Source organism: Nicotiana tomentosiformis, chromosome 10 (assembly GCF_000390325.3).
Source record: "Nicotiana tomentosiformis chromosome 10, ASM39032v3, whole genome shotgun sequence".
NCBI classification, from domain to species: domain Eukaryota; kingdom Viridiplantae; phylum Streptophyta; class Magnoliopsida; order Solanales; family Solanaceae; genus Nicotiana; species Nicotiana tomentosiformis.
Genome location: NC_090821.1, coordinates 36,075,431 through 36,147,519, shown reverse-complemented (window position 1 = coordinate 36,147,519; position 72,089 = coordinate 36,075,431). Strand labels below are relative to the sequence as shown.

At 38.1% G+C, this 72,089-nt stretch overlaps 1 protein-coding gene and 1 non-coding gene across 4 annotated transcripts; both read right to left on the bottom strand.

Moving 5' to 3' along the window:
• Positions 1-15,783: 15,783 nt before the first annotated feature.
• Positions 15,784-59,289, bottom strand: LOC104112940 (mRNA export factor GLE1-like). 3 transcript variants are annotated; one of them, XR_011411755.1, is made up of 9 exons: positions 58,706-59,289; positions 58,233-58,400; positions 57,973-58,128; positions 57,459-57,579; positions 57,183-57,331; positions 56,254-56,425; positions 50,140-50,323; positions 16,423-16,545; positions 15,784-16,381 (listed from the first exon to the last, which is right to left on the bottom strand). XR_011411755.1 is itself a non-coding variant. In XM_070187752.1 (8 exons), coding segments are annotated over exons 1-8 (984 nt in total). In that variant the 5' UTR covers positions 58,708-59,289; the 3' UTR covers positions 31,634-31,914. The 3 variants fall into 3 exon arrangements, 2 of the variants coding, with proteins under 2 accessions (XP_070043853.1, XP_070043854.1); XM_070187752.1 differs by lacking the exons at positions 15,784-16,381; positions 16,423-16,545 and adding an exon at positions 31,634-31,946; XM_070187753.1 differs by lacking the exons at positions 15,784-16,381; positions 16,423-16,545 and adding an exon at positions 31,634-31,946 and having other exon boundaries at positions 57,973-58,078; positions 58,706-59,288.
• On the bottom strand, positions 49,901-50,004 carry LOC117280716 (U6 spliceosomal RNA). Its single transcript, XR_004511285.1, has one exon. It is a non-coding gene; the product is annotated as a U6 spliceosomal RNA (small nuclear RNA).
• Positions 59,290-72,089: the final 12,800 nt, after the last annotated feature.

Below are 72,089 nucleotides of genomic sequence, written 5' to 3'. Positions count from 1 at the left end.
AATCTTATCTTTTTGTGTGACGGGTGGGATCCACTACAATTATTTTAGAAGAAAATTTTTTTTGGGGGGGGGGGGGGGGGAGGTCGTCTGGTTCTAATGTGGGGAAGAAGGAGGGGAAGCGTTTATTTATCTATGTATAGCGCGGTATATAACTGCGCTATACATATATAACGCGGTTATATACCGCGCTATGCATAACTGTCTTATCAGTCCTATATAGCGCGGTTTAAAAGAGCGCTATATATATATATATAAAGAGCGCTATACTTTATAGCGCTCTTTTTAAAGAGCGCTATACATTAATGGCTAAAACTCCATTAAATGTAGCGCTCTTTAAAAGAGCGCTATATATAGAAAGGTCACTCTTTTTTTTAAACACACATTTCCGTCACACTTGTCCAAAAAACCACAAATGGGTTCTGGACTCAAAACCAATAGTCAGCGCAAAGAAAAACTACCATGTAGCAAACCGCCGTATAGTTTACAAATATTCCTTGATTTTTATTTAAACCTCACTTCTTTTTTTCTCTTCATCAAGAGCTCCTGTTCTTTTTCGTTTTTTTGCGGGCATGCACTAAATTATATATTAGCACCTCATAAATAAAAAAGTCACTTAATTACATATGATGTGACTTAAGTATTTGAATGTTTATTTTGAAGGTTCAGAAAATTCCCCTTAATTTGAGCTTAAATTATCAAGTCGCTAACCAATGATCATATCTTCATCATTTACGGTTATTCTTCAATATTTATTTTAGTGCATTAAAATATGTTTTAACTAATGATTTTATGTGTTTATTAAAAATTTACTTTTAAATGAATCGAGTTACACCCATTTATTTAAAAGTTAAATTACATATTTACCCTTCTTAATTAAAAACCTAAATACCCTTAAAAGAAATATGCCTAAAAACAGCCTCAACCCAATCGTTTGGTACTCCTCACTAAAAGTCATAACCCTTCATTCAAAACCTTTTTCTTCTCAAGGCCGATTAACATTTTTTATCTATGCTTGGAGTAATGTATTTCAGAATGAGATGAATAAATGAAGAGAGGTTGATAAATAATCATAAATTATTTCTCCTTTCAGTAGAGAAGCCTTTTGAATTAAGAAAATTCAATGGCTTTTGTTGATGCATCGAACTCGAATTCTCTATTGCTTATCGATCGACAAGATCATCATTGCTTCATGGCCAAGGCATGAAGGAAAAACAAGAGACTTTCTATGTGAAAGGGTGCAAAGTGAATAATGAACTGAGCATCTTCGGAAAGTTATAAAGTTTTTTCCTTACAAGATATGATTTTGAATATGGGAATGACAACAACGTCAAAGCAACAAATCAAAATGAAACTGGCAAAAAATTTTGGGTCTTAATTTTTTAAACTCACACCTCTTAAATTTTTAATTTCCTAACTTTGTGTTATTGGAAAAATCAAATAGATATTTGTTGTATTAAGGAAAGGCATATTAGTTAGTGTTATAATTAATTTTGTTTTTCTATTGCTAAGTTGAAATCCATTAATTGACTTATATGGTATATGTATAAGAATTATGTGAAAATTTACGTTTAAGTTGAAGGTTGATATTAAGTGGAGTATCTTATTTGGAGGGATCTTGTCCAAACAATAAAAGTTTTAAGATAGTGAGAATAAATTATATTTGCATTTTAATGCTATAACCTTTTCGGAATACACATGATTCTCGAAAATTACATCAATATTATTTAAACATATTATTCTTTTTGCATAGATTCACACACATATCGATTATTTAAATAAAAAATAAAATGGCATTCATAAATCAATAAATAAAGATAATTTTATAAGAAGATAAAATTGTCATGCTTTTGTGATGTAGTTTGCATGTTAATAATAGTGAAACTACTTATTGGAGGACAGAGCAGGAGAAAAACAAAATAATAATTACAAAAGAAATATAAATGAAAATTACACAAGTTTTTATGATAAAAGTTCATTTGATAAACTATATCGATATAATATATAGATAAATAATGTAATTTTAAATATATATATATATAAGTATGATCATATAACTCTACTAACATTCTTGAAAAATGTAATGACCCAACCGGTCATTTTGACTTTTACAACCTTGTTCCCCTAAATAAAACTCCATGTATGTGCTTTTATTAATTTATGACTTGCGGAGATGGTTGGTTCGAGATTTGGAAGTGTTCGGGTTGAAATCGGAACACCTGGTTCCGTAAGTTGGCCTTAAAATGCTAAGTTTAACTTCGGTCAATATTTTTTTAGAAAAATGACCCCGGAATAAAATTTTGATGATTCCAACAGCTCCGTATGGTGATTTTGGACTTAGGGGCGTGTTCGGAATTTTATTTGGAAGTTTGTAGTTAAATTAGGCTTGAAATGGCTAAAATAGAAATTTAAGTTTGAAAGTTTGACCAGGGACTTGTGATATCGGAGTCGGAACCCAGTTCCAAAAATTTTTATAGCTCTATTATATCATTTATGACTTGTGTGCAAAATTTGAGGTCAATCGGACTTGATTTGATAGGTTTCGGCATCGAATGTAGAAGTTAGAAATTTTAAGTTTCATTAAGCTTGAATTGGAGTATGATTCGTGATTTTAGCGTTATTTGATGTGATTTGAGGTTTCGACTAAGTTCGTATGATGTTTTAGGACTTGTTGGTATTTTTGATTGAGGTCCCGAGGGACTCGGGTGAGTTTCGGACGGCTAACGAATCATTTTTGGACTTTGGGAGATAGCTGATAGTTGCGGGTATTTTTCTTCTGGTTTCCTTAAACGCGATCGCATAGGTTCATCCGCGATCTCGTAAGCTAATTTGGGGCAAAGGCGACTTTATTCTACGTGATCGCGTGAAATGTTTTGCGATCGCTTAGGCTTGTTTGGGGGCAGTGATGATTTTTGTTCTTCGCGATCGCGTGAAGAGGGCCGCGATCGCGTAGCTATGGGAGTTTGTTATTTGCGAACGTGTGAAGAAGGTCGCGTTCGCGTAGAGTAAGTGGAGGTCACGCGTTTGTGCTTCGCGATCGCGTAGGCCTGTAAGTTTGAGCTTCGCGATCGTGTGGACAAGTCCGCGATCGCGTAGGCTTAATTTGGGCAGTGGAAAAATTGTGCTTCGCGATCGTGTAGAGCAAATGACTGGACAGAGAGTTTAAGTCTCATTTTCCATTTTTACCGATTTGGAGCTCGGATTGAGGCGATTTTTGGGAGATTTTGTGATGATCCAAAATGTCATCTTTAAATTTAATAATTAATTTTGTGTTCTAAGACCTCGTAAAATACTATTTATCATTCCTCGATTTGCGTGCGCAGTCCGTAAAATTTTTCGGAAAGTTCTTATGTGAAAAATAGATTAAAAGGTGAATCAGAGCTTTAAAAACTCAACTGAGTTGACTTTGGTCAATATTTTAAGCAAACGGACCCGAATCAGTATTTTGATAGTTTCGGAAGATCTGTATCGTAATTTGGGACTTGGGCGTGTGCCCAGAATCAAATTCTGAGGTCCCTAGCCTGAGATATGGAATTTTGATGAAAAATTAAAAGTTTGAAAGCTTAATGATTTTTAAGAATTTACTGATGTTGGATTTATTGATACCGGGTCAGTATTTTAGTTTCGGATCCCGGTATAGGTCCACTATAATATTTATGACTTGCTTGCCGAATTTGGTGAGAAACGGAGTTGATTTGACGTGATTCGGACGTCCGGTTATAAGTTTTAAAGTTTTCTTTGAAATTTTCTTTGATTTGGGGTCTGATTCGTAGTTTTAGGTGTTATTTGGGCAATTTGAATACGCGACCAAGTTCGTATAATATTTTAGGACATGTTGGTATATTTGGTTAAGGTCCCCGAGGGTCTCGGGTGAGTTTGGGATGGTTAACGGATCAAATTCGGACTTAGAAGAAAAATCTGAAATTTCTGCCTTCTGGAGTAATCGCACCTGCGGAGCTTGGCTTGCAGGTGAGACCACGCAGAAGCGCAATGAACCTCGCAGATGCGCAAGGTTCGCAGAACCGGACAGGAAACTCACACAAGCGAGCTCGCAGGTGCGAGCTGAAATGCGCAGAAGCGGAGGCTGGGCTGGTGACTGTGGAGCGCAGAAGCAAAAATTTCGCAGAAGCGAGGGAAAAATCCGCAAAAGCAGATGCACAGAAGCAGTTCAAATTCCGCCGGTGCGAGACTCCTGGACAGAAGGTTAAAAACAGAGGAGTCCGGGATTTGGTCATTTTTGACATTTCTAAAAGCGGGTGAGGCGATATTTGAGTGAGAAATCACGGGAAATTTTGAGGTAAGTCCCTTGTGAGCCTTTCTACTCCATAATACAGAATTATCATCGAATAATCCGACTAGATTACATGTTTTTGAGGTAAAATTAGAGGATTTGGGCCTAGGGATTTCAAAATGAGAATTTGAGATTTGGAGGTCAAGTTAATGTCGGATTTTAGTAAAAATGGAATGGTTGGACTCGTGGTTGAATGATCGTTCGTATTTCGTAACTTTTGCCGGATTCCGAGACGTGGGCCCCACATGCTATTTTTGAGTTAATTTCGAATTTTATTGAAAAATATAGTACTTTCTTATGGAATTGATTCTATAATTTTTGTTGACTGTATCGAATTAATTATGACTAGATACGAGTCGACCGAAATCGAAAAATCGAGGAAAAGGCGTACTACTTAGTTAAATTGAAGCAAGTAATAAAAGTCAAAAAATAGTCAACTACCATTGGAAGGAATGAACGGAGTCTATCTATTGGATCAACAAGAAGTTTGAAATCTAGCCACGAGCTTTGTCACCTGCACACTCAATGCCTATCACACGATGTGGGAAGCGAAGGGCTAAGTACCTCCAAGGATACCCAATAAGTCTTATTGACAACCCCTAAGGAGTGGACAAGACTGGCATGGGCTATACATAAGTATAATAAAAATGTATTAAGTATAGCAGATAATTCACATAAATACTATTAAATAATATGAAATCTGAAACTGATTCTGAGAACAAAACTTAAAACTGAAAGCGATAATTGAAACTAATTCATGAAATCTGAGGTGTGCATTGAATCTGAATTTAGCTTAATTTAATTATTTTGAAGAACATGTCTGACCAAGAGTTGCACCTTCAAGTGTGATGATGTTGTCACATAACTCAGCACTAGCGATTTTTACACTCGGAGAGGTTGGTCATTTTTTCCAAATAGATAAATCTGAACAATCAATGAAACCTACAAGTGTGAGGATGGATGTCCCATTCCCCAGCACTGGAAGCTTTTAAACTCGAGAATGTTAACCATATTTTTCCTTTCTTAATCTGGATCTAAACGTGGAGCACATGTGAGTGTAGGGTACTTAACCCTGTCAACTACGCAACTCACACCCAAGAAGGTTGGCTACTTCTCACATACAGTATGTGGTCACATTTATCTAAGCTGCAACTAAATGAATACAAGCAATGACATAACAATAATCAAATCATACAAGCGGTTCAATCACTTATGATACTCTGAGCTAGCTAAGTTACCAAGGCAATTCAATTTGTGTAAGATAATCAGTATTATGAACTAGAGATGGATCCATAGTATTTAAGCAATCAAGGGTTTTCAAACAAGCAATCAAAATATTTACACTTAAGAATCAATCAGGTACTTTCTTGTCAAACAGTTTTATTCTTAAGCATTTTCTTATTAAGCTCTTGACTTAGGGAATTATAAACTCACTTACCTTAAAATAACTATCCAACTTTTTTTCTCATCAACCTCGCATAGTTAACTCTTCGGAATCTACGATTTAAGCGGCTAAATATGTTAACCCAAACTATTCATTAATCCAATTCTTTCATCAAAATATCTTTTAGCTATTTAGGGCTTATGGTTGCTTCTACTCATGATGACCATCAATTCGTACATTCTATAGTCATAATATATCGTAAAGATCTAAATTTAATATTAAAAGTAACGAGAATTACCTTTTTGGAAAAATCCTAGTTCTTCACCTCTTGAATTCTTGAAGATAATCTAAGAATTTCAAGATGAAATCTTGTTAAAATTTATGTTGTGGAGCAGTAATCCAACATCAATCATGTTAAAATCTCCCTTTAGGCATTGAAAAATGATCTTGGGTCAATACCTCCCTGAATAGAACAAATCCTAACTACTTGTGGTGTTACGAATGAGAAATAAAACACGTTTTTGGACCTTTTATAGGCCTAGGGTAAGTCGTTGCCACAGTTTGGATCTGTGGCCACCGTTGGCCAAGTCCCTTAGGCCTTCCTTCGAAGCCACAAGCTGAAGTTCGCCACAGTTCAACAATGGCCACAGTCGGCCACCATGGTTTGAACCGTTGGCCACTGTTGGCTCGAGGTTCAAGCTACTACTCTGCTGTCCGTCAGCAAAAAGGCCATAACCTTTTGTAGGAATGTCAGAATGATGAACAATTTGAAGTTTTCAAAACTAGACTCAGAGAGCTTTCATTTGGTATATGGATAACCCACCAATGATAGTCATGAGCCTCTAAGTACTAAAACTATGAATAATCTCTTCGGTGCATCCCCATGGAATGAAATAAATGAAAGTCAAAAAATAGTCAACTACCGCTGGAAGGAATGAACGGAGTCTATCTATTGGATCTACAAGAAGTTTGAAATCTAACCACGAACTTTGACACCTCCACACTAAACGCCTATCACACGATTTGGGAAGCGAAGGTCTAAGTACCTCCAAGGATACCCAATAAGTCTTATTGACAACCCCTAAGGAGTGGACAAGACTGGTATGGGCTATACATAAGTATAATAAAAATATAATAAGTATAGCAGAAAATTCACATAACTACTCTTAAATAATCTAAAATCTGAAACTGATTCTGAGATCTAAACTTAAAACTGAAAGCTATAATTGAAACTAATTCATGAAATCTGAGGTATGCATTAAATCTGAATTTAGCTAAATTTAATTATTTCGAAGATCATGTCTGACCAAGAGTTGCACCTGCAAGTGTGAGGATGTTGTCCCATACCTCAGCACTAGCGACCTTTACACTCGGAGAGGTCGGTCACTTTTTCCAAATAGATAAATCTGAACAATCAATGAAACCTACAAGTGTGAGGATGGATGTCCCATTCCCCGGGCCCTGGAAGCTTTTAAACTCGAGAAGGTTAACTATATTTTTCCTTTCTTAATCTGGATCTAAACGTGGAGCACATGTGAGTGTAGGGTACTTAACCCTGGCAACTATGCAACTCACACCCAAGAAGGTTGGCTACTTCTCACATACATTATGTGATCACATTTATCTAAGTTGCAACTAAATAAATACAAGCAATGACATAACAATAATAAAATCATACAAGTGGTTAAATCACTTATGATACTCTGAGCTAGCTAAGTTACCAAGGCAATTCAATTTGTGTAAGATAATCAGTATTATGAACTAGAGATGGAGTCATAGTCTTTAAGTAATCAAGGGTTTTCAAACAAGCAATCAAAATATTTACACTTAATAATCAAGCAGGTACTTTCTTGTCAAATAATTTTCTTCTTAAGCTTTTTCTTATTAAGCTCTTGACTTATGGAATTATAAACTCAACTTACCTTAAAATAACTATCAAAGTTTTTTCTCAACAACCTCGCATAGTTAACTCTTTGGAATCCACAATTTAAGCGGCTAAACATGTTAACCCAAACGATTCATTAATCCAATTCCTTCATCAAAATCTCTTTTAGCTATTTAGGGCTTATGGTTGCTTCTACCCATGATGTCCATCAATTAGTACATTCTATAGTCATAATATATCATAAAGATCTAATTTTAATATTAAAAGTAACGGGAATTACCTTTTTGGAAAAATCCTAGTTCTTCACCTCTTGAATTCTTGAAGATAATCTAAGAAATTCAAGATGCAATCTTGTTAAAATCTATGTTGTGGAGCACTAATCCAACATCAATAATGTTAAAAGCTCCCTTTAGGCATTGAAAAATGATCTTGAATCAATACCTCCCTGAGTAGAACAAATCCTAACTACTTGTGGTGTTACGAATGAGAAATAAAACACGTTTTTGGACCTTTTATAGGCCTAGGGTAAGTCGTTGCCACAGTTTGGATCTGTGGCCACTGTTGGCCTGGTCCCTTAGGCCTTCCTACGAAGCCACAAGCTGAAGTTCGCCATTGTTCAACAATGGCCACGGTCGGCCACCATGGTTTGAACCGTTGGCCACTGTTGGCTTGAGGTTCAGGTTACTACTCTATTGTCCGTCAGCAAAAAGGCCATAACTTTTTGTAGGAATGTCGGAATGACGAACAATTTGAAGTTTTTAAAACTAGACTCAGAGAGCTTTCATTTGGTATATGGATAACCCACCCGTGATAGTCATGAGCATCTAAGTACTAAAACTAAGAATAATGTCTTCGGTGCATCCCCATGGAATGAAATAAATGAAAGTCAAAATATAGTCAACTATCGCTGGAAGGAATGAACAGAGTCTATCTATTGGATCTACAAGAAGTTTGAAATCTAGCCACGAGCTTTGTTACCTGCACACTCAACGCCTATCATACGATGTGGGAAGTGAAGGGCTAAGTACCTCCAAGGATACCCAATAAGTCTTATTGACAACCCCTAAGCAGAGGACAAGACTGGCATGCGTTATACATAAGTAAAATAAAAATTGCAATAAGTAGAGCAGACAATTCACATAACTACTATTAAATAATCTGAAAGCCGAAACTGATTCTGAGAACTAAACTTAAAACTGAAAGCTACAATTCAAACTAATTCATGAAATCTGAGGTGTGCATTAAATCTGAATTTAGCTGAATTTAATTATTTCGAAGATCAAGTCTGACCAAGAGTTGCACCTGCAAGTGTGAGAATGTTGCCCCATACATCGGCACTGGCGACTTTTACACTCGGAGAGGTTGGTCACTTTTCCCAAATCGATAAATCTAAACAATCAATGAAACCTACAAGTGTGAGGATGGATGTCCCATTCCCCGGCCCTGGAAGCTTTTAAACTCGAGAAGGTTAACTATATTTTTCCTTTCTTAATCTAGATCTAATCGTGGAGCACATGTGAGTGTAGGTTAGTTAACCCTGGCAACTACGCAACTCACACCCAGGAAGATTGCTTACTTCTCACATACAGTATGTGATGACATTTATCTAAGTTGCAACTAAATGAATACAAGCAATAGCATAACAATAATTAAATCAAACAAGAGGTTCAATCACTTATGATACTCTGAGCTAGCTAAGTTACCAAGGCAATTAAATTTGTAAGATAATCAGTATTATGAACTAGAGATGGATTCATAGTATTTAAGCAATCAAGGGTTTTCAAACAAGCAATTTAAACATTTACAGTTATGAATCAATCAAGTACTTTCTTGTCAAACAGTTTCCTTCTTATGCATTTTCTTATTAAGCTCTTGACTTAGGGAATTATAAACTCAACTTACCTTAAAATAACTATCCAAGTTTTTTCTCAACAACCTCGTATAGTTAACTCTTCGAAATCTACAATTTAAGCGGCTAAACATATTAACCCAAACTATTCATTAATCTAATTCCTTCATCAAATTCTCGTTTAGCCATTTAGGGCTTATGGTTACTTCTATCCTAGATGTCCACCAATTCGTACATTCTATAGTCATAATATATCGTAAAGATCTAATTTGAATATTAAAAGTAAATGGAATTACCTTTTTGAAAAAATCTCAGTTCTTCACCTCTTGAGTTCTTGAAGATAATCTAAAAAATTCAAGATAAAATCTTGTTAAAACCTTTGTTGGGGAGCACTAAACCAACTTCAATCGCGTTAAAAACTCACTTTAGGCGTTGAAAAATTATCTTAGGACAATACCTCCTTGAATAGAACAAATTCTAAATACTTGTGGTGTTACAAATGAGAAAAGAAACACGTTTTTGGACCTTTTATAGACCTTGGGTAAACCATTGCCACCGTTTGGATCTGTGGCCAGGGGTGGCCTGGTCCCTTAGGCCTTCCTTCGAAGCCACAAGCTGAAGTTCTCCACGGAACAACCATGGCCACGGTTGGCCGCCATGGTTTGAACCGTTGGCCACTGTTGGCTCGAGGGTCAGGTTACTACTGTGCTGCCCTTTAGCAAAAAGGCCATAACGTTTTGTAGGAATGCCGGAATGACGAACAATTTGAAGTTATCAAAACTAGACTCAGAGAGCTTTCATTTGGTATATGTCTAATCCACCAATGATAGTCATGAGCCTCTAAGTACTAAAACTAAGAATAATATCTTCGGTGCATCCCCATGGAATGAAATAAATGAAAGTCAAAAACTAGTCAACTACCCCTGGAAGGAATGTACAGAATCCATCTATTAGATCTACAAGAAGTTTGAAATCTAGCCACGAGCTTTGTCACCTGCACACTCAACATCTATCACACGATGTGGCAAGCTAAGGGCTATGTACCTCCAAGAATACCCAATAAGTCTTATTGACAACCCCTCAGGAGTGGACAAGTCTGGCATGGGCTTTACATAAGTATAATAAAAATGCAATAAGTATAGCAGACAATTCACATAACTAATATTAAATAATATGAAATCTGAAACTGATTCTGATAACAAAACTTAAAACCGAAAGCTATAATTGAAACTAATTCATGAAATCTGAGGTGTGCATTGAATCTGAATTTAGTTGAATTTAATTATTTTGAAGATCATATCTGACCAAGAATTGCACCTTCAAGTGTGAGGATGTTGTCACATACCTTAGCACTAGCGATTTTTACACTCGGAGAGGTTGGTCACTTTTCCCAAGTAGATAAATCTGAATAATCAATAAAACCTGTAAGTGTGAGGATGGATGTCCCATTCCCCGTCCCTGACAACTTTTAAACTCGAGAAGGTTAACCATATATTTCCTTTCATTATCTGGATCTAAACGTGGAGCACATGGAGTGTAGGGTAGTTAACCTTGGCAACTACGTAACTCACACCCAGGAAGGTTGGCTACTTCTCACATACAGTATGTGATCACATCTATCTAAGCTGCAACTAAACGAATACAAGAAATGGCATAACAATAATCAAATCAAACAAGAGATTCATTCACTTATGATACTCTGAGCTAGCTAAGTTACCAAGGCAATTCAATTTGTGTAAGATAATCAGTATTATGAACTAGAGATGGATTCGTAGTATTTAAGCAATCAAGGGTAACTTCAATCATGTTAAAAGTTCCCTTTAGGCATTGAAAAATGATCTTGGGTCGATACCTCCTTGAATAGAACAAATCCTAACTACTTGTGGTGTTACGAATGAGAAAATAACACGTTTTTGGACCTATAGGCCTAGGGTAAACCATTGCCATAGTTTGGATCCGTGGCCACGGTTGGCCTGGTCCCTTAGGCCTTCCTTCGAAGCCACAACCTAACGTTCGCCACCGTTCAACCATGGCCACATTCGGCTGCCATGGTTTGAACCGTTGGTCACTGTTGGCTCGAGGGTCAGGTTACTACTCTGCTGCCCTTCAGCAAAAAGGCCATAACCTTTTGTAGGAATGTCGGAATGACGAACAATTTAAAATTTTCAAAACTAGACTCAGAGAGCTTTCATTTGGTAAATGGCTAACCCACCAATGATAGTCATGAGCCTCTAAGTACTAAAACTAAGAATAATGTCTTCGGTGCATCCCCATGGAATAAAATAAATGAAAGCCAAAAAATAATCAACTACCGCTGGAAGGAATGAACAGAGTCTATCTATTGGATCTACAAGAAGTTTGAAATCTAGCCACGAGCTTTGTCACTTGCACACTCAACGCCTATCACACGATGTGGGAAGCGAAGGGCTAAGTACCTCCAAGGATACCCAATAAGTCTTATTGGCAACCCCTAAGGAGTGGACAAGACTGGCATGGGCTATACATAAGTATAATAAAAATGCAATATGTATAGCAGATAATTCACATAACTACTATTAAATAATCTAAAATCTGAAACTGATTCTGAGAACTAAACTTAAAACTGAATGTTGCAATTGCAAGTAATTCATGAAATCTGAGGTATGCATTAAATCTGAATTTAGCTAAATTTAATTATTTTGAAGACCATGTCTGACCAAGAGTTGCACCTACAAGTGTGAGGATGTTGTCACATACCTCAGCACTAGCGACTTTTACACTCGGAGAGGTTTGTCACTTTTCCCAAATAGATAAATCTGAACAATCAATGAAACCTACAAGTGTGAGGATGGATATCCCATTCCCCGGCCCTGGAAGCTTTTAAACTCGAGAAGGTTAACAATATTTTTCCTTTATTAATCTGGATCTAAACTTGGAGCACATGTGAGTGTAGAGTACTTAACCCTGGCAACTACGCAACTCACACCCAAGAAGGTTGGCTACTTCTCACATACAGTATGTGATCACATTTATCTAAGCTGCAACTAAATAAATACAAGCAATGACATAACAATAATTAAATCATACAAGAGGCTCAATCACTTATGATACTCTGAGCTAGCTAAGTTACCAAGGCAATTCAATTTGTGTAAGATAATCAGTATTATGAACTAGAGATGGATTCATAGTATTTAAGCAATCAAGGGTTTTCAAACAAGCAATCAAAATATTTACACTTAAGAATCAATGAGGTACTTTCTTGTTAAACAATTTTCTTCTTAAGCATTTTCTTATTAAGCTCTTGACTTAGGGAATTATAAACTCAACTTACCTTAAAATAACTATCCAAGTTTTTTCTCAACAACCTTGCATAGTTAACTCTTCAGAATCTATAATTTAAGTGGCTAAACATGTTAACCCAAACTATTCATTAATCCAATTCCTTCATCAAAATCTCATTTAGCTATTTAGGGCTTATGGTTGCTTTTACCCTTGATGTCCATCAATTCGTACATTCTATAGTCATAATATATCGTAAAGATCTAATTTTAATATTAAAATTAATGTGAATTACCTTTTGGGAAAAATCCTAGTTCTTCACCTCTTGAATTCTTGAAGATAATCTAAGAATTTCAAGATGAAATCTTGTTAAATCTATGTTGTGGAGCATTAATCCAACATCAATCATGTTAAAAGCTCGCTTTAGGCATTAAAAAATGATCTTGGGTCAATACCTTCCTGAATAGAACAAATCCTAACTACTTGTGGTGTTACGAATGAGAAATAAAATACGTTTTTGGATCTTTTATAGGCCTAGGGTAAGTCGTTGCCACAGTTTGGATCTGTGGCCACTGTTGGCCAAGTCCCTTAGGCCTTCCTTCGAAGCCACAAGCTGAAGTTCCCCATAGTTCAACAATGGCTACAGTCGGCCACCATGGTTTGAACCGTTGGCCACTGTTAGCTCGAGGTTCAAGTTACTACTCTACTGTCCGTCAGCAAAAAGGCCATAACCTTTTGTAGGAATGTCAGAATAATGAACAATTTGAAGTTTTCAAAACTAGACTCAGAGAGCTTTCATTTGGTAACCAATGATAGTCATGAGCTTCAATGTTCTAAAACTAAGAATTATGTCTCTGGTGCATCCCCATGGAATGAAATAAATGAAAGTTAAAAAATAGCCAACTACCGCTGGAAGGAATGAACGGAGTCTATCTATTAGATCTACAAGAAGTTTGAAATCTAGCCACGAGCTTTGTCACCTGCACACTCAATGCCTATCACACGATGTGGCAAGCTAAGGGCTAAGTACCTCCAAGGATACCCAATAAGTCTTATTGACAACCTCTAAGCAGAGGACAAGACTGGCATGCGTTATACATAAGTATAATAAAAAATACAATAAGTAAAGCAAACAATTCACATAACTACTATTAAATAATCTGAAAGCCGAAACTGATTCTGAGAACTAAACTTAAAACTGAAAGCTATAATTTAAACTAATTCATGAAATCTGAGGTGTGCATTAAATCTGAATTTAGCTGAATTTAATTATTTCGAAGATCATGTCTAACCAAGAGTTGCACCAGCAAGTGTGAGGATGTTGTCCCATATCTCAATACTGGCGAATTTTACACTCGTAGAGGTTGGTCATTTTTCCCAAATAGATAAATCTGAACAATCAATGAAACCTGCAAGTGTGAGGATGGATGTCCAATTCCCCGACCCTGACAGCTTTTAAACTCGAGAAGGTTAACGATATTTTTTCTTTCTTAATCTGGATCTAAACGTGGAGCACATGTGAGTGTAGGGTAGTTAACCCTGGCAACTATGCAACTCACACCTAGGAAGGTTGCTTACTTCTCACATACAGTATGTGATGACATTTATCTAAGTTGCAACTAAATGAATACAAGCAATGGCATAACAATAATCAAATCAAACAAGAGGTTCAATCACTTATGATATTCTGAGCTAGCTAAGTTACCAAGGCAATTCAGTTTGTAAGATAATCAGTATTATGAACTAGAGATGGATTCATAGTATTTAAGCAATCAAGGGTTTTCAAACAAGCAATTTAAACATTTACAGTTATGAATCAATCAAGTACTTTCTTGTCAAACAGTTTCCTTCTTATGCATTTTCTTATTAAGCTCTTGACTTAGGGAATTATAAACTCAACTTACCTTAAAATAACTATCCAAGTTTTTTCTCAACAACCTTGCATAGTTAACTCTTCGAAATCTACAATTTAAGCGGCTAAACATGTTAACCCAAACTATTCATTAATCTAATTCCTTCATCAAAATCTCATTTAGTCATTTAGGGCTTATGTTTACTTCTACCCTTGATTTCCATCAATTCATACATTCTATAGTCATAATATAGCGTAAAGATCTAATTTTATTATTAAAAGTGATGGGAATTACCTTTTTGAAAAAATTCTAGTTCTTCACCTCTTGAGTTCTTGAAGATAATCTAAGGATTTCAAGATGAAATCTTGTTAAAATCTATGTTTGGGAGCACTAATCCAACTCAATCACGTTAAAAGATCCCTTTAGGCATTGAAAAATGATCTTGGGTCGATACCTCCTTGAATAGAACAAATCCTAACTACTTGTGGTGTTACGAATGAGAAAAAAAACATGTTTTTGGATCTTTTATAGGCCTAGGGTAAACCATTGCCACAGTTGGGATCTGTGGCCACAGTTGGTCTGGTCCCTTAGGCCTTTGAAGCCACAATCTAAAGTTCGCCATGGTTCAACCATGGCCACGGTCGGCCGCCATGGTTTGAACCATTGGCCACTGTTGGCTCGAGGGTCAAGTTACTACTCTGCTGCCCTTCAGCAAAAAAGCCCTAACACTTTGTAGGAATGTCGGAATGATGAACAATTTGAAGTTTCCAAAACTAGACTCATAGAGATTTTATTTGGTATATGGCTCATAGTTCAATTCATTACACATTAGAATATATGATCCTTTAAAGTTGGGACATGTGCGATCATGTTCACTTTCTTCTCTTGAACAAGTTCCAATTTATTTCATGATACCTCTTAGCTCTTCCAAACATTCATACTACCTTCCAAACTTAGATATTATACATCTTAAAAACTTTCTGAATACCCTTGTGTCCAACTTAAAGCCTGAACAAGAACGTAGCTAAAACAATTCTGATTCAAACTAAAAATGCTTTTAACTCAAAGGGGATGAAGTTACCACTCTTACTTCACGTCTTCTTAATCGTTCATCAGGACTAACCAAGTCATTTACTCCATCACATGCAATTTGGATATTATTCAGTATTATCAAGGCCGTCTAAGGTAATACCTTTCAGTATCAAAATGAAAATCTGAATGAAGAAAAATAATTGACTCAAACAAAATATTTAGTCTTTCTATCACCGCAGAAGGAAATGCAAAGAGCTTGATTATTAGTAAAATTTTATATAATAATCTTAAGTTAACTCTTACATCAACCAAGTCATAATTCTATGTTTTCCCTTACAGTGACTTGCCCTTGGCCTAAGGTTCTATGGAGTGAAAAATGGAAGTGTAGAAATAGAGGTACAAAACTTTCTTTTACAATCGTTAACGATATACAAATGATACAGGAGTTACATATTAAAATTATGGGAACCTAGCATCTTAATGATATCATTAGACTTGAAACAAATTTTCAGTAACTGAAGGAAAAGAAGAAGGGACCAAAGTTTTCTACAGTACGAAACTAACAATAGTATCTATTCTGTTGGTAACCATACTGCTGTTGAGGAGCCGACTCTGGAGTGAAATTGTGTGATTCCAAGTTACTCATGAGGCTCCCGCCTTCAGGTTCCTTCAGGAACTGATTTGACTCTATATAGTTCCGGATATTCACAATCACCTTGTTCAACTTTGCATCACCTCGATCTTTCAATGCAGTTAGAAAATCTTTAGCAATGATATCCAACATCTTTCTGAATTGTGTCTTATACCTTTTGTGTAGAGCAAAACCTGCCATCTGGGTAACATAAAAAGAACTGAGAAAGAGCTTCAACTTACTTCAAGAAAATCCTGCAAGGCAGCTGCAGTATATAAATTTGTTGGGAGAACATTTAAGAATCTTGCTATCCATGCACAACCTTCTCTGACGCCATGCAAGTTTTGGAAGCCTTCAACTGCAGTCTGCCACAAAATGCAGTTTACTACTAAATCAGTTACTATACGAATGAAGGAAGGAAAAAAAAACAATTTTGGTCCCTGTATTATTTGGCTGAGCACATCTGACCTCTAATTAAACAAAATGTGCAGTTTTAGTATCACAAAATAAATATAACATGATGGCATAGTCAACTAACAAATATTAGTTTGGAATTCTGTCACTTCTCCATCAAACTCAGGCCAAAGGAGCTCTGCACCAAGAACTCCCTCAACAAAATTCCTATACGTGGAATAACAAATATTAGTTTGGGAAAGCACAAACATATGGCTTTGATAATTTCTGGCAGCTTACTGCTTGGTTCACAACCTGTAGTACTGGTAACTAATATTGCAAAAAGGACATCTTGTCTAGAATGTTTCCAACTCTGCTGATGAAATTGGTTCTGTTTGTGGACAATGATTCAGATACTGAACTGAATGCTAAACCATTTGAAATATTATTTTGTCAAACTAAAGGATTTCGAATAACCTGATGAGATAGTGGCTTTGCTGCTGTAACCTCGGATAAAATTCAGCACTTTCTATCATACAAAGCCCTTTTACTGGGTCGGAGAGCACCATATGTACTTCCCCAACCTAACATGAAGGCCGCTTCTGCACTAAAGGCTCTTGTTTGGATGAAGCACTAAATATTAAAAAGTTATTGTCAAAACTTTTACTACTTTTTATACAGTCAACTGGATGATATCCTTTTATCAAATAGTGTATGATACGCCAACCTCCAAGTGGCAAGATGAAACATTTAGATATTGTTTTTCTTTCTATTTCTAGTGCTTGTAAATATATGCGTAGATTTCAAGTTTGCAATTTTGGATATATCAGAAAATACAATCAGGGCGTCAGAAAATGCTCAAAAGCTGGAGGAGAAAAGATTGATGATTTACAATGAAATAGCTTCACAGAATGAAGCACTAGGATCGGGTTCTAACAAGGTAACCTTGCAAAACAATATTTGAAATTTCATTGCAGATTTATCAGATTATTATGCTTCTTGCTGCATAAAGTTAAGTGTTCTTTGCAGAGGCTCGGGAATGGGGTTTCCTAAACAGTTACTCCCTCTATCCTAATTTATGTGGCATTCTTCCATTTGGATATCCCAAATGTTTGACACCATTTTATTAATATTGCTATTCTATTTGACTTGCACAGTTGCTAGAGTTAAAAGCCATTGAACTATATACATTGATGTGTTTTTGCTATATCAGACTAATTAATTTTTATATTTTTCTTTCACCACTACTAATATATTAAAAAAAGTAAAAATAACATCTTAAACTCCGTGGTCGGTGAATAAAGTAGTCTCACATTTCATGTTACAGAGGAAGTATTGACTTTTAAAAGTTAACTCTTTCCCTACAAACATTATCATTTACCCATCCATTTGTGTTATAGGAGTTGCAATTCCAAGTTACTGAAACTGCTTATATTTAACTGCTATCCTTGCATGTTTGAAAAAGTTAGTGAGACATTTTGATAAGTTCATTCGAGTCTTCTTTTAGCTGAAATAAACAACAAAAACAACTATATCTCAGTCCGAAACAAGTTGAGGTTGGCTATATGAATCCTCCTGACCATGTTTCTCTATTTAATCTCAACTCATGTCATCTTCATACCAAATAAAAATAAAAGTGAAAAATAAGTTAGGTATATATAGATAATAGTAATAATTATATTTTTACTGTTTTTTTTTTCTTGGAAAGATAAGGTAGTGTTGTATATAAACAACCACAAAAGATGTGTTGCAACAGGTGAACAGTATTTACAGAAGCAACAATAGCAAAAGTTTGCCCCTTCTAATCCTTTAGGGCTTCTAAAATTTGTAGGACTGATTCTGCATCATTTACATTCTCCATTCTAAACCATGTGCAAAACAAAATAATACATCTGTATTTTATCCTAATGACAGAATTAGCAAGAGTCTTCAAAGTATCTTCTATTCCTTTCGGTCCAAATAATGTACCAAATACAAGGTATCGTGTTACACCATCTAAGTTTGCCATTACTAAGGCCAATTATGTTCCAGCAGCTAAGCAAATCAGTTGTTGAACTAGGCATTACCCACTGCAGACCAATTATGTTCATAAAAGCTGCCACAGTTGGACAGTAACTTGGCAATGCAAAACCAAATGACGAATACTCTAGAGTTGTTTCCCGCATAGGAAGCAATTACTGCATAGAGCCGACCCTCTTTTTTGTAAATTCTTGTAAGTAAGACAAGCTTCTTTGCTCACTATTCAGGTAAAACAAGCTACCCTGAGAGGGGCTTTTGTATTCCAGATTTGCTTCCCAGAAGACACAGTAAACATTCCTTTACTGTTGTGATGCCATCTTCTGAATCAGTAAGTTGTTTGAATGTGCTTAAGTGGTTGTAAAATTTTGTAGCCCTGTCGATCTCCTTGTCATTGAACCTCTTTCTGAAGATTGTATTCCAAGTCCCATTTTCTCTATTTTCTGCCACAAAAGCTGAAACATTTGCTGCCACTAAAGATAGATCAAGAAATAAGTCTAATAAAGGCTCATTTCCAATCGTCATTGGAAATTCTGTCTCTCACCTGCTTATCTACTACACTGAGTACCGCTAAAAATGCTCCCAGACACAGATCCAGAGATCTTTTTCTCTCCTACTTTCTAGGACTATAGAACAACCTTTTCCGGTAGATTCTTTCACCAGAAATTAACTTGTTCTTCTTAAAATTCTTCCTATACTAGTCTTCACCCACTGTGAAGACTACTACTCCAACACCCTTTATTGTTCTTATAGCAAGAAATAAGACTTGTAATGGGGGAAAGCAGAATCTTTTTTAATGCTGGTTTCAAATCCTTTGACATTACCAGATGCTATTCCAACAAAGACACATGGTTTGACCGGGTGGAGAGAAGTCGGAACATGATGAGACGATCAACAATGAGCAAAATGATTATGGAATGGATCTGTTTTGTACTCAAAGAGGCCTGAAAGACCAAAGAATATGGTGAGGAGATGGAAAACAAAAGACAGGATTTCAGAATATTTCTGTTCCAGGAAGTACAATGAACACAGAAGGTATATGAGCATCTTGTCACTACAGGAGGTAGCTAGATCAGTTATTATCATACCTGAGTCAGTCATAAATGCAGGATGGAAGGATGTAGCATTCAAGATAGAAAGTTTTATTAAATGCGATTCTCAATTGAATATCCCAGTACCACCCAGAGTTACTGAAATGAACTACCCATATGCCAAAGCAGTCCAAGAGAGTAAATGAAAGTCCAACACTCCTTGTGGAGTAAATGGAAACTCATTAAATGGAGTTATAAAGATTGCGGAAATACCCGGAGTGAAGGACACTGGACTTTTGAAAAGATGCATCATTGGATATTTTGGGAAGGAAGTCAAGGAGAGACCCACTTTAGCAGATATCAGGAGATGGGTCTCTGCTTCATAGAGCAAAGTATTTGGGGTGAATATGTACGACATGACTGGGAATTCGAATCTTTTCGAATTCCCAAACAGGAACATTGCTGAACAGATCATCCAAGGAGAATGGAGATGAAAGAAACATAGGTTCTACCTGGAATGGTGGAACCCCATTGCTGGATGTATACCTAACTCCTTTTCAGTCAAGACCACCTGGATCAAAGCAATGGGAGTGCCTCTGCATCTGTGGAAACAAAAGATCTTCAGAGAAATTGGAGAACTATGCGGTGGGTGGATAGCTACCGAGGAAGAGACGGAACGTAGGAATCATCTGAAATGGGCTAGGATTGAAATAGCAGGCGATGGACGAAATATACCATCTGAGGTTACTATTGAGAGAGACGGGGTAAAATGTTTTATCCCAATCTGGGCGGAAAAACAAACGCGTTTTGAATTAGGGTTGCCGAAGAAGACGGAGTTGTCGGAAATACTGAAGACCAACGGAGAATACAATGGGTCGAAGCTTCTTAAAAACCATACGGCAAAGACTTCCTACGTAGTAGGGGAGCAGGACAGTCAGACAACTGTAGACCACGTGGGGTGTAATGACATTTATTTTAAAATAAATGAGAAGGCACGTGCTAGGCATGCAGATGGATTGGGGGAAGGAAAATTATTGGGCTCCTTTAGTGAAACCAACGTTGGCTTTGTAACTCCAATTGGGCCAGATTTTTCGGCCCAAGTCATTTTTTATGACTTTCAACTAAGGCCCGCAGAAGATAAAAGGATTGACTCATGTTTAGAAGAACTGGGCAACTTCTTACTCGAACCAGAAGGAATATCTAAACAGTTTAACCACTAAACTTCGAGACAATCGAAAGAATTGGTAGTTACGATGTGAATTCAATAATTTGCATGGGGCCAGAAGCAGAAATTGGGACAAGGATACAGGGAGAAAAGGCAGAAGATGCTATGGCCATAATCAAAGTGGGGGAAGACCAGCCAAGGGACGAACCTGGGCAACAATAACAATTGAGCCAATTCAACTCGGAGATTAATGATGAAGATTGGGGAGTCGAAGATGTTATTCCTATCTCAATTCATCATCACAATTCACTCCCAGAAAAAGAGATGAATGCAACACTTTGGGTGCACCAGAATTTACTCAGGTTGAGTAAGATGTTTGGAGTGGATTTTTTGGGTCATGAAGAAGAAGCTTTGGAGCTTCTTTTGCAAATCGATAGATAAAGACAAATTAGAAGGATGGAACCGGAATCAGAAGTCAAAAAGACTAGATTCAAAGGTAAGAAAGAGTTGAAAGATTTAGTTTCTTTTGATGTCAAGTTCAAAAGTAATGGAAAAAGAAGTATGGGGAACAATCTGCCAGCTATTGAATAATGATGATCAATTTAGTATCATGGAATGTTAGGGGTTTGAACGATTTGGCTAAGAGGAGAATTATAAAAAGTTTAGTACTGGAGTGGAAGGCAGATATTAGATATTATTTGCTTTCAAGAAACAAAATTAGAGAGGGATATAAAGAAGGTTATTAGCCAGATCTGGGGAGGGAGATGGGTGAGATATGCATGCCTGAAAGCTAGTGGTACCAGATTGGGTATTGCAATGCTATGGGATTGTAGAGTTTGGAGAAAAGAGGTGCTACAGATAGGAGCCTACACTCTGACATGTACATTCAAGGCTTTTTTGCATAATTTCATATGTCATGTCACAAGAGTATATGCTCCTAATTGCAACATTGAAATGAGAGCTGTTTGGGAGGAAATAGGAGCAGTAAGAGGATTAGTGGAAGGGCCTTGGGATGTATGTGGTGATTTCAATGTCACTACGTTTCCTTTTGAAAAATGGAATTGTAACAGAAAATCTAGAGCTATGGTGGAGTTCTCAGATTTTATAGAAGACATGGAGCTTATTGATCTCCAATTAGAAAGGGGGAACCTTTACTTGGTTCAAAGGAGACAATCAGGTCATTGCATCCAGAATTGACAGAATCCTAATTTCAGAAGATTGGGATGACAGATTCAGGAACATAAAACAAGTTCTCCTCCATAGACCGATATCATATCATGTTCCAGTCTTATTACAATGTGGTTCTTGGGAGCAAACCAAATCCTACTTTAAATTTCATAATTGGTGGTTACTGAACACTGAAGGGTTTGTAGACAGGATCAGAGAATGGTGGACATCATTTGAATTTTATGGGAGGCCAGACTATATATTAGCATGCAAACTTAAAGCTCTAAAGCGCAAGCTCATAGAATGGAGCAGAAGTAGCTAGGGAAATTTGGGGGGTACAAAAATCCAACCTGCTAAAACAACTTGCAGCCTTTGATTCTATACAAGAAACAAGAGCATTGACAGAGGAGGAATCTGTGAGGAAGGCATCTATACTCATGGAATATGGGGAACACCTGAAAAATAAAGAAATTGCATGGAGGCAAAGATCCAGGGCTCTTTGGCTTAAGAAAGGAGACAGAAACATTAAATTCATTCACCAAACTGCTAATGCTCATAAGAGATGCAACAACATTGATCAACTAGTGGTGAATGATGAAACAATTGAGGAACCAGGGAGAATCAAGTCTGAGATCATTGAATTCTACAAGAATCTTTATACATAGGCTATGGAATGGAGACCTGAAGTTAACTTTGACAACTATCCCACAATATGAAGAAGAAAATGAGATTTTACAAAGCAACTTTGAGGAACAAGAAGTTTTGACATGTCTGAAGCTATGTGCAGTAGATAAGGCTCCAGGGCCTGATGGCTACACAATGGGTTTCTTTATCAAATGCTAGGATGTTTTGAAGCAAGATATTATGGAGGCTTTTCATAATTTTCACTCTCAAGAATTGTTTGAAAGGAGTTTCAATGCAACATACATTGCTTTGATTCCTATGAAGACCTGAGCCAAGGAATTAAGGGATTTTAGGCCTATAAGTTTAATAGGCAGTTTTTATAAGCTGCTTTCAAAGGTTCTAATAGAGAAACTCAAAAGGGTGATAGATAAACAGGTGGATGCACAGCAGATGGCTTTTATCAATGGAAGACAAATAATGGATGTTGTTCTAATAGCTAATGAATCAGTAGATTCAAGAAACAAACTAAAAAAGGCAGGAATTATGTGCAAACTAGACATTGAGAAGGCATACGATCATGTCAATTGGAGATTCTTGCTGAAAATGTTGGAACTAATGGGTTTTGGGAAGAAATGGATCAAGTGGGTGAGTGTTTGTATTTCTTCAGTTAAATTCTCTATTCTCATTAATGGGTCCCCTGAAGGCTTCTTACCTGCACACAGAGAGAGGTTTAAGACAATGAGATCCTCTATCTCCTTTTCTTTTCATAATAGTTATGGAGGGTCTGAACAATATGGTCAAAACTGCAAAAACCAATGGATGGATCAAAGGCTTTGAGGTAACAGGAATTGGAAACAACAACCTGGAGATTACACATCTTCAATATGCTGAGGACACCCTAATTATTTGTGATGCAAAAGAGGAGCAATTGAGGTATTTTAGAATTATCCTCATTTTGTTTGAAGGTATCTCAGAACTCCACATCAATTGGAAAAAGAGCCACCTTTTCCCAATTAATGTAGTACCTGAGATGAAGCAACTGTCACTAATACTGGGAGGTGAAGTAGGATCTCTTCCTGCTATCTATCTTGGCATGCCTCTAGGTGCTAAGTCTAAGTCCAGGAGACGTGGAACACAGTCATTGAAAAATGTGAGAAGAAGTTATCTAGATGGAAAGAACAGTATATATTTATAGGAGGAAGACTGATTCTGATCAATTCAGTACTTGACTCACTTCCTACTTATATGATGTCACTCTTTAACATCCCTCAAAGTGTCATTCCGAGATTGGATAGACTCGGAAGATCTTTCTTTTGGCAAGGAAACAAAGAAAAAAGGGGGTTTCACTTGGTGAAATGGAAATCTCTCATTATTGTCAAAGACAAAGGTGGGCTAGGCATCAGAAATTTGAAGAATCAACGCAAGGCCCTTAAGATGAAGTGGTTATGGAGATTCTCTCAAGAACCTCAAACCCTATGGAGTAAAGTTATTAAAGCTAAATATGGAGAAGAAAACAACTGGGTTTCAAAGGAAGTCAACACAACATGTGGGGTTAACTTATGGAGATCTATCAGAACACTTTGGCCTACAGTGAAGAGCCAATCCTACATCAAAGTGGAAAATGGCACCAAAACTTGCTTCTGGAAGGATAATTGGTTGGGATCTAGAAGTTTGATGGAACTATTCCCTGATGTGTATGGCTTAGCTCAACACCAACAAAAGACAATAGCTGAAATGTGGACTCCTTAAGGTTGGGTCTGATACTTAGAAGAATGCTGAATGATTGGGAATGGACTATAATGGATGAGCTGTACAAGCAACTGGAAGTCTTCAAAGGCCTTCGGAATGTAAGGGATTCACTATGGTGCAAGGGTTACAACAGAGGCATCTATAAGGTGAATGTTGCATACAAGATGCTTAATCATATTAACCTATAGATTACTAATTGGCCATGGAAGCATATCTGGAAAGTCAAGATACCTTACAAGGTATCTTGTTTCACTTGGTTACTAGCGAAAGAGGCAGTTCTGACCCAGGATAATCTCATAAAAAGAGGGATCCCACTACGCTCTAGGTGCTTTCTATGTGGGGAAACATCTAAGATACTTAGCCATCTATTTTTACACTACAGAATTACAGATCAACTATGGAAGATATTCATTAATCTCTGAGGTATCTCATGGACAATGCCCTCTAAGATTACTGAGGTGCTCACTAGTTGGGATGAAACTGGAATTGGAACCGGAAGTAAAGATAGATGGAGGACTGTCCCTGCATGTATATGGTGGACAATCTGGAAGGAGAGGAACTCTAGATGTTTTGAGGACAGTAGCAATTCAGTGTAGAAGATCAAAATGAATTGTGACTTTTTTTATTTTTGGTGTAAACAGAAGTGGCCAGAAGATACTGTATCAATCCTAGAAGTTTTAGAATACTGCTAGGACTGTAGTTCAGTAGTCTTTCCTTTTGTTATCTTGTAAATATGGTTTCATTACAACCTATGTACTGTTATATATTAATACACACAAATGTTACCTTCTCAACAGAAAAAGGCTCATTTCCAATCCACATATCCTTCCAGGAGGATATCCCCATCCCATTGCCCACCTTGAACCCTATTCTAGATGTGAAACAAGACTAGTGAGCTCGAATTATTCTCCAAATTGAGACTCTATATACAGCTTATACTTATCTGCTGCACCATTGATTCTCAACTCCATTTTTTTTTAATCACACCAACTCAAAGGGCATCAACCTCCGAGTTATATCTCCATGGACACTTCATCAACAAGCTTTTATTGTGTTTTTTGAGGTTTTAATCCTCAGTCCACCATTTTCCTTAGCCTAGATAGGTTCTATTCACTAAAGTAATGAACCAGGAGGTCACGGGTTCGAGACGTGGAAATAACCTCTTGCAGAAATGCAAGGTAAGACTGCGTACAATAGCCCCTTGTGGTCCGACACTTATCCGGACCCCACACATAGCAGGAGCTTAGTGTACCTGGTTGCCCTTAGTCTTTATTACCTTGCCAAATAAAGTTCCTTTGTAGCTTGTCAATTCTTTTCTCAATCTTAGTAGGCAAAGAGAAAAGAGACATCACATATGTTGAGCCCAGCACATTGTTAACTAGTACCAATCTTCCTCCTTTGATAAATACTACTTATTCCATCTTACTAGCCTTCTTTCACATTTCTCCAAGACCGCATCACATATACTATTAGCTCTATTCTTGGCCCGTAAAGGCAATCCCAAATAGACAGTTGGCCGAGTACCAACCTGACATCCTAAAGTTCCAGTAGTTCTGCTGCAATTTGTGATGACATTAACTGGATATGAAAAGCTTATTCTCTAGTTAACATGAAGACCATAAATTGCTTCAAAATATACAAATTTGAGCCGCAGATGCCTGAGTTTCTCAATCTCCATATCACACAACATAGTACCATCAACTTACAATAAATGTGATATTTCAATGGCATTTTGGTTACTATTTTGACTCTGAATCCTCTTATCCCTCGATTCACATATGTAACAGATAGCATTTACTAAAACATTCCATCACTAGTAAGAAAGGAGAAAGAGGATCTCCTTGTCGTATACCTCTGTGAGCTGGAAAAAAAAACCCCACTGGTTTCCCATTAACAATGACAGAATATCTAACTGTACTGATGTAGGAAATCCACTCGATCCATCTTCTACCAAATCCCAAATCCTCAAGCATGTTCATCAGAAAGTTCCAGTTGACATATCATAAGCTTTCTCAATGTCTAACTTGCATAAATACACCGCTTGTTGCTTTTCTGTCTAGAATCTAAAACATTCATTAGTAATGAGAGTCGCGTCCATGATTTGCCTTCCTCTTATAGAAGCTTATGTCTCAAATCCCTCAACTCGAAAACATTATTTCTTACTGGCATAGAAATCTATAATAAGGTCAAAATACTCCTAGAAAAGCAATAGGTCCGAAATCGACATACTAACAAGACTAAAACTTGTTCCAAGTAGTAAATATCACCTATATGGATCTTTTTCTTCCATTGTGTCTTATTTTTAGCGAACTATTGATTGATTTCAGGTAATTGTAGGTCTTTTAAGACAACTTCCCTCCTTGTATTTTAGGTCTTCCTCCTCTTTTTAACACCTTCACTCCCCATAATTTCACACCTATGGACCGCTGCATCTGTAGGTCGACGAAGGACACCACCGTACCATCTCAAGTGATCTTCTCTCATTTTACCCTAAATGCATGCTACTTGCATCTTCAGGCTAATGTGGTCATTTTGTAATAAAAGAAACAGAAATAGTTACTTGTTTAGGTGGAATGTCATCAGATACATTTGGAATTCTTATATTCCATCTTAGCGTACAGAGGTCCATAGTTCTATTTGAGATCCTAAGGATGTTAATTTAGGTTAAGTTCTGATGTTTTTATACAACTACTACTACTACCACCCCACAATCCGGATTTGGGGTACTTCTGATATTCTATAGTAACACAAGTTTGTTCTTAACAGGATTACCGAAAATATGAAATAGAAATAGCCAGACGAATCAGAACTATAACTGGTACAAAAGAAAATGTCAGGTACCTGGATACTCATCTCTTAGATTATTAGCCCTATCTCCTGTAGCTTTAATGATTTTTCTTGTTGAAACCATTTTCTACCTCCCATATTTAAGTCGCGTATTTAGTTGCTTTGACCTATATTTTTGAATAGTTTTGGGAATAAACTTCAGGAGGTGCAAGAAATATATTGCTGTTTGATACATGTATGTTAATTTTTCTTGTGCGGAGTGAAAGCAAATGAATTAATTAAGCCTATCAGTGATTCAACATGTCCACAATCCATCAACATTGCCATGTTTGCACAGAAGGTAAGATCCTGAAGTACTTCAACTGGGATTCTTTCGGAGTCTCTTATGATGTCATTGTTTTTACTTCTTTCTCTTTTTCCTTTTCTCTTTCGGGAGGGGCACGGGACGGGGGCTGATGTTGGGGTTTGGGGTTTGTATATGTTTATGCTTGTAGAAAATTGTGGGTTCTTGATGCAGCAGTTGATTAGTGTATATCACTATATTGATTATATTCTACTATTGGAGCTTTGCCCAAACATATAAGGATATTGACTGTGATTCTGGATTTCAATTTTATAGGTTGTGTCCCTGTGTGTGAACAAAACAGGAAGCTTTAACAGTGCCGTCTATGCATATGGTCGTGTAATTGTCCTTGTTACTTCAAAGGTAATTATGATATTGTTCTGGACTTCTGGTCCTCTTGCTATTATAGGTCAATATTATTTCTTGTTATTTTATAATCAGGAGGTTGACGTCAATAACTGAAAAGAAAGCAGTTAAACCATTTTTGTTCCTTCACTAATCAGTAAAAAACTATTATGCTTTCATCTAAACCTAGCCATGCTCAGTCCCAGATTGAGTGTCACGTTATGACTTCACATTGAGGGTGCTTGTTTCTTATACCAAACTTTCTAACCTAAACTTGTTCCCCACAACCAAACCAAATTGGGGTCTCAAATTTTCAGGCAAGCCCCTCCGCCGCTAAAGTGGCTGGTGAAGTACTAGTTACATCTCCACTTTACACTTTAGACTCCCACTTTCTTTTTTCTTCAACAAAATATTTATTGTTTCTATTCAACCAATTCTTTTAATTTTCATCCATTTGAAGGCCTAAAAAATTGCTTAGGGATTTAGTGATATCCTTTACCAAAAGCCATATCCAAACACAAACCCGAAACCAAATTTCCTAAAACCACCAAAAATAAATTATTTTCTATCCAAACGCAATATCCAGATCTGAGCCCAAAAGGTGAATTGCTGGAAAAAATGGTGAATACCTTCGAATTTAAAATAGATGTCACGAATTTCTAACGAAGGGAAATCTAGAGGTTGTATTGATAGCACGAGAAGAGGCTCTAGGATTGTTAAACAACATAAAAAGGTATAATTTAGGACAGGAGACTTTAGTGTTTGAAAAGGGATCATGAATATGATCAGAAACTACTAACTAATGTAGATTACCATTGTCATGACGACACGACCCAAATTCTCAACCAATCAGGTCGTGATGGAGCCTAACACCGCTCGCTAGGCAAGCCAACAGAACAAATAATACGAAAAGAAAAGTAATAAATATCTGACAACCGATCAATAACATAATGTAAAGTCAGCTCTGTGATAACATAATAAAGCTCTAAAACCAATAACTAAAATAAAGCTCTAAAACCAATAACTAACGTAAACCACCCCAAGATTTGATGTCACGAGTACATGAACTTCTAGGTCCAACTAAAGACAAGGTTATGAAAGAAATGCAACACTGTCCGGATAAAGTGGAAACAGTATAATAGAGGTAAGATAATGACTCAAGGCCCGCGGACTGGATGTCGCTCTACCTCAAATCACCAACGCAGTATCTGCTAAGCACCTCTCGGGGCTCCGCTGGTACCGATGTCAGGATCCGAAGTACAGAAGTATAGTATGAGTACAACCGACCCAATGTACTCCGTAAGTGTTGAGCCTAACCTCGACGAATTAGTGACGAGGCTAAACAAGACACCTATAATAAACCTGTGCAGTTATATATATATATATAAAGGAATAAGAAGTAAAAAGTCAAATGAAACAACGGGATAGGGGCAAGTATAGGGGATAATAGACGGTACAGTAAATAAAGAATCATAAAGTAAACCTCTTTCCAAAAGGAGCAACAAATCCCCAAGTCAAGATTCACATTACAAAAATATTTAGTAAAACAACGAATTCAACAAACTTGTACGGTATCACCATTCGTGCTTTTACTCTCATCCTCACCATATCAGATAAATACAAGTGCACGACATCACCTTTCATGCTTTTACTCTCATCCTTATTTGATCATAATAAATAAGCATGTGCACGACATCACCCTTCGTGCTTTTTTCCTCACATTCACTCAATAAATGATATCAATATGCAAAATGAGGCATGGCAACACCCTTCGTGCTCTTCACTCTTCCTCACCAAGCAACAACAACACAAACTTCAAGCAAGGTGGGAAGCAAATTCACTTCAACAATAGTATTGAACTCCACTTGTCATACGAGAATCTTTCCACAATTAGAGCCAACAACAAATTACAAATTCCACATTCTCAACACCCAATATCGCAACAATTCAATATAAGAAATAACTTGAAAGCAAAAAGTCAAAGAATAAGAGATCTATCTAAAGCATAGTAAATAAAATAACATGGTGCAAATAAGGAAAATTCCACCTGCATGCTTATCCCATGACCAATACATATACACTCGTCACCTTGCATATACGCCGCCCCAACACATAGTTCACATAGAAAATAGGCTCGTTTCTACCTTAATTCTCTCAAATCAAGGTTAACTACGACACTTACCTCCTTCCGCAATAAAATCAACAATCAACCACGGCTTATTTCTTTCGAACAAGTCTCTAATCCAACTGAATCTAGACAATTATCAATCAAACAATCCAAAATAAGCTTTAGAAATTACCAACGAATAAAAAGGGTTCAATTTTGATCATATTTGAAAAGGTCAACAAAACTCAACCTCGGGCTCTCTTAGTCGAAATACGAGATTCGGATCAAATCCCGATTATCCAATCACTCCAGTCCAGTTGTGTGATTTGTTTCAAAATTCGACCTCAATTCGAGGTCTAAATCTCAGTTTTATCAAATTCCTAAATTTTATCCAAAACCCTAATTTCTACCTTGAAATTCATAGATTTGATGTTAAAATTCATGAAAAAGTAATTCAAAATTGATTGAAAACTAGTTAAAGTTGCTTACCAATGAATTTGGGAAGAAAATCCTCTTCATAAATCACCTCGAGAGAGTTTAGGGTTGAAAAATAGTGTAAAATGAGCTAAGTCCCGAAATTCCCCACTTTTACCCAGCTGCAAGTATTGCAATTGTTCGCAATTGCGATGCTTGCAAATGTGAACAATCGTCCGAAAATGCGAACAGTGCCACAAATCCTCAGAAGTCGCAAATGCGACATAGACCTCGCATTTGCGAAACTCCCAACCATCGCAAATGCGGTGCAATGCCAAGCACTCCAAGAATCTCAGTCATCGCAAAAGCGACAAAATGGTCGCAAATGCGGACCATCTCCAAATCGCAAATGTGATGGATTCTTCGCAAATGTGATGGATTCTTTGCATTTGCGAGCCTGACATCGCAAATGCGAGGCTCGCAATTGCGATCAGGTCTTCGCAAATGCGAGACCTGCAACTCACACCAGCAACAAACTTGCACCAATAGTTCCAAATCAACCAAAACTCATCTGAAACTCACACGAGCCCCTCGGGCTCCAATCCGAATATGCACAAGTTTAATAGCATCCTATAAACTTGCTCGCTCACTTAAATTATCAAAACAACATCGATTCAAAACTCAAGATTTCAACCTTGAAACTCAATTTTTGCCAACTTTCACGTAGTGCGCCGAAACGCCCTTGGGTCACCCGTGACCCCAACCAAACATGTGTACAAGTCCAATATCATCATACGAACCTATCAGAATTATCAAAACATCAAACCGGGGTCGTTTACCAAAAATGTTGACCGTGGTCAACTCTAGCCTCATTTTAAGTCAAAATTCACATTTTCTTCAAAATTTCATATAAAAGTTTTTCGAAAAACAACACGGATCACGTACGCATGTCGTATAATATCAAATAAAGCTATGAGAAGTCTCGGATCACAGAAATAAAGGCTAGTATTCAAAACGATATATCGGGTCGTCACAACCATTCTAACATATTGGTTTGCTTTTCATCACAAGTCCCTCTTGCCATGGATATTCTCATAGGCGAGTTGAATAAAGTTTGCATTCACGCAGTTCCTAAGTACATTATTTACTCAGAGGTACTTCTTATTACCTTAGTTTTACAGGCGCTCAACCAAGTAAACCCGACTGAGCAAGCCTGTTAGATTTCATTCTACTCAAATTCATCCCTGAGTAAAGAGGAGATGTACTCCATTAATCAAACTTTCAAAAGATTTCATTAGCAACTCCCATTTCATTCCCATTAACAGCATCATTCAATATTTCCAAAATAGTATGAGTTTATAGATTTAATGAAAAATATGTTGCCAAATATCTACAGTTCTAATACAATTCCCAACATCAAATACCACCCACAACCTGTCTACGGAGCCTCTAAGTACAACTGAAGAGTAATATGGAAATGCCGGCAGCAAGGCCCCGGCTATAACTCAACCACAAAGTACATGAGAAACAAAAGATGCATGACCCCGAAATGAAGTGGGGCTCACCGAATCAGCTGAAAAGAGTGTACTGCTATCACTGATCAATGCCACATGCTGTAGAACCACCTGCATCCATTAAAGATGCAGCGCCCCCGAAAAAAGGGACGTTAGTACTGTCGAATAGCACTAGTATGTATAGCTAGAAATCCTCTTTCAAAATAGAATGCCCATATGATCTATACGTGGAACACATAATATAATATAATTGAAACCACATGTACAAACAAGGACAAGGAAAGTGGCACCTATTGTTTGCATTAATAGTGCGTCTCATTAGACTATTCTTAGTATTCACATATCATATTATACACGTATGCGTTTCATAGACCGTCCATAGTGTTTATTCATATCATACACCTATACTTCTCATATGCAATGCACCTATGCGTTTCATAGATCGTCCACAAGATTTCATAAGACAATATACCTATGCGTTTCATAGACCGTCCACAGGATTTAATATCATAATATACCTATGCATTTCATAGACCGTCCATAGGGTTTCATAACACAATATTTCTATGCATTTCATAGACCGTCCATAGAATTTCATAACACAACATTCCTATGCGTTTCATAGACCGTCCATAGGGTTTCATATACAATGCACCTGTGCGTTTCATAGACCGTACATAGGGTTTCATAACACAACATTCCTATGCGTTTCATAGACCGTTCATAGGATTTCATAACACAATATACCTATGCGTTTCATAGACCGTCCACGGGATTTCATATCACAATATACCTATGCGTTTCATAGACCGTCCATAAGGTTTCATAACACAATATTCCTATGTATTTCATAGACCGTCCATAGGGTTTCATATACAATACACCTATGCGTTTCATGGACCGTCCATAGGGTTCCATACACAATATACCTATGTGTTTCATAGACCGTCCATAGGATTTCACAACACAATATTCCTATACGTTTCATAGACCGTCCATAGGATTTCATAACACAATATTCCTATGCGTTTCATAGACCGTCCATAGGGTTTCATAACATAATATTCCTATGCGTTTCATAGACCGTTCATAAGATTTCATATACAATGCACCTATGCGTTTCATAGACCGTTCATAAGCTTTTAGCCAATTATAGTATCGAAGTCAATTTTGGAATAGTTGAGTCAAAGCTCATTTCATAATCTTTCTCACATTATTTCATTTTATTGGCACTATTGGCCACAAGTATAACTTTCAGTATTGGCACGTTGGCCACACTTTATATCCTCAATTCACTAATTTCACTTCCAACCATCTTTATAGGTTATTAACAATAAGACATTTCTAATCAAGATTTTACGTACACATATGAGCAATTAAGAGTCTTAAGAATATTGAGATTTTCTCACACAATTTGGCATACTAGCTTTCATTTGAAATACGATTCAAAGCCATAATATTTTAATACGCAACCCATACTTTGAACATCTATCTTTCGATATAAGGCTCATTCGGGATAATCAAATTTATAGGGAATAACCCGGAATATAGAAGTTAGGATCTTGAGCCAATCATACTTGATCTTACGGAAATATTATGGAATTCGATTCTAAGAGAGAAAGTTTAGCCAACATACCTCGCTTTGAGCTTTTCTTAAATTACTACAACGTTCCAAAAATTCTATCAATCCCAATCTATTTTGAGACATAACAAAATTGAACACAAATTAGGAAGATATTCATGGTTTCAGCTCATCTGAGCATTTTATTAAACACCTAGTAGGCATGAATCTATACATCTCTTAACCATAGAATTAGTTCATCCAAATACACCATTTACCAACAATTTATCCCACCATCATTCTTAAACAATTCTTAACTTCCAACATCACATACATGACCATCCATCCACACCCAACCAATAAAATGCCATCGAATAATCACCTTTCAATCTCTACAATGGTTATGTATTTAAATTGAGAACTTATGGCTTCCAATCACCATACCCTAAGTTATAACACATATTCCATACATAAATAATCCTCATAGATTAGTTAGAGATGGCAGACATACCTCTTGTAGTGAGACTCAGGAAAATCCCAACTTGTAGTGTTCTTGACCAATTTGGGGATTTAAATGAAAATCTATGGATCTTCAAGATTAATCCTTGTTAATACAAGTGTTTAGGAGTAGTAATCAACTCAAAATTACTCCAAAATCATTACCTTGGTTCATGGGAGGGAAGTGTTGGGCGGATTCCCCTTGATATACAAGCCCTAGCTCAAAGAAATGACTTATATCTCTCTCTACCCGGTCTTGGAGGTATTTAATAGGTTCCTACGTGCGCGGCCGCGCACCTGAGGCAGAAACTCTCAAATATGCGCGGCCGCGCATCTAGGCGTGCATATGACACAGGTCCAGTAAAATAGCCATAACTTTCTGTATACATATCCAAATGATGAACGGTTTGATGAATTGGAAGCTAGATTCAAAAGGATTTAATTTGATAGGTAGATCACCGCCTAAGTCATTATATTGAGGGAGTTCTATTCATTTGAAGTTAGGTCTTGTGCCAATTAAAACATCATTTCCACTTAATGTGTCCAACTTGTTCCACACAAGTTCTTGCCATTCCCAAGACTCCTTACTATGTTCCAACACACCTTAAACATACATTATCAATTCAACATTATGTGGCTCTATCCCATGGGTGTCCTTTAATACTCAAATATGTCATTCCCAAATACTGTTGGCGCACTTTAAAAACATAAATCATTAGAAAAATTTTATGGGGCCTTCCATTCTCCCCCATATAGGATCATTCGTCCTCGAATGAGGAGTAGAGTCCGTCCCAAAACACTTAACATAACTCGACTCTTCTTTCAAACATTTCAATCCCCCAAATTTGACTAACTCCAAAACTTTTCAGAAATTTCGGCAGTCTCCCCTGTAAATTGGCTTAACCACCTGCCAGAGAATCACCAAAACCACCCTAACAACATATTCATAACTCAACAAAGCATCACAGTATATTTCAACAACACTGATCTCAACATTAAGGGCATTACATTATCAGAAGTGGTATCTAGACATGAGTTGCACATATTTAAATCATAACATATAACAAGTACCCTTTTGAATCACAACCATAACATGTTTCAAGAATCATTCAACATAAACTGAGTGGCTAAACCAGAGTGACTCTTCTTTCACATCAAACATTTCGGCTTATTGATGCCTATAACCTTCTTTCATTTCTTAGGTGGTCTCACCACATAAACTAGTGGCGGGGTAACATTAATAAAAATAGGGACACTTCCCCTAGCAACTGGTTCTTTCATTCACTCCTCGCTGCCTCGAACCCGTGGGTTACTCATATGAAAATTGAGACATGACGAGGAATTTAGCTTCCTACCTTGAGCTCTATCGCACGATCTAGAATATCAAAGAAGGGTGCAATTCCTAAATAACCAAGTAGCCTCCTCATTGTAGATGTGATCGGCATCACACCGATAAGAAGGACTCCACTAGACACGGCTCCGAGACATGCTAGGACACTTTAAAACCTTAAGCTATGATACCAAGTTTGTCACGCCCCAAACTCGGGGAGCGCGATCGACGCTCAACCGAGTAAACCCGACTGAGCAAGCTTGTTAGATTTCATTCTACCCAAATTCATCCCTGAATAAAGAGGAGATGTACTCCATTAATCAAACTTTCAAGAGATTTCATTAGCAACTCCCATTTCATTCCCATTAACAGCATCATTCAATATTTCCAAAATAGTATAAGTTTATAGATTTAATGTAAAACATATTGCCAAATACCAACAGTTCTAATTCAATTCCCAACATCAAATACCACCCACAACCTGTCTACGGAGCCTCTAAGTACAACTGAAGAGCAATATGGAAATGCCGGCAACAAGGCACCGGCTATACCTCAACCATAAAGTACATGAAAAACAAAATATACATGACCCCGAAATGAAGTGGAGCTCACCAAATCAGCTGAAATGTGTGTACTACTATCACTGATCAATGTCACCTGTTGTAGAACTACTTGCATCCATTAAAGATGCAGCGCCCCCGGCAAAAGGGAAGTTAGTACTGTCAAATAGCACTAGTATGTATAGCTAGAAATCCTCTTTCAAAATAGAATGCCCATATGATCTATACGTGGAACACATAATATAATGTAATTGAAACCACATGTACAAACAAGGACAACGAAAGTGGCACCTATTGTCTACATTAATAGTGCATCTCATTAGACCGTTCTTAGTGTTCACATATCATATTATACACTTATGCGTTTCATAGACCTTCCATAGTTTTTATTCAAACCATACACCTATACTTCTCATACGCAATGCACCTATGCGTTTCATAGATCGTCCACAAGATTTCATAAGACAATATACCTATGTGTTTCATAAACCATCCACAGGATTTCATATCACAATATACCTATGTATTTCATAGACCGTCCATAGGGTTTCATAACACAATATTCCTATGCGTTTCATAGACCGTCCATAGGGTTTCATAACACAATATTCCTATGCGTTTCATAGACCGTCCATAGGGTTTCATATACAATGCACCTATGCGTTTCATAGACCGTTCATAGGATTTCATAACACAATATTCTTATGCGTTTCATAGACCGTTCATAAGCTTTTAGCCAATTATATTATCGAAGTCAATTTTGGAATAGTGGAGTCAAAGCTCATTTCATAATCTTTCTCACATTATTTCATTTTATTGGCATCATTGGCCACAGGTATAACTTTCACTATTGGCACGTTGGCCATACTTTATATCCCCAATTCACTAATTTCACTTCCAACCATCTTTATAGGTTATCAACAATAAGACAATTCTAATCAAGATTTTAGGTACACATATGATCAATTAAGAGTCTTAAGAATATTGAGATTTTCTCACACAATTTGGCATACTAGCTTTCATTTGAAATACGATTCAAAGCCACAATATTTTAATACGCAACCCATACTTTGAACATCTATCTTTCGATATAAGGCTCATTCGGGATAATCAAATTTATAGGGAATAACCCGGAATATAGAAGTTAGGATCTTGAGCCAATCATACTTGATCTTACAGAAATATTATGGAATTCGATTCTAAGAGAGAAAGTTTAGCCAACATACCTCGCTTTGAGCTTTTCTTAAATTACTACAACGTTCCAAAAATTCTATCAATCCCAATCTATTTTGAGACATAACAAAATTGAACACAAATTAGGAAGATATTCATGGTTTCAGCTCATCTGAGCATTTTATTAAACACCTAGTAGGCATGAATCTATACATCTCTTAACCATAGAATTAGTTCATCCAACAATTTATCCCACCATCATTCTTAAACAATTCTTAACTTCCAACATCACATACATGACCATCCATCCACACCCAACCAACAAAATTCCATCGAATAATCACATTTCAATCTCTACAATGGTTATGTATTTAAATTGAGAACTTATGGCTTCCAATCACCATACCCTACGTTATAACACATATTCCATACATAAATAATTCCCATAGATTAGTTAGAGATGGTAGACATACCTCTTGTAGTGAGACTCATGAAAATCCCAACTTGTAGTGTTCTTAACCAATTTGGGGATTTAAATGGAAATCTATGGATCTTGAAGATTAATCCTTGTTAATACAAGTGTTTAGGAGTAGTAATAAACTAAAAAGTATTTCAAAAATATTACCTTGGTTCGTGGGAGGGAGGTGTTGGGCGGATTTCCCTTGATATACAAGCTCTAGCTCAAAAAAATGACTTATATCTCTCTCTACCCGGTCTTGGGGGTATTTAATGGGTTCCTACGTGCGCGACCGCGCACCTGATGCAGAAACTCTCAAATATGCGCGGACGCGCATCTAGGCGCGCATATGACACAGGTCCAGTAAAATGGCCATAACGTTTTGTATACATATCCAAATGACGAACGGTTTGATGAGTTGGAAACCAGATTCAAAGGGCTTTAATTGGATAGGTATATCACCACCTAAGTCATTATATTGAGGGAGTTCTATTCATTTGAAGTTGGGTCTTGTGCTAATTGAAACATCATTTCCACTTAATGTGTCCAACTTGTTCCACACAAGTTCTTGCCATTCCCAAAACTCCTTAGTATGTTCCAACACAGATTAAACATACGTTATCAATTCTACATGATGTGGCTCTATCCTATAGGTCTCCTTTAATACTCAAATACGTTATTCCCAAATACCGCTGGCGCACTTTAAAAACTTAAATCATTAGGAAATATTTACGGGGCCTTACATTAGTATTACCTGTTTAGCATCTACACATCTCATTATTGTCTTTTGTGGGATTCTTTTTACTTGATTGTCTTGGAGCATGATATTTCTTCAATTAAGTGGTGAGGAAAGAACCTGTCGCAGACATTAGTTAACCTTATTCACCCCATATTCACATCTTATTATGCTACCTCCACGAAAATTAACTTTGATGTGTTCTTTCACTTCAGGCAGCATTTCAGACAAAAGAAGCTTATTACAAAGCTATTGGCTATGCAGTGGAAGATGGGAAGATAGAAAGTACTGATAATTATGTGGATTGCTCAAGTGCATACATGAAATTATATGGTGCTCTTGTTCAGGTCAGTTGCTTAGACATTTGTTACTTTTATCCTCAAGAATCCTTAATGCTTGTGTTGTTGAAACTCTCGTCTATCTAACTCTTTCGGGAAAATAGTGGTTTTGGTCTCTGAGTTTTTCTTTATTCAGGTTTTAGTGCCTGCATTATTTGCATAAGTATATCTGACCTTCAATTTAACAAATGTGCGGTTTTGGTCCAATCACTCATTGAAACTAACAGATGTTATCTTCTGCTGACGGACATCAATTTGGGTTCAGTTATTTCTCCATCAACCTGGCCATTCTTCCTCTCTCAGTTCGCACCAACATTATCAGTTTCTATGTGTAACGACCCGGCCGGTCATTTTGAGCATTTAAGTCCCGTTCGGCGGCATAAGGCCCTGAGCAGCTTCGTATTATGTGTATTGACTTACGTGCGTGGTTGAATTCAGTTACCGTATGATTCAGAGTGATTTGGGACACTTAGTCCCTAAAACGGAAGCATAAGCCTTAGGATTTTGACCGTAGTCGGAAATGTGTGAAGACGACTTTAGAATGGAGTTTTGTCGGTTCCGTTAGCTCTGTTGGGTGATATCAGGGTCGGAATCCGATTCCAGAAGTTGGAGTAGATCCGTAATATTGCATATGACTTGTGTGCAAAATTTGGGGTCAATCGGATGTCATTTGATAGGTTTCGGCACGAGTTTTAGAAGTTGGAATATTTAAAAGTTCATAAGTTCAATTCATGGTGCGATTCATAGTTTCGACATTGTTTGATGAGATTTGAGTCCTCGAGCGAGTCCGTTTTAAGTTATGAAACTTATTGGTATGTTTAGACGGGGTCCTGGGGGCCTCGGGTGTTTTTCGGGTGGGCTACGGGTCCTTTTTCCCCTATTTTTGAACTGTTGTTCCTGTTTTCTGGTGTCCTTCTTCGCGATCGTGAAGCGCCTTTCGCGTTCGCGAAGTGTTACTGCTGACCACCTCGAGATCCTTCTTCACGTTCGCATTCACGAAGGTTTGCTTTTCCCGTTCATCGCGTTTGCGATTAGCTACCCGCGTTCGTGAAGCTCTTCCTAGCAGCCTCATATTTCTTCTTCGCGTTTGTGTTCGCCGTCTCGCGTTCGCGTAGGTTCCGTCCCTTGTTCTTCGCCTTTGCGCTCCTTCCCTCGCGTTTGCGAAGGGTTTTTCTGGACAGCCTTACTTTCCTTCTTCGCGAACGCGAGCCTTTCTCCGCGTTCGCGATGTTTTCAGACATGAGAAGAATATAAGTTTTCCAAATCGAGGGTTCGGTCATTTCATCATATTTTGACTTGTGAAGCTCGGTTTTGAGCAATTATTTGTGGGGTTTTCAAGAAAATCGATTGGGTAAGTGTTCCTCACCTAGAATTTATTATATTGCATGATTTTATCTTTATTTTTATCATTTAATTTGTGTTTTGAGTTGAGGAAAATGGAGATTTTTGAAGAAGAATTTCAAAATACGAAATCATGATTTGAAGGACGAATTGGTATCGGAATTTGATAATTTTAGTATGGTTGAACTCGTATCGGAATGGGTGTTCGGGTTTTGTGAAATTTGTCGGGTTCCAAGGTGCAGGCCTGGGGGTCGATTTTTAGATTTTGATAAAGATTGAACCTTTATGATCCGAAATAGTTTCTTATGAGTTTTATTTGTGCTTTGAAGTTATTTTGGTTAGATTTGAGCCGTCCGGAGGTCATTTCACCGAAGAAGTTCATTGTAGAGTATCGATTTGTCTTCTTTGAGATAAGTATCTTGCCTAACTTCGTATGGGGGAACTACTCCTTAGGATTTGAGTCTTCTATGCTAATTATAGTCCGTGTACGCGAGATGACGAGTACGTGCTCGAACATATTTGTGGAAAATTGGCCTTTTAGGATTCTTAGGCCGTTGTATTCACTGAATATACAGTTGTTCTTGTTATGATTACGCTTCTTAATTACCAGTTTCACCTCTATCTGCTTAAATAGAATTAATTGCTTCATGATTCACTCTTATTGCTTATTTGATTCATATGTGCCTTAACTAAAATTGTTACCTTTCTATTGCCATGTTATCTTTTCCCTAAGTGCTTATTTTTAATTGAAATTATTACTATCTCTTCTGTAATTGTTTAGCCTTAATTGAGGTTATGGTTACCTTTCCGCTGTTTCTTCTTAGCTGAATTTATTGTATTTTTTTCCTAATTGCCCAATCTTAAAAGAAGTTAGATATCCTATATTTTGGTTGACTTGTCCTTGTTTGGAATTATTCGACTTGTGTTAGCTTCCTCGTTGGCGAACTGTATATTGTGGACCATTGTTACATAGTATTTCCTTTCTTGTTGGGATGTTCTTATTATGACTAGCATTACCCGATTATGGCTACTCCTTGTGAATTAGTTCCTCCGTTTCTTTAAGTTCTGGAATCTCTGAGTTGACTCATTTGTCGTACCCTTGTATTATTGTCATTGTTGCTGTTGTACTTGCTGTTGTGATGCACGAGGTTTCTGTCGTGCGAGTGTCATTGGGTTGCACGAAGTTTTTGTCGTGCTATTGTTACTATTGATATTTCCACATGCGGCGTGACAAGGCGGGATATATATATGTGGGTTGCGCATGTGGAGAGACAAGGTGGGAACATTATTATGCACGTCTGGCAAGACAAGGCGGGCATTTATTTTACTATTGCACACTTGGCGAGACAAGGTGGGTTGTGTCACGGATTGATTTGTGATGACTTGTGATGGCCTGGGGCATTCTTGTTGTTAATACTTGTATAGTGGTACACTTACCTGTGTGAGCTTTATCTTGTGGAAAGTTGTGTGAAAATATTCTACGTGCTGTCCATTTCTTTTCCTGTACTTACTAGCTGGCATGAACGATGTTAGGACACTTGCACAAGCATACACATAGCTGAGCACTCTTACCGGTTAAGAAGTTTTCTTGATATTGTTGAGTATAGATGAACACCCTTGTTTACTTGCCTTCTATGTGAGAATGGCTCTATTTGGCACGTGAGTCGTCAGTGCGGTTATGAAGTGTAATGAGGGCACAAGATACCAAGTGTTAGGGTTCAGGTATTGGAACCCGTGAGTTGTGAATAGTATGAGGTTCGGTACCTCGTGGAGTTTATTAACTAAAACCCGGTGTGAAAGTTGTCGTATTATTGAGTTGTTACTTGTCCTTTCTTTATATGTGATTATCAGACTTAGGATGTGTTTCTGTTCATTCTTCTATGTCATTATTATGGTGTTCCGCTGATAGTTGTTATTTTCATTCCCTATTGCAATTACCGTATTAATTGCCACTTCACGTAGTATTTATGTAGATATCATACTCTGTTGGTTCTATACTTATACTTGTTCAGGTTACTTATTCCAATAGGTGTCTTGATTGTTCCTCGTTACTACTCAACTGAGTTTAGTCTTGATACTTGCTGGGTACCGTCGTGGTGTACTCATACTACACTTCTGCATATTTTTTGTGCAGATCCAGGTATTTCGAAGTTAGTTGATCATTAGCTAGCTGTGCGGACTTGTTGCTGTGGAGACTCAAGGTAAACCTGTTGCTGCGTTCGCAGGCTTTGGAGTCACCTCCCTACTTTGTATTCATACTGTCTTACTTATTTCCAAATAGTTGTATTTAGAAATTAGTAGCAAACTTTGTAGAGCTTATAACTTGTACTACCGGTTTTGGGAATTGTAAATTTTATATAGATTTCCATTTCTAAAATTGTTAGATGTTATTTAATTGTTGTTGTTATTCAGTAAATGTTAGGTTACCTAGTCTCTAAGATTAGGTGCCATCACGATACCCAACGGAGGGAAAATTGGGTCGTGATAAGTTGGTATCAGAGCTCTAGGTTCATAGGTGCTACGAGTCATAAGCGAGTTTAGTAGAGTCTTGCGGATCGGTACGGAGACGTCTGTACTTATCTTCGAGAGGTTACGAAACTATTAGGACAATTTAACTTCCTTCATTCTTATCGTGCGAGTTCATTGATCTCGAAGTTTGAACATTTTTTTCGTTACATTCTCTCACAGATGGCAAGGACACGAGCTTCAGTTCCTGATGACGTTACCCCCGGAGCAGATGTCGCTAGGGGCAGAGGCAGAGGCCGACGAGGAGCATGTGCCCTAGCTAGGGCACCTACCAGAGCAGCAGTTCAGGAGCCGCCAGTAGTTCCAGTTGGGGGGCAGGTACCGGAGGCGCGTGTTGTTACCCTCGGACTTCAGGAGACCTTAGCACAGTTCCTGAGCATGTTTGGTACATTGGCTCGGGCGGGGTTGATTCTGGTTGTACCAGCTATTTCACAGACCGGGGGAGGAGCTCAGACTCCCGCCGCCCACACTCCAGAGCATCGAGTTCATGTTGCCCAGGTTCCAGGTATCGTGGCGACACAGCCCGTGGTCCCAGTTCAGCCCGTGGTTAGGGCAGCAGCATCTGAGGAAGAACAGCTTAGACTTGAGAGGTACAAGAAGTACCACCCTCCTACCTTCAGTGGATTGGCGATAGATGAGGCCCAGGGTTAGGAGTGTCACCGCATTCTCCGTACTATGGGTATTGTGGAGACGAGCGGGGTTGCTTTTACTACGTTCCAGCTCAGGGGAGCGACTTATCAGTGGTGGCGGGCATATGAGTTAGGTAGCCCGACCGAGTCAGCTTTACTTATATGGGTTCAGTTTTCAGAGATGTTCCTGAGAGAGTTTGTACCTCAGTCCCTTCGAGATGCATGGCGCGCGAAGTTTGAGCAGTTGTGCCAGGGCACTATGTCAGTGTTAGAGTATGCCGTTAGATTCAGTGATTTGGTCAGACATGCACCTGCTTTGGTCGCTACAGCTAGAGAGCGTGTCCGTAGATTCATTGAGGGGCTCAGGCATGATATTCGATTAAGCATGGCTCGGGAGTTAGAGTCGAATGTTTCGTTTCAGTAGGTGGTAGGGATCACTCGTCGAGTAGAGGGCATGTGGAATCAGGAGAGGAGACAGGCGGGGCCATGAGAGAGAGGACAGGCGAGGTCAGGAGAGAGAGGACAGGTAGGCGAGTAGGCCTCGTAGACCGGAGAGATATGCTGGTCCTTATTTTGAATGCAGGGTACGACATGGTAGAGGTTTTGTGGGTCAGCCAATTCAGTTTGCACTTCAGGCTTCGCACAGTGTTTCAGGTGCTCATGGGTCTCAGAGTACCTGTACCGCACAGTTCCCACAGCCACGTCAACAGAGAGGTTGCTTCGAGTGTGGAGATACCAGCCACAGGGTGAGAAATTGTCCTAGACTCCGGACAGGTGTGTCACAGCAGAGTATTCAGGCGAGTAGAGGGCGCCCAAAAGGGGAAGGCCCGGCCTGTTGATGTGTTTCATATAGTAGGCTTGAGGCCGCTGCGCCAGATGATGCCATACAAGTATGCTTTTGATTTGTTGCACAGGGGCACCATTCGTATTTTGTTTCAATTCTGCTTATCGGGGTGAGTCCCCTATTTGTTGTCCCACCTATGGGTGAGTTCATGACCTAGTATTATATTTATGTGTTTGCCCCTATTGGGAGATTCTATGAGTGATAGCCGTGTCTATCGTTGTTTTAATTCATTATTGAAAGTTACGATATTAGAAGTGAATTCATGTTGTCTATTATGGCAGGTTTGATGTGATTCCTGAGTAATTTGGTTATGATTTGTGATTTGATACTCTACTGGGGTGAGAGTTCAGTAAGTGTTGTGATTTTATTGGCAGAATTGAGTTAGTGGAAGATTTCAATTGGTATGATGTGTATTCGGCTTGTGATTCAGAGTTGAGGGTGAGACCCTCGCGATTTCATGTGATTTGATATGTTTGAGCCGGGCTGCGTGCCGCGGTGGAAGTTATATCAGGATGAGATCCTTGTGATTTGTTCATATACTTTGATTTTTCCTTTTTTAATTGATTCGAAGTATGGTGCTGATAGAGAGTTGTGCCTGTCGGGCATGTTTGATATTTCTCTTATGTGTTTCTCATTACATAATCAGTCATTTTCGTCTTATGCTTATTTGAGTTTAGCTTACGGGGTGTGTGCCCGGTGGCGTTAGATGTGACTTGTTGATTCCAGGTGTATAGTTATGAGGTCTTCGTGCTGCTTGCATCATTGTCAGCATTGTGGAGGTTTGAAACAGGTCTCTAACGGATATTAGGCTAATTGCTGGGGCTGGTTTTGATTACGGGCAGCTATTGTGATCAGAAATGTTATTATGGGCCTATGTGTGGTGTGTCATATTGGGTGGTCGTACCTTGTGGGTTTAGGCATGAGTTGTTACAACTGGTTGAGACTGATACCGGGTATGAATTTAGAATCGGGTCTTTTGGAGATGAATGAAAGGTGAGAATTTCGACTCTAAGGCTTATCGGTGTTGGTAGAAAGGGTGAATTACAGTTGAGATGGTTTCGTCAGGTTTATGTGGATTGGGGTGACATGGGGTCACCCACAGATGTATGTTGGATATGCGCTTTCAGTGATTTGAATACTTCGAGGCAATTCTTGGCACGTTCGAGGACGAACGTTTGATTAAGAGGGGAAGGATGTAATGACCCGACCGGTTGTTTTAAGAATTTAAGTCTCGTTCGGCGGCATAAGACATTGAGTAGCTTTGTATTATGTGTATTGACTTGTGTGCGTGGTTGAATTCAGTTACCGGATGATTCGGAGTGATTTGGGACACTTACTCCTTAAAAGGGAAGCTTAAGCCTTAGGATTTTCACCGTAATCGGAACTATGTGAAGACGACTCCGGAATGGAGTTTCGTCGGTTCTGTTAGCTCCGTTGGGTAATTTTGGACTTAGGGGCGTGTCCGAATTATCTTTTGGAGGTCTGTAGCTCATTTAGGCTTGAAATGGTGAAAGTCGAATTTTTGGAGATTTTGACCGGTAGTGGACTTTTTGATATCGGGGTCGGAATCCAATTCCGGAAGTTGGAGTAGGTTAGTAATGTTGAATATGACGTGTGTGCAAAATTTGGGGTCGATCGGATGTAATTTGATAGGTTTCGGCACGAGTTTTAGAAGTTGGAAGATTTGAAAGTTCATAAGTTCGATTTATGGTGCGATTCGTAGTTTCGACGTTTTTTGATGAGATTTGAGACCTCGAGCGAGTCCGTGTTAAGTTATGGAACTTGTTGGTATGTTTAGACGGGGTCCCGGGGGCCTCGAGTGTGTTTCGGGTGGGCTACGGGTCCTTTTCCCCTATTTTTGAACTGTTGTTTCTGTTTTCTGGTGCCCTTCGCGATCGTGAAGCGCCTTTCGCGTTCGCGAAGTGTTACTACTGACCACCTCGAGATCCTTCTTCGCGTTCGCGAAGGTTTGCTTTTCCCCATCATCGCGTTCGCGATTAGCCACCCACGTTCGCGAAGCTCTTCCTGGCAGCCTCATATTTCTTCTTCGCGTTCGCATAGGTTCCGTCCCTTGTTCTTCGCATTCGCGCTCCTTTCCTCGCGTTCGCGAAGGGTTTTTCTGGAAAGTCTTACTTTCTTTCTTCGTGAACGCGAGCCTTTCTCCGCGTTCGCGATGCTTTCAAACCTAGACAGAATATATGTTTTCCAAATCGATGGTTAGGCCATTTTTCATCATATTTTGACTTGTGGAGCTCGGTTTTGAGCGATTCTTTGTGATTTTTTCAAGAAAATCGATTGGGTAAGTGTACTTCACCTGGAATTTAGTATATTCCATGATTTTATCTTTATTTTTATCATTTAATTTGTGTTTTGAGTTGAGGAAGATGGAGGTTTTTGAAGAACAATTTCAAAATGAGAAATCATGATTTGAGGGACGAATTTGTATCGAAATTTGATAATTTTAGTATGGTTGAACTCGTATCGGAATAGGTGTTCGGGTTTTGTGAAATTTTTCGGGTTCCAAGGTGCGGGCACGAGGGTCGATTTTTAGATTTTGATAAAGATTGAGCTGAGCCTTTATGATCCGGAATAGTTTCTTATGAGTTTTATTTGTGCTTTGAAGTTATTTTGGTTAGATTTGAGTCGTCCAGAGGTCATTTCACCCGAGAAGTTTATTTTAGAGTATCGGTTTGTCTTCTTTGAGGTAAGTATCTTGCCTAACTTCGTTTGGGGGAACTACCCCTTAGGATTTGAGTCTTCTATGCTAATTATAGTCCGTGTACGTGAGGTGACGAGTACGTGCTCGGACTTATTTGTGGAAAATTGGCCTTTTAGGGTTCTTAGGCCCTTGTATTCACTGATTATGCAGTTGTTCTTTTTATGATTACGCTTCTTAATTACCAGTTTCACCTCTACCTGCTTAATTAGAATTAATTGCTTCATGATTCACTCTTATTGCTTATTTGATTCATATGTGCCTTAACTGAAATTGTTACCTTTCTATTGCCATGTTATCCTTTCCCTAAGTGCTTATTTTTAATTGAAATTATTACTATCTCTTCTGTAATTGTTCAGCCTTAATTGAGGTTATGGTTACCTTTCCGCTGCTTCTTCCTAGCTGAATTTGTTGTATCTCTTTCCTAATTGCCCAACCTTAAAAGAAGTTAGATATCCTATATTTTGGTTGACTTGTCCTTATTTAGAATTATTCGACTTGTGTTAGCTTCCTCGTTGTCGAACTGTATATTGTGGACCATTGTTACATAATATTTCCTTTCTTGTTGAGATGTTCTTATTATGACTAGCATTACCCGATTGTGGCTACTCCTTGTGAATTAGTTCCTCCGTTTCTATAAGTTCTGGAATCTCTGAGTTGACTTATTTTTCGTACCCTTGTATTATTGTCATTGTTGCTGTTGTACTACTTGTTGTGATGCACGAGGTTTCTGCCATGCGAGTGTCATTGGGTTGCACGAGATTTCTGTCGTGCTATTGTTACTATTGATATTTGCACATGCGGCGTGACAAGGCGGGATATATATATGTGGGTTGCGCATGTGGAGAGACAAGATGGAAACATTATTATGCATGTGTGGCGAGACAAGGCGGGCATTTATTTTACTATTGCACACGTGGCGAGACAAAGTGGGCTGTGTCAAGGATTGATTTGTGATGACTTGTGATGGCCTGGGAGCATTCTTGTTGTTGATACTTGTGTAGTGGTACACTTACCTGTGTGAGCTTTATCTTGTGGAAAGTTGTGTGAAAACATTCTACGTGTTGTCCATTTATTTTTCTGTACTTACTAGCTGGCATGAACCATGTTAGGACACTTGCACAAGCATACACGTAGCTGAGCACTCTTATCGGTTAAGAAGTTTTCTTGATATTGTTGAGTATAGATGAACACCCTTGTTTACTTGCCTTCTATGTGAGAATTGCTCTATTTGGCACGTGAGTCGTCAGTATAGTTATGAAGTGTAATGAGGGCACAGGATGCCAAGTGTTAGGGATCAGGTAATGGAACCCGTGAGTTGTGAATAGTATGAGGTTCGGTACCTCGTGGAGTTTATTGACTAAAACCCGGTGTGAAAGATGTCGTATTGTTGAGTTGTTACCTGTCCTTTCTTTATCTGTGATTATCGTACTTAGGCTGTGTTTCCGTTCATTGTTCTATGTCATTATTATGGTGTTCCGCTGATAGTTGTTGTTTTTCTTCCTTATTGCAATTACCGTATTAATTGCCACTTCGCGTAGTCTTTATGTAGATATCATACTCTGTTGGTTCTATGCTTATACTTGTTCTGGTTATTTGGTCCAGTAGGTGTCTTGACTGTTACTCGTCACTACTCTACTGAGGTTAGTCTTGATACTTGCTAGGTACCGCTGTGGTATACTCATACTACGCTTCTGCACATTTTTTGTGCAGATCCAGGTATTTCGAAGTCAGTTGATCATTAGCTAGATGTGCGGACTTGTTGCTGTGGAGACTCAAGGTAAACCTGTTGCTGCATTCGCAGGCTTTGGAGTCACCTCCCTACTTTGTATTCATACTGTCTTACCTATTTCCAAACAGTTGTATTTAGAAATTAGTAGCAAACTTTGTAGAGCTTATGACTTGTACTACCGGTTTTAGGAATTGTAAATTTTATAGATATTTCCATTTCAAAAATTGTTAGATGTTATTTAATTGTTATTGTTATTCAGTAAATGTTAGACTTACCTAGTCCCTAAGACTAGGTGGGACTAGGTGTCATCATGATACCCAACGGAGGGAAAATTGGGTCGTGACACTATGCATTGATGATTTCAACTTTAAAATAAAGGGAATACCAAGTATACATATAATCATCATAATTCGTGCCCATCATCTTTTTGAGTTGTGGTTTACTTCAACTTCTTGTTAGGTTCCCTTTAAAAAGGGCAGTCGCACAAATCATCCCGCATTCACGCTGGGTCCGGTGAAGAGTCGCACCTCAAGGGGTGTGATGTAGACAAGCTACCCTAATGCAAGCATTAGTGGTTGCTTCCACGACTTGAACCCGTGACTTATAGGTCACACGGAGACAACTTTATCGTTGCTCCAAGGTTCCCCTTCTAATGTTCCATTTAGGTTCCCTTTAAAGCCTCCAAATAGAGATCCAATTGTCTTAGAGAATGTGTCTTTCCTTCAAAATGGAAATTATGTTAGCATTTCCACCTACACGATATTTGGAGTGGATCAGTGCTTAATTGATACTCTACGTTCAATAAGAAGCCATCGCCAGTGTGATGAACCCATATTCGTCACTCGCTCCCAGGTATAAGGAACATAGAATTGAGCATGACAAATATAAGTTGGGGACTTTTGTATGCATGTCTGGTGTATCTTACTGGTTAACATTGATTGCGATTTGCGATGGGGTGCAACAAATGAAGCCCTAAGGGCTAAAGAGCTCTGCGAGAAGCAAATGCAGAATAATGACTTTGAAGGGACTCAAGAGGTTGCGTTGAAATCTGAAGGACTTTATCCTCAACTATAGAACATATCTCAACTACTTGTCTCCAATGTTCATTTTCTAGCTCAAAGCAGTGGAGTGGGATTAAAAAAAATTACAATGGATCCCTCAAGTTGATAAAGTCACCATTAGACATCAATATTGGAGACTTGTAGACAATAAAGAAAAAAAACCAGAATAGTCCTTTAAATATAGGGGTTGCTCTAACTTGGTCTTTTGTATATTTCATTGAGCATGAACACTCCTTTATCTTTGTAATTAGTGAGCACCTTTAGTCCAGGTTAGTCTCAAGACCTTTCACTAACATAAAAGATTCACCTAAGGCTAAAAAAACTAACGAGACTAATGGAACTAATGGGAGAAGAGACTACACTAATGGAACAGAAAGAAACCGCAAGTATTAGCTTATGGAAATTTGCTTACCAGTAGACGAAATTATCAAGCTAGTGAATTATGTTTCTCTGTTCTATCTAACCAAATCATGTCTAATTACCTTTAGGGCATATATTCCTTTTAGGATTTTTTCTCTTAGATTATGATGCACAGAGCATTTTTTGATAAGGTAAGGTAGTTTAAAAGGCATGACCATTTCTCGATATGCGTGTAATCCTTGCACAGGGGCCATAATGCTAATCTTATCTGTGTCGTTCTAATTTTATCGGATGTCCCCGAAGGGACATGCACAGAGAATTTTATTTTAAGTTATTATTTATTTGAAATGAAATGCCTAGAATATAAAAAGAAAAAGAGGAGTAGGAGGAAGGTCAAATCTCCATTTTCACTCCCTAACTAAGATTACACAGTGAGACATACCTGCTGAATGTTTATGATTAGTGACTTCCTTTGGAACCTTGTTAGCCTCCGAAGGAACATTCATCAATGACTCAGATGCCTTCTTCTCCGCAGCAGCTGCAGCTTCTTTTGCTGCTTTCCTCTCAGCTTCCAGAGCTACGACTTTTTCCTTTTCAACTCTTTCAGCATCTAGCCTAGCCTGGACCTGATGAAATAAAACTTATTATTACCCACAAGGAGAAAATTCAATCACAAACAACAATTTTGTAATAGATGTAGCATGAGGGGAGACAAATAGACAGCTAGATTTCACAGGAAAGCAGGGATGCTAGAACCAGGGAATGTGAGCATTAGCACTTGCAGAAGTATGCCACAGAGAAGAAAAAAAAGCAGTTTCAATAAAAATTAAGTTACTAAATTAACACAAGCAGTAGTCTTTTGATCGGAATTAACATATCAGTGGAAATGGATGACAATGCAATTTACTTTACTGTAGGTTCCAGATCATACGACATAATCAGGGAGGAAACTAGAGTAGAGACATGGTATAACTGGACAGAACGAGGTTATAACGTGTTCATGAGGACTTTCTTCAGCCAGAAGATGATGGAATGGTTATGCTATGCACTAACAGAAGCTTCGAAAGGGAGGGGTAATTCAGTGAGAAGATGGAAGTCCCAAGACCACTTCTCTGAGTTCTTCTGCTCGAGAAACTTCAACAAATATGGTCGCTACATAAGTATTATAAACATGCAAAAGAGAAGGAGATCTGTTATTATTATACTTGAATTGGCATTTAATATAGGGTGGTTGGACATTGCACTTAAAATATCAAGATTCATTAATGGCAGAGCCCAAAGGGCAGTTACAATTGTCCCTAGGAATACAGAGGAAGGACTCCTTCATTCAGACACAATTAGAAGAAACAAATGGACAACCAGAGAAATAGAAAAGGCCTCTGTGCATTAAAAAGAGGGTATCATCAAAATCTCTAGAGGAATCAGCATTGTCCAAAATGAACTCCTTTCCAGGAGTGTGGTGGGTAGCCTTCCAGTTGGGATTTCTGACATCCCCTACCCTCTCGGAGATCTGGCGGTGGGCCAGCAGCACTTGGAAGCAAGCTCATGGGGTAAACATCTATGAGATGTGCCAAAATCACATTCTGTTTGAGTTTTCCTCGAAAACAACTGCTGAACATAAGCTAAAGGGGAACTGGAGCTGGAAGTTTCATAAGTTTCATCTTCAATGGTGGTCGCCGACAGTGGGATCTATATCAAAAATTGAGAAGATAGAACATTTTTGGATAAGACTTGTTAGACTCCCACTTCATCTCTGGTCCCATAAAGTCTTCAAAGAGGTTGGAGATCACTGTGGAGGTTGAGTTCAAACTGAGGAAGAAACGGAACTCAAAAATCACCTGAAATGGGCCAGATTGAAGGTGAGAGGAGATGGGGATTTTATCCCGAGGGCAGTAATCATTGAAAATGAAGGAATTACTTACACGATCCAAGTCTGGTGTGAGTCGCCGGTAAGATTTTCCTCCGGTGAAGGAAGAGAGATGAAGGTCATGGACTAGCGGGTAATCGTAGACTCTATGTTGGCAGTGGGAGGGGCTCAAGAATATGGAGATGGGATGGGGCACGTGGGTTGCTCAAAAGCCTTACAGCCTAGATTTTCTGAAGATACACGTGACTGTGTGAGGGGGCATTTAAGTTAAATGACCCGATACAAATAAGGTCCATGTTACATAATAAGCAATCTTTGGGCCCAGATATCATGGCCCAGGTCATTTCAGAAGACAAGCCCAATTTGGAACACTCTAGTAAATACAGACCAGACCCACTAATTGAAGAAATATCAGCAATATCTCTGCCTCCTAATATTTTGCATGCTGCAAACATCGAACCAGAGTCAAACCTGATCGAAGAAAGGGCAACATTAGAGGAAGAAGAAGGAAAATAAGAAGCCCAACTAGACCCAGTTGACAAGGAAAGTGCCATGATCATTGCGGAAGAACCAGAATGCTCTCCACTAGGTTTCCAACCCTTGAAAAACACATAAGGGGAGGAAACTACTGAATGGGCCATTGAAGAGGTTGAATCCTTGAATTCACACACCCAAGAGCCTAAGAAGGACCCTGACTTTTGATACACCTATCTGGGTGCACCAAAACATCATCAAACTTGGCAAAGAATTTGGGGTTGATTTCCAAGGTTGTGAAAAAGAGACTTTACAGCTTTTCATAAAGATTGATCAAAAAGACAAACACATATGGGTATTGCAGGAACAATAGGGACAATAACTCCTAAAACTAAGGGTTCTAAAGAACTGAAGAACCTGGACATCGGGAGCAATTTCAAAAGCAATGGTACCAGAAGTAGAGGGGACTACCACATCAATCAAGATCAATGATAGTCAACATTGTATCATGGAATGTGAGGGGATTGAACAAGGCAAGGAAGAGGAGACTAATCAATAGCTGCATTAACACTTGAAAAGCAGATGTCTACTGCTTAATTGAAGAAGATATCACAAGAGTTATGAGAGAATTATGGGCCAATAGATGGTGAACATTTGCACAACTAGATGCTAGCGGTACTAGGGGAGGCATTTTACTGATGTGAGACAGTAAGGTATGGGAAGGTGAAATAACCAACTTGGCTTCCTACTCTGTCACATGTAAGTTCACTGGAAAAACACAGGACTTATCTTGGTAGTTAACAAGTAATTATGCTCCTAACGACATGGCAGAGAGAGAAGAAGTTTGGTGGAAAATTGGTATAACAAGAGGCTTGTTCTCGGGTCCCTGGGTGGTATGTGGGGACTTTAATAAAGTTAGATTTCCTTCCGAGAATAAAAACTGTAACAGAATCTCCAGATCGATGATTGATTTCTCTGAATTCATCGAGGATATGGAGTTGGTAGATCTATAACTACTAGGAAGTAAGTTCACTGGGAGGAAAAGAGACAGACATGACATTGCATCTAGACTAGATAGATTTCTTATTTCTGAAGACGGGGATGAGGACTTCAGGAGTATCAAACAATCAACCTTGCATAGAGTGACTTCTGATCACACGCCTCTGTTACTTCAATGTGGAAATTGGGAGCCTATCAAATCCAATTTCAAATTAGAAAATTGGTGGCTGCAGACAGAGGGTTTCAAAGAGAGAGTCAAAGAATGGTGGGACTCTTTCAATTGTGAAGGAAGACCTGACTATACTCTAGCTTTCAAATTGAAGGCTCTGAAAGGAAAACTCAGAGAATGGAGCAAAACTATTCAGGGAAATCTAGAAATGCAGAAGCTTAATATTCTCTCTCAATTAAGTTAATTGGATGAGATTCAGGACCTCAGGAATACAAATGAAGATGAAATACTCTCAAAAGCAACATTAACAGTGGAATTTGAGGAGATCGCAAGAAAAGAAGAAGTCGCATGGAGACAGAGATCAAGAGCTCTTTGGTTGAAACAATGAGATAACAATACCAAGTTCTTCCATAGAACTGCCAATGCTCATAATAGGAACAACAACATTGACATGTTAGAAGTTGAAGGTGAACCTATCAGAAATCTTGCAGATATCAAGATGGAAATCATCTCATTCTATCAAAACCTCTACGCTGAGTCAGAATAATGGAGGCCCCATGGAAACCTCAGAGTTTGTCCTATGATCACTCCAGAAGAAAACCAGATACTACAGAGTCCGTTTGAAGCCCAAGAGGTATGGAGCAGTGTTCAAGCATGTGCTGGGATAAAGCTCCTGGCCCTGATGGCTATACCATGTCCTTCTTCACTCACTTTTGGGAGGTAGTCAATGCTGATGTTATGATAGAGGTGTTTTTGAAAAAAGCTTCAATGCCACCTATGTGGCTTTGTTTCCTAAGAAGGTGGGGTGCCAAGGAATGAAAAGACTTTAGACCCATCAGCCTAACAGGTAGCATCTACAAAATCATATCTAAGTTGGTGGTACGTAAATTGGTGGATGCTCAACAAATGGTCTTTATCAAAGGGAGACAGATAATGGATGCCATACTTATAGCAAATGAATGTGTAGACACAAGGATCAAAAGGAAACTCCTAGGCATCCTATGTAAGTTGGACATTCAGAAGGCTTTTAATCATTTGAACTGAAGTTATCTGCTTGGAATTTTGGAGAAAATGGGGTTTGGAGGCAGATGGATCTCCTGGATCAAATTATGCATAAGCACTATCAAATTCTCCATCCTTATCAATGGCTCCCCAGCTAGCTTCTTCTCATCCTAGGGAGGACCGGGACAAGGTGATCCCTTATCCCCTTCTTGTTTATCATTGCTATGGAAGGACATGTTGAAAACTGCTCAGGGTAACACCTGGATCAAGAGATTCAATGTATCTACTAGGGCTATCAATAATCTAGAAATCACACACCTTCAGTATGCCGATGACACTAGTTTTTTGTGAAGCTGATAGAGATCAACTGAGAATTCTGAGGGTGATATTTATTCTATTTGAAGCCATATCTGGGTTGCATATTAATTGGAGCAAGAGTCATCTATATCCAATCAATGAGGTCCCTGATATCCAATACTTAGCTAACATTCTGGGAGGGAGAATTGAAGAACTTCCTTCAGTGTATCTTGGAATGCCTCTGGGAGCAAAGAGTAAGTCAAAAGAAATTTGGAATGGTGTACTAGAGAATGTGAAAAGAAATTAATTAACCGGAAAAGCCAATATCTTTTTTCCCTAAGGGGCAGATTAGTTCTAAGGGGGGCTGGGCATTAGGAACCTAAGAATTCAGAACCACGGCCTAATGATGAAATAGCTCTGGATATTTACTTCGAGTGAACGCTCACTATGGAAAGATGTCATTAGAGTGAAGTATGGAATGGAAAGTAATTAGACTACCAACTCTACAACCAGTCCTTATGGCGTCAGTCTATGGAGATCAATCAGGAACTTGTAGCCAAAGTTCAAAAATAAATCTAGATTCAAGGTGGGCAATGGAATGAAAACTTCTTTCTGGGATGACACCTGGCTAGGCCAATGTCCTTTGAAATAGACTTTCCTAGACATTTATAGCTTGAACCAGGAGCAAGGAGCAACTGTGGGAGATGTATGGCCAAACCAAAGATGGAACCTTAGGTATAGAAGATTATTCAATGACTAGGAGATCGTCAGGCTAACAGAATTCTACAACACCTTGGATCAATTCAAAGAGATATTCACTCCTGAATATTGTATGTTCTGACAAAGGGATAAGCAAGGTAAATTCTCAGTCAAGTCTGCCTACAAAGAATACAACACCTTTAATAATCAGATTGGAAGTTGGCCTTGGAAACTAATTTGGAAAGTCGAAATTCCATACAAAGTTGCTTGCTTCACGTGGCTGCTAGCCAGAAAAACGATCTTAACTCTGGATAATCTTATCAAGAGGGGCCTCCACATATGCTCCAGATGCTACTTATGTGGAGAAGAGGCAGAGAAAATCAACCATCTTTTTTTGCACTGCAGGATAACAGAACAAAGTTGGAGGATTTTCATTAACTTGAAAGGAATCATGTGGGTAATGCCAAGGAGTGTTATTGAACTTCTAGAATGCTGGAACAGACTTAGTAGCTCCCCTAATCAGAATGAGAGATGGAAGATTGTCCCAACTTGCGTTTAGTGGACTGTTTGGAAAGAGAGAAACCTAAGATGTTTTAAAGATAGACATAGTACTATCCAGAGAATGAAAATGCATTGTTTCGCTCTTTTTTATTTTTGGTGTAAGCAAGAGTACATGGAAGATCCAGAATCTTTTGTTGATGTTTTAGGATCCTTGTAAGGACTAGATAATCTTCTTGTACCACCCTTTGTAATTATGGTTAACTTATATGTTTTGATACAGTTAATATATATGCAACAAATATTACCTTCTCAAAAAAAAAATAACACAAGCACAATTACTTACTCGTTTGATGATGATTCTCACAAATAGCTAACTTTGTAAAATCTATAAAAATCACAAAACAGCGGGCGACCAGAAATGCAATTGGATAAATATAGCTTTCTAAACTTTTTTTTTCCTTGAAGAAACTCTTCTACTAAGCATATGAGAGAATTTCCAATAAGCATATCAAATTGTGTCTCTCTCTCGATAGGAGTAAAACACATACCTTGGCTTCTGCTCTGATCATTTCTTGCCGGGCTTTTTCTTCTTGAAGAGTTTTTTCTTTCCTCTTGGCTTCTTCACGAGCTGCATCATCTCTTATTCTCCTTTCTTCAATTTGGGATCTGTGTTCGTGATCCCTTTGCACAGCAGTTAGGTGATCATCAAGTGCTTCTGCACTACAGTAATACAATTGAAGTCAAAAGTATATTTTTACTAAAATTAAACTGTAGGAACATGCAAATGGTGATTAAACTTCAAATTCTGGGTACTCCGAGCATGTATAGAGTGAACAAGAAACATTAACAAAAATTTAATATTTATTAATCGCAAAGTTTTTTTTATAGAGACCAAGGGCATGCATGTTGTTTGAATCAGAAAATAGTCACTTGCAATCAAAGTGACATGACTTCCTGTTGGTGTCCCTTCTATACAGTAACTCGGCTCGCTGCCCATACCCCTGAATCTGTCTTACACCTTCATCTGTAATTCATGTCAACAAGAAATGATGAACAAATCACCCTATTCACTTTCATTCCCAACCTAAACAACATTAGTGGTTTATGATGTCAATCTAACATCCTTAGTGAGTTTTTTTGTAAGTAAATTCCTCACAAACCAGCTCTCATTTAAGTAATTTAGATTTGATTGGCATGTCTTTGGCAAATATATTATTTCCATTGGTCCTAGAGTAGCAGCAGCAACAACAACAGTTGAAGTGAAGTTCACAGTACGGATAAAACAAATACCCTGGTCTTTAGCAACTAAATAGATAATGTTTTCATCAGTTCCAGCAGACCACCATTGGACCAAAACCCACCGAAGAACATCTACCTTGTTATACATCATTGAACAAAGAAAAAACTATTAACTAGATGACAAACTTAATGCAAAAATAAGTTTTTTTTTTCACAAAACCAGAGTAATACGCTTGACATTTTACGCTGGTACTGCATGTCAAATTTTCTGTTCATTTCCCTTTGAGCTTCAGTATTTCTCTCAACCCGTTCAAGTGTGGAGGCAAGCTTCTGATTTTCATCCATTAACTCAGCTTCAATTGCTGATAGTTGATCTCTCATTTCCTCCTGTTGTAAGGTAATAAGAGAAAGAGATTCGGTTTAATATATTCATCCCTTCTTTCTTTTTCTAAGTGAAGAAAGGCGGGGACATGGTCAGAGAAAGTTAAGGAAGCATATAAGTGAAGTTACAAACCGCAATAGTAAGCTGGTGCTCATGAGCTAATTCAGATAAAGCACTTTTCACTAATCCCACTTTATCCATTAGATCACGTTGAAGTTCAATGCCCATGCCTTCTTCAGAATGGTCGCTATCACTGAAACAACATGAGAAATATTGCACTAAGTATTAATCAAGAATGAAACGAAAGTTTATTATTAATAAAACGGAAGTTAATAGGAATAACTTCATGACGCATCTGGAAAACAAACTATGAGGTAATATTAAGTGCTTAAGCAACCCCTCCCCCCACCCCACCCCATCCTAGCCACACATACACCTATCCTCCTTAGTTGGCTAAGACTCTTGGCTCAATAAGTAAATGCTATAAACATGTAATGCCTTAAACAATTATAGAGCCAAGCAATTATGAGATATTTAACATGGGGAAGGGCATTTGTAGCAACATATTTCATAGCTTGTTTTTCTGTTCTAATAGACCTCCTCTCATTCTTACACTCTATAATGTTTGCAATTGTTGAGTACTCACCTCAGATAGATTTCGTCACAGGCAAAACGTTTTCTCCCCAGAACAAAATGATCACCAACTTCATCCTTAGTATTTCTTTCCACATCCTCCACGTCGTCATCAGACACTTGCATAATAAAGCCTCTCCAAGTATTATTCTTTGAAGTCGAGAGTTCTCTAAGTAAAGACAGATTAGACAATAACACAGAAAATTTACTATCCAAATGGAACTAAAATGCTTGATGTGATTTTCACTAAGAAACCTTGTTAAAATAACATACTGAGATTCTGCTTTAGTAAAAGGTAATGGAAATTTCGATGATCCATTGAGCTTCTTCTCTATCGAGTTGAGCTCGACCAGTAAAGCATCAAAGCTACAATCATGGTTTGGATCCAGGGTCATTCCATTAACATTTTTAGGCAACGGCAGTTGCAGTTTAACAGTACCCCTGAGGAAAATAACCATAACTCAGCACAAACCAAGCAACAAGTTGAATATTATAGTTACAGAGCTTATAAAAAAAAGTTATAGTTCCAGAATTTCAATAAACTTGTTGCAATAAAGGAAAAACTGACATGTGATGTTGTTATCACTACAACTATGAGAAAGGTATTTTGTCAAACATATGCATAGAGGTCACATGAACCAACCCCTCCCTAAAAGAAAACTAAAAAATGGCATCAATTTTTCGTGGACTACTACAAATAGAGAAAGAGATGAAAAAATGGATATAAGAAAAAAGTACTAACTTACATTATTCTTTTCCAGCCTTAAGAACACCTTTAAATAAAGTTGTGTACAACGCTGGCTTCACACACTTGAGTCTTGAAATTTGACATATAATTAATTACATGTAACAATTGAAAAGCAAAAGTTACAAACAGAAAATGTAAAAGATCATAACATGAACACTCATAAGGGAAATTTGAAAGCTAAACCCTGATATTACTAATACAGACAAGAGTATGAATAGAGGGGGGAAAGATAGCACAAAAAGGGATAAAGAGGGCGCTGATTTGAGATTAAAGTTTCATTCTTTATATTAATTTCCTCCAAGATTTACTCAACAAAAGGCTCTGCTCTCTGTGAAGCGTCTACTTTTGAAGTTTTCTTGGATTTACAGTTGTGGTTTCTTGAAATAATAGCTATAGAAAATTCAATAAAATCAAATGGATTTTTTACTATTTCGAATTGGATAAACGGAATGTTGAATAGATCATAAGCTGAGGGTATGAATTTTGAGAAATTGCGATGAAGGGCGGGAGAAAAGGAAGCTTAACGTGAAAGAGAAAGTGAAGGTGCTAAAAAGTAAAAAATGAATGTACTACGCTGATGTAGCTAATAGGTATTCCTTTAGCTAAAAAGGTAACTGGATCACATCCATATCTATCCATCTCTCCCTCAATTTACAGTCTTACCCCTAACTTTTCTTCACTGCATCCTCTTCTCAGACCTTCTCTTCCCCATAAACTTTGTCACGTCATATTTTTTTAATTACTATTTTCTCTTTTATTTATTTTGATATCTTACTACAACTAATTAAAAACAATTAAATGATAGAATCATACTCGTCTCTAAATATTTTCTTATTTGATCATAATAATAATGTCCCAAAATAATAAAATCGGAATAAGCGAAGTACAAATATTTTTAATATTTAGAGCTCCCCCCCCCCCCCCCGATAAAATTCATATATCTTTAAATTTAAATTATATGAGAAGCACCATTAATAGAAATTCTGTAATCGATAAATCAATTAATCGTTTAGGACAGCCTAACATTCAAGTCAATCTCAATGCATAACTAAATAAGATAAACAATAACTTCTCAAAAAAATTTAATTTATCTTTATATGGAGAACTAAGTCTAATCTCAACTTTATTTATTTGCATCTTGTACTTTCATTGTATTTTATCTTAGCTAAATCTTCATTAATTTTGGAAACATTAGATATCTTGAAAAGATATTTTTTATTATAACAATATATTCATTTGAAATATTAATTTTAGCTATTAAAGTAAGACCTAAATTAATCCAAAAATAATTAAAATTTAATATGTTAAATTAACACCTAAGTCAATCATAAAATGATGGAACATAAAAATAGGTAAATACCGTTCATATTAGATGTTAGATGTATCATATAGGCGACTCATTTATGACGAACTAATGTCCTATGACAAAAATATGATTGTCTTGAAAAGTACATTGTAATCTAATTAATTGTTACATCTTTCTCTTCTCTCTTGAGTTCCTTCCACTTGTTTGGAAGCTAAGAAAATTTTAGGCTATTTTTCCTAGCTTATTTGATAGCTTGACTAATGGAATTGCCTTAACTGGCCTCACTTTACCACCTGGGATCTCTAATATCATATTTCTTCTCGGATTTTTCCATTGCTCAAAACCTTTCTTTTAGCTTTTCCATGATAGTTCTTGATTCTAGTTGAATCAGCAGCTAATTAAAAAAAGTCAATTCGATATACTATCTTAAATGCAAAAATGGGAGCATATATTAGTAATTCTAAATTACAACTGAAACTTTTGTCCTCACTAGTTTAACATAAGTAAAAGTTTATTGATTCTTAGTTTATCGTCACAAAGCTTACATCTACAAACTACTATATTTGGCAGAATAAACTATATCCCTATATTCATGAAACTACAATCAAAATATAAGGTAACCTATGTAGGCATTCTCACATTAGAATCAAACAAATAAAGTCAATCAATGATGGTACCATGAGACGAAAAGTCAATCAAGAATTCAAATCAGCTTATTCTAGTGCAAGTTGTATTAGCTGCTAAGAAATCGTAAAAAAATATCATAGGGATTAGATACACACATGTTAAAGCATGTAGTTTTACATATAAAACCAACTATTGCATATTGAAGGAAGCAGAAATAACCCTAGAGATGACAGAATGCAACATTTAGTATGTACCACGACAACCTTTTGCACCCTCTTAATATACTGCCACCCCTGCCAAAAAGAATAACAACAACAAACCCAGAATGAAACTCCATATAGAATTCAATTAAAACTAAAACAAGCATTCTAAATTATTTCCTGAAGTCTAATTTCAGTGACAACTTCAACTCAACTGGTGTATGGTTGCGAAGGTTTATGGATGAAAGTAAACTAAGGTGGCATGATTAGCATAACAGATAAGTAAAAATGCTATAATTATATAATCGTGTGAAATAAAAGAAATTAATTTTCTTCTCTAAAGAGAAATATTAGTATAAACTTAAACTGGTATTATACCTATACCACGTCTTAGTTTCTCACAAGTAGAACAACTTTCCGCAACTGCATCTACAGCAGTAAAATCACAATCAACAGTCGTCCGCACAACTCTAACAGCTTCCGAGAAAGGCCAGATGCCTAGAACTAAGGATATTGCAAAGAAACACGAACTTAATTACCAATTCCTATGCCCATAATAACAATTTATAAATGATACAAATTGCTTGAGAATATTTATTTGATAAGAAAAGATCCTAAAGTTAAAATTACTGCTAGTTCACTGTATCCCCAGCCAAGGTCAACCTATCAAGCGCTCTACCGCAAGATTCAATGTAGCATCCTTCGTGAACTTGACTAAGTCAAAACATTTGGTTTTCATGTTTTCTCTGGACTCCGTATCTTTTAGCTTGACAATTCGTACAAGGGTTTGAAAAGAATTCAAAGTTTTACAATTTATGTTGCGACCCAAAATCCCAACCCGTCATGATGGCGCCTAACACATTTGCTAGGCAAGCCAAACATAACAATAAAGAACTAAAATAACGGAATTTACAGAATAGCATAAGTTTGAAACCTCAATATAACAAAATACTGTTAATACATGATAAATCTCCTAGAAACTGGTACATACAGAGTCATGAGCTCTAATACGGAAATACAAATCTAAAATGACCAAGTACAATACTGTCTGAGATAAAGACAACAGTACATAAGGAAAGAGACGCCAAGACCACGGTCAAGAATGCAGTGCTACCTTGCCTCTCAGCAATCAACTCGGCTACTGATGACTGGGTCCGACACCTGGATCTACACAATTAAGTGCAGAGTATAGCATGAGTACAACCGACCAAATATACTTGGCAAGTATCATGACTACCTCGGCGAGGTAAAAGAAGCAAGAATTATAAATGATACTTGCTATAACTTGTTCAGTTTCATAAATTCAACAAGTACATAATAGTAATATGATCAAGTATAATGCACAAAGAGAACAACCTATGTGTGCACAATTACTCAAGTACTCTGCTCGGTAAATGATACGGCATATAAGGATGATATACAAATAAATCAGGTAAATAACCACAGAAATTGCAAGTAAATATGCAATGCAAAATCCAAAACAAACACTGCCAGATTCTTCTCAGTATTTTCATATTCGTACCAAACCACTGATTAGTTTCCTGAAAACCGCGTGTACACCATCAAGAGAGAAACATGAGAGGGTGGCCCCTGGGGGGATGGATCCATATCCACATGCGGCACGAACAACTCACGTGCTAATAATATCAATCGTACGGACAACTCACGTACTGCACGGATAACTCACGTGCTAATAATATCAATATCTGGATCCGTACGGATAACTTACGTGATGTACGGACAACTCACGTGCCAATACTATCAACCGCACGGACAACTTACGTGCCAACAATCAAGATCCTCCCGGCGTGGTCATAGGCTACCAGTCCAGATCATAACTCACAGAAAGCAAATATATGAGAATACATATACATGATCAATGATTATCAAGTTTCATACTCCTGGACTGGTATAACTAACATGTCATAGGAGAATAACCTTAACGAGATCTCAAATGTGGTACAAGTAGCTCACAGAGGGGTATAAACAGGAGAAACATCACAACTTGAAGCTTAGCAGCTAATTCAAGGCATATCATAACCTAAGCACTACCCCCGAACATGACAATAGTACCCTGGTGCACGCATATAGGCTCAACCCCACACATATACGCCAATCATAGTATGTAGTTATCATAAATAATTCAGGCAACTAGTGCCTCAACCAAATTTAGGTAAGATACTTACCTCAAGCAAGCCAAATCACTCCTCTAACAAGTCCTTCCCACGCGTATCAATCTCCAGGCGACTCGAATCTAGCCAAAATAACGTAATACCATCAATAAAAACCATATGAAGTGATTCCAAAAGACAAAGCTAAGATCTTTAACTCAAATCAAAAAGTCAATCCAAAAAGTCAACCCCGGGCTCGCACCTCGGAACCCAACAAAATTCATAAATTTCGAACACCCATTCAATTACGAGTTCAACCATACCAAAATCATCCAATGTCAATCACAAATCGGCACTCAAATTCTCAAATCTCACTCTCCAATAACATAGTCCAAACATCCCCAAATTCCATCTTAGATTCATGAAAATTAGGCGTAATAATCAATGGGTAATTAATATCTAATACCAAAATCGAATAAACTTCACTTACCTCTTCAATTGGGATGAGAAACACTCAAAACATCGCCTTAGACCGAGTTCCACAGTACCAAAAATGAGAAAAAAAACACAAACCCTCAACATATGTAGCCTATCAAGCAAAACCGCATATGCGGTCCAAGTAGTCGTACATGCGATGCTGCATCTACGAAAATTTCATCGCAGATGCAGATTCTCATTAATACCCGACCATCCACTTCTGTGGTTAGACCCTCGCACCTGCGGAAGCGCATCTGCGCATTACCGTCCGCTTCTGCGGTTTCCCCTGCCCCAGCTCATCCTCCGCACTTGCGCACAACTGGCCGCATTTGTGGCACCGTACATGCGGTCCAAGGTTCACATTTGCAGACTTCTCGTAAAGCTCTTCCCTTCGCTTCTGCAATCACTAGGTCGCTTCTGTGGCCTCGCACCTGCGGCCACATCCTCGCAGGTGCGATTGCACCAGACTTGGTAATCCCCAGCAATTCTTCTAAGTCCAAACATGGTCCGGCATCCATCCGAATTAACCCTGAGGCCCCGGGGGCCCCATCCAAATGTACCAACAGGTTTTAAAACACAATACGAACTCGCTCGAAACCTCAAATCACATCAAACAATATTAAAACCACGAATTGCACATCAATTCAAACCTAATGAAACTATTGAACTTTCAACTTCTAAAACTTATGCCAAACCATATTAAATCAACTCCGATTGTCCTCAAATTTTGCACACAAGTCATAAATGACACAACAGGCCGATTTCCAACTCCCGGAACCGAAATTCGAACCCGATATACAAAGTCAACTATCGGTCAAATCTCTCAACCTTCCAAACTTTCCAACTTTCGCCAAAATGCACCAAATCAACCTACAGACCTCCAAATCCATACATACGCCTAAGTCCAAAATCAGCATACGAAGCTATCGAACCCATCAAAATTCCATTCCGGAGTCGTTTACAGAAAAGTCAAATTTCGGTCAATTCTTCCAGCTTAAACTTCCAAACCTTGAAACTAAGTGTCTCAATTCACTTCGAAACATCCCCGAAACCAAACCAACCCCCCATCAAGTTACATAACCACAAATAAACATAAAAGAAGCACGGGACTACAATACACAAAACGACCGGCCGGGTCGTTACAATTTATTACTTTACAATTCCAACAATTTGAAACGACAAATCGCAAAATCCCTAATTTGGCTAATCTGGGGTTACAACTTACAATCCAAACTAGCAAAATGAAAAGGAAAAACAAAAACAAATAGAGAGGATTGTCAAAAAACTTACTGGAGTTTCACTGCGTTGGAGTTTTGGAATGAAGTCTTGAAGTCTGAATAGGCCGTGAGAGTTTCACAACAACTCTGTCTCCTCTAATCACTCTATATTCCTTAAAAATTCAAATAGTAGGGTTACATATATCAACCGGTCGCTTACCGGTTCTCGCACTTTGCAGTTGGAAACTTCATAAGAGACTAAACTAATTTAAGCACAATACTTTTCGGAGACACAGAGAAAGCCAGAGGACGAATCAGGTTGGTGGGCCAGCGGGAAACTGATTTTATGGGAAAATAATTTCGAGAATTTGAGAATTTGGGAGAAAGGGGGGAGGGGGAATTTGGGGGTTGGACATTTTGTTTTATTTGTCTTTTGAATTTTCAATGTAGTGTGTTTTTCTTTTCAACACACAACTTCAAAAAAGAAATTCCAACAAGTTCAATGTGAATTGAAATGAGAAACTACAAAACAAGATTCTGGTAGATTTAACATTCTCTCAATAAAACAATGATTTTATTGAAAATTTATTTTCATAAGTCAAAAGTATTGTACAATTTATGCTTATATAGCAAAATACAAGGAAATATTGATTTTAGCTAATAAAGTAAGAACTAAATTATTCCAAATTTATTAATTCATCATACACTAGATTAATAGCTTTGCCTTTCCTCATCCCATTTTTTTCTCTTTGATCCCACGCTAATAAAAAATTGTTTGATATGGAAAATTAAGACCTAAGTCAAGTTGAAAATGATAGAATATATAGATAGGTAAACGTAATCCATAATTGGATATATCATATAGGTGACTTATTGTAATTTATAAGTATATGAAAAAATTATTTTAAACTATTAAATCAACACCTTAGTTGAAAATTTTAATTTTAGCTATTAAAATAAAATACAAATTAATTTAAAATAATTAACTCATTATACCCTAACAAAAATATTTCAATGTGAAAAAATTAACACTCAAAGCCAATCTTAAAATGATGGAGCGTATAGATAGGTAATTATTCATATTTAGATGCATCGTATAGCTGTCTCATTGTAATCCATAATTTGATATTATATATATATATATATATATAGGTAGTTGTAGTTCATAATAAGATGTATTATATAGGTGTCTTATTACAATTCGCAATTAGATGACACATATGTGTAGATAATAGTAATTCATAATTTGATTTATCATATAGGTGGCTAATTGTAATCTATAATTAAATAAAATATATATGTAGCCAATTATAATTCATAATTAGGCAATTGTAATTCATATATGTGTCTCATTGTAATTCATAATTAGATGAATTATATATATATAGAGGCAATTGTAGTTCATAATTACATATATCATACACGTGTCTCATTGTAATCCTTAATTAGATAAAACATATGTGTGGGTAATTATAATTCATGACTGGATGTTATTTACGTGTAAAACAGTACAGTTGAATTTATAAGTGGTGTGATCTTGAAATAATGCAATAATTCAACAAATGTACAATACTTAGCCTTAAAATGTAGATGAAACAGCAGAGATGACAGTTCCGGGAATAAGGTTTCCGGGCATAGCAATGATGAGATCAAAAAGCGGGAAAGTAAGATTGTATTAAGTTTTGTATAGAATGTAGTGTAAGTTTAGCCAGAAAATTCATGTCTTTTACAATGATAACTGGGCTCACTATTTATAGTTGTGTCTAGGAAAGGAGGTCCTAGGATCGTGCCCTCCTTTAATGTCAATTATGAGGGTTATTCATGAAGATGTAACGGTGAACATAAATGCTAAATTCTCTGTAACGGGCCGTCACTCTTAATGCTGCAGAATATTCTTTATTAAATGCTACCGAGCGTAGAGCATTTAATATATCTTTATAAACGTACCTTTTGGTGACAAGCGGAATGGCTGCGTTCGGTCTTCGGTCATCCCCGTCTTGGGTTCCACGTGTATTTCCTTTAGATGACCACGTATCATATCATATTTCACCCTATACAGATAGTCCCCCTGCTTTCCGGTGACATAACTTTGTGTTACCGAAAAGTTGGTAGAAATACTCTTTTGGCGGAAATTACTATAACTCCCTCTGAAAGCTTCTGACGGTTGATTCGTGAGAAGGAGGAATTTACTTCTAAACGGAATCAACGTTTGGTGGAACGGGACCAAACTATTCTACGCCTCTCGGAACTGAAAATCAAAGTTACTGAGGTCGTTGTTTTGGAGGCTCATTTGCAGCAAAGCGAGCAAGAAGTGGTAACCCTTAGCCAAGAAATTGGCCCATTGAGGGTTAGATTTGATGAAGTCAAGGCCAAATGGGCTGAAGTCCAGGATGTCGTTCTTGCTACAACCGAGCGCGAGGCTTCTACTGCCGAAAAAGTGACTGACTTAGAAGCGACCTTGAACTCCAACATTGAAGAACTTGCTGCTGTGAGGGCGAAACATGCACAATTGGACGAGAAGTACAAGAAAACTATCGAGCACAACAGGCTCTTTAGTTCTATCGTCCGTGACCTTGATGTTAGCCTTAGATCTGTTAAGTCCGCCCGGGAAAGCCTTTCTGCCGAGGTTACCCAATTCAAATAAGAACTTACGCACCGAGCGGCTTCCCTCGTTGTCGAAAATACTTATGTCATGTATAGCATGAGAAGAAAAACCTTGGAAGAGGCCAAAGCACGTATCATTAACTATGATGCCAAAATTGCTAAGGCCCGAGAGCTTGAGTTGGCTGCTAAAAATGGACTCTCGGCGTAGTTTGATGCTCCTAGTTCTTCTGGCTTCGGTTCCGAGTTTTTGGGAACTAAAGAGGAATCGGAGAGCCACGATACTGAAAACCAGACTGGGAAAAACGTCGAGCCATTGGTGGACCCACCTACTTTTCCTGGGGATGCGGACACTTCTCTTCCTCCTGGTTCCGAAGACACTGCAGTTTAGCTTTTTTTTCTTTTTCCCATTTTGTACTTTTACAGTTTTGGCATGTTCTTGTAAATAAAGACATATTTTTGCTCAAGTATTGTTTGAGTCTTACTTTCATTTGAATATCCATGTAAGTCTTTAACCTTTGCATTTGCTTAAGAATTATGTGCACGTTTTCTGTTCGCTCTTTACTATGTGTAGTCTCGGTCTCTCGGATGCATTTTTCTCGAAGCACTTTGGTTCCGAGCATTATCCCTTTTACGTGAGGGTTTCTATAAGTATTTGCGCAAGTTTACATTTTGCGTCCTTTCGTGTACGTCTTCGGGTGCATTTTTCCTCGAAGGCATTTTGATTCCGGGCACATATTCTTCCGAAACCAACCCTTTAACGTGAGGTTTTAATAAGAGAGGGCCCTCTTATATTTACAGTGCTCTTGAAGAGGACGTCTCCTGTTCATTACGGCACTAATATTTGAAGTACTTGTTTAACTTTCAAATGACAAAGTTAGTTCATCGTTCAAACAAGAAACAAGATAAAAACAAAAGAATTGATTCTTTCTATTTTCAAAAGGACACAAGCATTTATTATGCTAAAAATAAATTGCCATTACTTATGGCTATCTTGTATAACTTGTTTCTACGGGGCTGGCTGCACAGTCCCCAGTCCGGATGATGCATTTTGTTTTCGAATTTTTTTTTTTCGGTTGACGTGGCAGTCAATGTTGTTGTATCCTCATATCATTCCCCCCAGTGTTCGAATACGAAGAATGCGAATTGGAACACTATAAGTCTTGCGCCTTTAAAGATTCCACCAATGAATTGCTAGATAATCCTTAACTCAACAACATACCCTACTTCCCCTTAGGAATCCATGCTATCGAGCAAAAGACTATCTAACAATCTTCGAGTGATTTGTGCTCGTGAACAGTCGGGTAACATTTGTTCGGTAGCAAACTTAACTTTCCAGTGAGAATTTGCTATCGAGCCGAAGATTATCTAACCGTCCCCGAGTGAAAACTTGTTTGTTTGCCTTGCTATCAAAGGTCTTATTGTTATTGTCTTCATAGTATGCTTTCTATCGCTGCCTCATTAAAAACCTTACCAGAAAAACCCAATTGGGACAAAAACTAAACGAAGGGAAAAAGAATGCAGCACATACTTTCCGTTTGAATAATGTTCATCAGCAATAATATCTTTTGAGGTGTGCCACGTTCCAGTTGCTAGGAAACTTGTCTCCATTCTAGTTCTCCAACTCATATGAACCTTTCCCGGTGATAGCTAAAACCAGGTAGGGACTTTCCCACGTTGGACCTAGCTTCCCCGCGTTGAGCTCTCGGGTATTTTGGGTTACTTTCCTCAGAACCAAGTCTCCTACTTTAAAATAACGGAGGTTGGTTTTTCGATTATAATATTTCTCCATTCTTTGCTTTTGAGCTGTCATTCTTACACGCGCCAAGTCCCTACATTCCTCGAGCAGTTCCAAGTTGATTAACATGCTTCGTTGTTCGATTCTTCATCTGCCCAAAAATATCTCAAAGTGGGTTCACCCACTTCCACCGGGATTAGGGCTTCAGCACCGTACATAAGGGAAAACAGAGTTTCTTCTATGCTCGATTTGGCCATTGTTCGGTAGGCCCATAGAACTCCGGGCAATTCTTCGGGCCATTTGCCTTTTGCTGCTTCCAACCTTTTCTTGAGGTTTTGAATAATCACTTTGTTTGTTGACTCCGCTTGACCGTTTGCGCTGAGATGATAAGGAGAAGATGTGATCCTCTTTATCTTCAAATCTTCGAGAAACTTTGTAACTTTTGCACCAATAAATAGTGGCCCATTGTCGCATGTTATCTCTTTTGGTATTCCGAACCTGCAAATTATATTTTCCCACAGGAAATTGACCATTTCGCGTTCTCTGATCTTCTGACCGTCTTCCACCAATTTAGAAAAATAATCAGTCAGAATTAAAAGAAACCTTATCTTTACGGGAGCCGGTGGAAGCGGTTCGACGATGGCCATCCCCCATTTTATGAACGGCCATAGGGATAGAACCGAATTTAAGGGTTCTACCGGTTGGTGTACTAGTGGTGCGTAGTGTTGGCACTTATCACATTTTCGTACGAAGTCTTTGGCGTCTTGTTCCATGCGAGGCCAGTAATATCCTGCTCGTACCAACTTCAGCACCAAAGAATATGCGCCCGAGTGATTGCCGTATATCCCTTCATGGACTTCTCTCATGACATAATTAGCTTCTGACGCTCCTAAGCACCGGGCCAGCGAACCTTGGAAGGACTTTCTATACAATTGGCCTCCCTTGAAGCTATAACATACAGCTTTAGCGCGTAACGTCCGTGATGCTTTGGGGTCTTTGGGAACCTTTCCATGCTCGAGATAGTCGATTATTTCTTTTCTCCAATCCCATACCAGACTAGTCAAATTTACTTCATAGTAACCATCCGTATCTAGGACTGAGTTCATCAGTTGCACTACCGTCCCGGACTCCGATCCCTTTATTTCCATCGATGATCCTAAGTTTGCTAATGCGTCCGCTTCTGCGTTATCCTCCCTCGGGATATGAGTAATTAATTGACCACTCTCGGAATCGTGCCAAAAGAGCCTAAACCTTTACCACGTATTGTTGCATACATTCTTCTTTGGTATCAAAGATCCTATAGACCTGATTTACCACCAGCTGTAGGTCACATTTGATTTCGATAACCTCGAAATCAAGTCCCCGGACCAATTCGAGCCCTGCAATCAAAGCTTCATATTGTGCTTCATTATTAGTTAAAGGGATCATTCTGATGGCTTGCCTTAAGGTTTTCCCCGAAGGCGTGATTAAGACTATTCCAAGTTCGGGCCCTTTTACGTTGGAAGCTCCATCCGTAAATAAGGTCCAAACCCCCTGATGTCGATCCCGACACCATTACTGCCTCCTTGGTTGCCAGAGGCAGTAGTCCTAGACTGAAATCAGTCACGAAGTCAGCCAAGACTTGCGACTTAATTGCAGTCCTTAGTTTATATTCTATGTCGAAGTCACTCATTTCGACAGCCCATTTGGCCAATCTGTCCGAGAGCTCGGGTTTATGGAGGATGTTCCATAAAGGAAAAGCAGTCACCACAGTTATCGGGTGGCATTAGAAGTAGGGCCTTAGCTTCCGAGCGGTGACTACGAGAGCTAAGGCCAGTTTTTCCAAATGTGGGTAGCAAGTTTCTGCTCCCGTTAAAAGTTTGCTAACGTAATAAACGAAAAATTACGTACCTTTGTCCTCCCGGACTAAAACCGCACTTACTGCAACTTCTGAAATCGCGAGGTAGCTAGCAATGTTTCACTTTCTTTTGGTTTGAAGAGAAATGAAGGTCTTGATAAGTACTTCTTCAGGTCCCTCAGAGCCTGCTGGCACTCTGGTGTCCATTCGAAATTATTTTTCTTTTTTAGTAGTGTGAAGAAGCGATGACAGTTTTCCGACGACCGAGAAATGAACCTGCTCAAAGCTGCTAATCTTCCTGTGAGTTTTTGGACTTCCTTTACGTTTGACAATTGATCCGGGATATCCTCTATGGCCTTGATTTTGTCGGGGTTTACCTCAATTCCTCTTTGTGAGACCAGAAATCCTAGAAACTTACTAGAACTAACCCCAAACGCGCACTTCTCGGGATTAAGGTTCATGTTATGCTTCCTCAGGATGTCGAATGTTTCTTGCAAATGCTTAAGTTAGTCACCTTCTTTCAAAGACTTAATGAGCATATCGTCTATATAAACTTCCATAGTCTTTCCTATTTGCTTTTCAAACATCTTATTTACGAGCCGTTGATAAGTGGCTCCGGCATTTTTCAACTCGAAGGGCATCACACTGTAACAATATGTACCGAAATTCGTTATAAACGAAGTCTTTTCTTGATCTTCCGGGTTCATCTTGATTTGGTTTTAATCGAAATAAGCATCGAGGAAACTCATTAACTCCTGCCCGGCCGTGGCATCAAACATTTGATCGATATTTAGCAGTGGGAACGAGTCTTTCGGGCACGCCTTATTAAGGTCTTTATAGTCTACACACATGTAAAATTTATTATTCTTATTAGGAAATACTACTACATTGGCTAGCCAGTCCAGATATCTAACCTCTCGGATCGAACCGATATTACGCAAGCGGGTTACCTCTTCTTTGACGAATTTATTCTTGGCCTCGGCAATAGGGCATTTCTTTTGTCTTACCGGAGGTACGTTGGGATCCAAACTCAGCTTGTGCATGGCTACTTCCATCGGGATACCTGTCATATCCTCGTGCGACCATGCAAAATAATCGGCATTAAAATTAAGAAATTCAATAAAACCAGACCTGAGCTCCGAGTGCAATCCTGTCCCCAAATGGAATTTGCTTTCTAGGAATTCTTCGAACAATACAACTTTCTCCAATTCCTCTGTCGTGGACTTCGTTGTGTCCGTCTCTTCTAGAACTTGGAAATATCTCGGCAC

What these genes read in the sequence shown, in the direction of transcription:
- LOC104112940 (XM_070187752.1), bottom strand. An exon ending in TTTACTAAAGCAGAATCTCA is followed by an intron (nt 58,129 to 58,232) that starts GTATGTTATTTT and finishes GTCTTTACTTAG; the next exon opens with AGAACTCTCGACTTCAAAGA. An exon ending in AGCACCAGCTTACTATTGCG is followed by an intron (nt 57,332 to 57,458) that starts GTTTGTAACTTC and finishes ACCTTACAACAG; the next exon opens with GAGGAAATGAGAGATCAACT.